Source organism: Schistocerca serialis, chromosome 2, assembly GCF_023864345.2.
Source record: "Schistocerca serialis cubense isolate TAMUIC-IGC-003099 chromosome 2, iqSchSeri2.2, whole genome shotgun sequence".
In the NCBI taxonomy this organism is placed as follows: Eukaryota; Metazoa; Arthropoda; class Insecta; order Orthoptera; family Acrididae; genus Schistocerca; species Schistocerca serialis.
In genome coordinates, this window is record NC_064639.1 from 1040803781 (window position 1) to 1040875869 (window position 72089).

Consider the following 72089-nt stretch of genomic DNA (forward strand, 5'->3'; position numbering starts at 1 on the left):
ACATTTAAATTCATAACTTCTTTGATACTAACTCTATTCACAGCATATTTCTCACACAATATCCACAAATGTTTATGAATCTGCGTGTAATATTACAAGACTATACGACACATATTTGAGGAGATATGACGTCATAAACAGTGATACGCATGAAAAATAGCCTCATTGTGCATGACGTTAAATCAATTACTTCGTAGCTACTAACTCCTCTTGCAACACGTTTTGCACCACACAGTGTCCACAAATACCGCTGAACGTAGGCCATCTGCAAAATTATATCACTGTACATCATATAGTTCAACAGGCATGACGTCATAAACAATAAGCACAACGCTAGACTCTGCGTCCTACGGGCGCGGTCGCACAGCTACGAATAATAATAATAATAATAATAAAATAACAGACGAACAGTATGGATTTAAGGGAGGGAAAGGTAAAAGAGATGGAAATGGACTGCTGAGAATATTATAGGTTGGAGATATGTTGAAAGAAGAAGAGAAGTTTATACTGTTGTCATTGACTTGGAGAAAGCCCTAGACAGAATACAGTGGAATCAATTAATCGATGTTCTAATGAAGAATGTTGTTGATTGGAGGTATAGAAGGCTGATTAAAAACATATACCTACAACAGAAAATACGAGTACAGATTGGGAATGATGTGACAGAGGAAAGTACAATAGGAAGCGGAGTGAGGCAAAGCTGCTGTTTCTACCCAGTACTGTTTAACATATATTTGAAGCGTATTATTGAAAAAGTGTGAAACGAAATAGAGAAGTGCGGATTGGAGTTAGGAAGATACAATGTATTCGATTTGTGGATGATTTGGTGTTATTGGCAGAGAGGGAAACAACTATGACTGGAATGTTAAAGCAATTAGATAAGACCTGTGAGGAATTCGAAATGAGAATTAATAAGAAAAAGACAAATTGTATGGTAATATCTGCAAGAAAAGTAGGCAAAATTATAAAGTTAAGACAGGAAGATACAGAACAAGTTAGTGCTTTCATATATCTGGGAAGCATTATTACGGACGACGTGAGGTGTAATAAGGAGCTGAAGACACGTGTAGTAATTTCCAATGAGTTATTTGAGATGTGATAAGGAGTTGAAGACACGTGTAGTAATTTCCAGGGTTCGAAAATCGTTCAGATGGCTCTGAGCACTATGGGACTTAACTTCTGAGGTCATCAGTCCCCTCGAACTTAGAACTACTTAAACCTAACTAACCTAAGGACACCACACACATCCATGCACGAGGCAGGATTCAAACCTACGACCGTAGCGGTCACGCGGTTCCAGACCGTAGCGCCTAGAGCCGCTCGGCCACTCTCCGATGGGCCAATTTCGAAGGAGTTATTTAATGAGAGGAGGAGATGTCTATGTAGGTGCATAGACAGGGACCTCAGGAAGAGACTGGCGAAGTGCTGCATAAGAAGAGTGCCGTTATACGGAGCTGAGACATGTACACTTAGTAAAGAGGAAGAGAGAAGAATAGAAGAAGCATTTGAGATGCGGATTTGAAAGCTAATGGAAGGGATAAAATGGGGAGACAAAGTGGGAAATACGGAAGAGCGGGGGAAGAGAGAGAAATTTTAAAGGTAGTCAGGAAGAGGAAAAACAATTGACTTGGACACTGGATGGGAAGGGCTTGTTTACTGATAGATGCTATGGAAGGAAAGGCGAATGGAAGAAGAAGAGGACGCATAAGACACCAAATGGTAGACAGTGTAAGGATTGGAAACAATTATTATAAAACGAAGAGGATAGCAAAAGACAGCACTATGCGGAGAGTTACGTACATGTGAAGACCTGCCCTAGGGCAAAACAATGATGATGATGATGGTGGTGGTGGTGGTGGTGGTGATGATGGAGTTATAAATCGTGGCACAGCTTATGATACTCTGATGAGCGTTCGTGGCCTTGTCAGACACTTGGTGAGAGGTATGTGTCATGGAGTGTTTGATACGCCTCTCCAGCCTCCTCTCCAGAGCTTCCATGCCGACTCGCGTATTCCCACTCACGGCCGCGGTTGTAATGCCAGCACACGACACACCAGATAAAACAACGACTTATTGATCAGCATATCTAATCGGAAACGTTTATTAACGGACACAGATTAACCATCTGTACTTCTACACGTGTAAAGTAAGGGTCGCCAGCCTCCCTTTTATCCACGAGAAATCTACATCTAAATATCTACCATGCAGTTCACAATTAAGTGCCTGGCAGAAGGTTCATCGAACCACCTTCAAGCTATTTCTCTACCGAAACTTCTTGGGAGATTAAAAGCTAGTGCCTAGACGGGGACTCGAACTCGAGACCTTTGCCTTTCGCGGGCAAGTGCTCTACCATCTGAGCTATCCAAGCACGACTCACGACCCGTCGTCAAAGCTCAATTCTCCCAGTACCTCCAAAAAACACAGAAGCTCTTCTGCGAACCTTGGAGAACTAGCCCTCCTGGAAGAAAGGATTCTCTACCGTTCCACTCTCGAACAGAGTGCGAGAAAAACGAACACTTAAATCTTTCTGTGCGAGCTCTCATTTTTCTTATTTTATTATGATAATCATGTCTTCCTATGTAGATGGACACCAAGATATTTTCACACTCTGAAGAGAAAGCTGGTGATTGAAATTTCATGAGAAGATCCCGCCTTTGGAGGTGACGGAGTCCCACCTCCAACTGACAAACCAGGGGCTCCTAAGATACGACGTGGCAAACAAATGGTAATGAGATGGGGGGCTATTAATATCAATGGGGGCTACTCTGGGAAGAAGGTAGAGCTGGCAGAGGCTGCAAGTAAGATGGGGCTGGACGTTTTAGCTGTTAGTGACATTCGGGTAAGGGGTGAGAAAGAAGAGGAAGTGGGAGAATACAAGGTCTACCAGTCAGGAGTCAAAGCAGGAATAACACAATGGGGTGTAGGGCTTTACATCAGGAAAGAAATGGAACCCAGCGTAGTTACAATAAGGTATGTAAACGAACGACTGATGTGGATAGATTTGACAGTGTCTAGCAAGAAAATTAGGATTGTGTCAGTATATTCGCATTGTGAAGGGACAGATCAAGATAAGATGGATAGTTTTTATGAGGCACTCAGTGATGTAGTTGTTAGAGTAAAGGACAAGGACAGTGTTCTGCTCATGGGTGATTTTAACGCCAGGATTGGATCTCGAACAGAAAGGTATGAAAAGGTTATGGGTAAATTTGGAGAGGATATGGAGGCCAACAGGAACGGGAAACAACTCTTGGATTTCTGTGCCAGTATGGGCTTAGTAATCACAAACTCCTTTTTTAAACATAAGAACATTCACCGGTATACTTGGGAAGGCAGGGGAACCAGATCTGTCATTGACTATATAACAACAGATCAGGAATTCAGGAAGGCTGTGAGGGACACACGTGTATTCAGGGGATTCTTTGATGACACTGATCATTATTTAATCTCCAGTGAAATTGGGATTTTGAGGCCGAAAGTGCAGGAGGTCAGGTCCATATGTAGGAGGATAAGAGTGGAGAAACTTCAGGATAAGGAAATCAGGCACAAGTACATAACAGCGATCTCGGAAAGGTACCAGTTAGTTGAGTGTAGTCAATTACAGTCATTGGAAAAGGAATGGACAAGGTACAGGGACACAGTACTAGAAGTGGCTAAAGAATGTCTTGGAACAGTAGTGTGTAAAAGTAGGATGAAGCAAACAGCTTAGTGGAATGATACAGTCAAGGCAGCCTGTAAAAGGAAAAAGAAGGCGTATCAAAAATGGCTACATATCAGAACCCAGGTAGACAGAGAAAGTTATGTTGAAGAAAGAAACAAAGCCAAACAGATAATTGCAGCATCCAAGAAGAAATCGTGGGAAGACTTTGGAAACAGGTTGGAGACTATGGGTCAAGCTGCTGGAAAACCATTCTGGAGTGTAATTAGCAGTCTTCGAAAGGGAGGTAAGAAGGAAATGACAAGTATTTTGGACAGGTCGGGAAAACTGCTGGTGAATCCTGTGGATGCCTTGGGCAGATGGAGGGAATATTTTGAAGAGTTGCTCAATGTAGGTGAAAATGCGATCAGTAATGTTTCAGATTTCGAGGTAGAATGGGATAGGAATGATGATGGAAATAGGATCACATTTGAGGAAGTGGAAAAAATGGTCAATAGATTGCAGTGCAATAAAGCGGCTGGGGTGGATGAAATTAAGTCGGAACTCATCAAATACAGTGGAATGTCAGGTCTTAAATGGTTACACAGGATAATTAAAATGGCCTGGAAGTCGGGACAGGTTCCATCAGACTGGACAAAAGCAGTAATCACACCAATCTTTAAACATGGAAACAGAAAAGATTGTAACAACTACAGAGGTATCTCTTTAATCAGCGTTGTGGGTAAAATCTTCGCAGGTATTGTTGAAAGGAAAGTGCCAGTATTAGTTGAGGACCAATTGGATGAAAATCAGTGTGGGTTTAGGCCTCTTAGAGGCTGTCAGGACCAGATCTTTAGCTTACGGCAAATAATGGAGAAGTGTTATGAGTGGAACAGGGAATTGTATCTATGCTTTATAGATCTAGAAAAGGCATATGACCGGGTTCCTAGGAGGAAGTTATTGTCTCTCCTACAAGATTATGGAATAGGAGGCAAACTTTTGCAAGCAATTAAAGGTCTTTACATGGATAGTCAGGCAGCAGTTAGAGTTGACGGTAAATTGAGTTCATGGTTCAGAGTAGTTTCAGGGGTAAGACAAGGCTGCAACCTGTCTCCACTGTTGTTCATATTATTTATGGATCATATGTTGAAAACAATAGACTGGCTGGGTGAAATTAAGATATGTGAACACAAAATAAGCAGTCTTGCATATGCGGATGACTTAGTTGTGATGGCAGATTCGATTGAAAGTTTGCAAAGTAATATTTCAGAGCTAGATCAGAAATGTAAGGACTATGGTATGAAGATTAGCATCTCCAAAACGAAAGTAATGTCAGTGGGAAAGAAATATAAACGGATTGAGTGCCAAATAGGAGGAACAAAGTTAGAACAGGTGGACGGTTTCAAGTACTTAGGATGCATATTCTCACAGCATGGCAACATAGTGAAGGAACTGGAAGCGAGGTGTAGCAAAGCTAATGCAGTGAGCGCTCAGCTACGATCTACTCTCTTCTGCAAGAAGGAAGTCAGTACCAAGACTAAGTTATCTGTGCACCGTTCAATCTTTCGACCAACTTTGTTGTGCGGGAGCGAAAGCTGGGTGGATTCAGGTTACCTTATCAACAAGGTTGAGGTTACGGATATGAAAGTAGCTAGGATGATTGCAGGTACTAGTAGATGGGAACAATGGCAGGAGGGTGTCCACAATGAGGAAATCAAAGAAAAACTGGGAATGAACTCTATAGATGCAGCAGTCAGGGCGAACAGGCTTAGATGGTGGGGTCATGTTACATGCATGGGAGAAGCAAGGTTACCCAAGAGACTCATGGATTCAGCAGTAGAGGGTAAGAGGAGTCGGGGCAGACCAAGGAGAAGGTACCTGGATTCGGTTAAGAATGGTTTTGAAGTAATAGGTTTAACATCAGAAGAGGCACCAATGTTAGCACTGAATAGGGGATCATGGAGGAACTGTATAAGGGGGGCTATGCTCCAGACTGAACGCTGAAAGGCATAATCAGTCGTACGTAAATGATGATGATGATGATGATGAGATCCCGCCGCAAGGAAAAATTCCTTTGTTTTAATGATTGCCACCCCAATTCGTGTATCTTATCCGTGGCGCTGTCTCCCCTATTTCACGATAATAAAGAATGATCTGCAGTTATTTGGACTTTCGATGTTCTCCATCAATCCTATCTGATGCGTATTCCACACTGCAGAGTACTGCTCCAGAAGAGGACGTACAAAAGTAGTGTGGGCAGTATCTTCAGTAGAGTACTTTCATTTTCTCTGTGTTGCGCCAATAAATAGTAGTATTTCGTTTGCTTTACACACAAAATCCTATGTGATCGTTCGAACTTAAATTAGTCGTAATTCTAAAACTGCGACGTCTAACTTGCAAAACCACCAGCTTCAGCAGTACTCCACCTCATCGCATGGGAACGCACTTACAAACTCTTTTCTGAGCGCAGTACAGCTGGGTATCATTCACTTCCAGTTTGGTATTCTCAACACTCTTAGAACATCACCTCCACCCCACAGAGCTAACTCCCTTCCTACAAACCCGAGAGCTGTCCATCAATACCCAATGTCGCGAGGTCCCAGCTGCTCCACAAAATTGTTACATCATCTTGTAATATCCTTGCCTTTCGGTTGATCAAACCTAGGAACATAATGCAGACATTTTCATTAGCCATTTCTTGCTCACACTGACAGCATTCTACGGTTAAGTGGAGCTTCCTTCTGTATGTTTCCAAAATTTATTTCCAAAAAATGTTGGAAACCATTTATGTTCATGGGAGTCATCAGTCCTTTAGCTAGCGTAGCAAAGCTCAGCAACAACCCATGCTGAACGTTTAGGCAAAGACCAGTCCATAATATCTGGGCTGCACAAAACCCCCTTACCCAGATCCCATAAACCGGCTGTGGAGCCCACAACAGCCGCAGGTTTAGCCCAAGAGTGCGGTCAGGAACGATGTGTTATGTATTGTGTCTACAGCGAAGTTCAGCGTACATGTTTCTTTTCTTTTTTATTTCTTCACCTTCACCTTTTCTGCACCAATGTGAAATATTCGTGTCAATGAAGTAATAACCTTTCCATTGTGATTTCCATAAAATCAAATAGATTTGCAGAACTGACCTGCTGAAAACCCACCAGCAGCTCATGGAACAGTTTGTACATGCCCTAAAGTGCCTGTTACGAATCTTATCAAAACGATCAGATACAGGAAAATAACAAACCCTCATGCCTCACGAAGTATTGGAACAAATTACACCTTTAGACTTTAAGAACAGTTGGTCCAGTTACACGATTGGCGTCTTAGAAGGAACAGAAAGTCTAACCAGTGTATAGAGACGTTTGCTAACGAGATTTATCTTAGGTAGAGACTTTATCTTCGTCTGGTCATCTGTTCATTCTACTACAGCCTGTTTATACAAGCAATGTTAAATCCTACCAATAAAAGAAGAACTCCCTTCCAGCATTATTTTATAACAGAACATATGTTTACAGCCTTCACACAGTATAATAAGCGCTGGTAAAAAAAGGTCTAAAATATGATTAATATACATGACACCTTGGCCTAGACAGCGGACAGAAGTTTAAAACCAGCTAAATTTAACTATTCAGGACATTTTCTTTTACTGATACGACGACAAACATCTTCCGCGCGTTAGGGACGAAGAAGGTATGCTCAGTTGTTTCCGTCACAGGAAGTACCAGCCTCCAGCGAATCCTGCGTGCAGAACTTCTATACTCCATCCTAGTCATCGAGGCCTGGAGGCATCGTATCATCCACCATTGATCTTCGCCCTGCGCTGTTGACAATCCGCTGCAACGGCGCCAGATCATCTGGGAACAAGATCACGAGAAAACACGTCAGTGGTGGACAAATACACTCCTGGAAATGGAAAAAAGAACACATTGACACCGGTGTGTCAGACCCACCATACTTGCTCCGGACACTGCGAGAGGGCTGTACAAGCAATGATCACACGCACGGCACAGCGGACACACCAGGAACCGCGGTGTTGGCCGACGAATGGCGCTAGCTGCGCAGCATTTGTGCACCGCCGCCGTCAGTGTCAGCCAGTTTGCCGTGGCATACGGAGCTCCATCGCAGTCTTTAACACTGGTAGCATGCCGCGACAGCGTGGACGTGAACCGTATGTGCAGTTGACGGACTTTGAGCGAGGGCGTATAGTGGGCATGCGGGAGGCCAGGTGGACGTACCGCCGAATTGCTCAACACGTGGGGCGTGAGGTCTCCACAGTACATCGATGTTGTCGCCAGTGGTCGGCGGAAGGTGCACGTGCCCGTCGACCTGGGACCGGACCGCAGCGACGCACGGATGCACGCCAAGACCGTAGGATCCTACGCAGTGCCGTAGGGGACCGCACCGCCACTTCCCAGCAAATTAGGGACACTGTTGCTCCTGGGGTATCGGCGAGGACCATTCGCAACCGTCTCCATGAAGCTGGGCTACGGTCCCGCACACCGTTAGGCCGTCTTCCGCTCACGCCCCAACATCGTGCAGCCCGCCTCCAGTGGTGTCGCGACAGGCGTGAATGGAGGGACGAATGGAGACTTCAGCGATGAGAGTCGCTTCTGCCTTGGTGCCAATATGGTCGTATGCGTGTTTGGCGCCGTGCAGGTGAGCGCCACAATCAGGACTGCATACGACCGAGGCACACAGGGCCAACACCCGGCATCATGGTGTGGGGAGCGATCTCCTACACTGGCTGTACACCATTGGTGATCGTCGAGGGGACACTGAATAGTGCACGGTACATCCAAACCGTCATCGAACCCATCGTTCTACCATTCCTAGACCGGCAAGGGAACTTGCTGTTCCAACAGGACAATGCACGTCCGCATGTATCCCGTGCCGCCCAACGTGCTCTAGAAGGTGTAAGTCAACTACCCTGGCCAGCAAGATCTCCGGATCTGTCCCCCATTGAGCATGTTTGGGACTGGATGAAGCGTCGTCTCACGCGGTCTGCACGTCCAGCACGAACGCTGGTCCAACTGAGGCGCCAGGTGGAAATGGCATGGCAAGCCGTTCCACAGGACTACATCCAGCATCTCTACGATCGTCTCCATGGGAGAATAGCAGCCTGCATTGCTGCGAAAGGTGGATATACACTGTACTAGTGCCGACATTGTGCATGCTCTGTTGCCTGTGTCTATGTGGCTGTGGTTCTGTCAGTGTGATCATGTGATGTATCTGACCCCAGGAATGTGTCAATAAAGTTTCCCCTTCCTGGGACAATGAATTCACGGTGTTCTTATTTCAATTTCCAGGAGTGTAGCACTAGGGCGCAGACGAGATTTTTCTGCATAGCATACTCAAAGGAGCATCCTCGAAATGGAAGCACACACCCAGTGGTTACCGGGTTTACACACCTTCCGCTAACGATTGTAGTACATATTTACAATTAAATATCACCAATTTGACCTCATTTTTAAGCTAAAAAAGCACACTTACAAAACGTAAGTCCCTGAAATCGACCCCGGGCAAAAATTTGGGCTATAATTCTGACAGTACCTAGTTATGACTTTCTGTAAATATAGCTTCTATATTTTCGTACGCATTGCTTGTTTGTTAATCGCTCTCCCCAATGCAGCCGACCAATGTCCAAGCGTTAGGAACTACACAGTGGAGTGAAAGTCAGAGCTCTCCTATTCGCGGAACGATGTAGACGACGACGGAAGAGGAGGGTGGAGGTGGACACATCTGGCAAACGTGTTTTGATATTTTGTTCGAAAATACATATTATTCCACACAAAAAATAGTACGTAATATGAGTACGAAATACATTAATATCAAGCATATATTAGTTCCTATTGTATAATAATTTTCTCGTATTGATATTCTGCACACATACACACACACACACACACACACACACACACACACACACACACCTCAAAATCAAAATGAATAAACCTGAACAATTGAAGATTATAAAATGAAGTTAATGATTTTTGTTTCACAATTTAATTATGCAAATCGCGTTCAAGAAAGTGCATGTTTTGCAAATATACTTAACTTCAGCAACGCCAGCTTTAAACTCCAAAGAAAATAAAGGCACACTGGCAATGTTTATCGATATAAATGCCACAGCATGCGAACCAAATATGTTCCAAAACGCCGCGCATAAAAACGGGATTTTCTGGTGCTCGTAACTCGAGTTCTGTTGGTGATAAAAAGATAAGGTCCAGTGTTTAGGGTAGCCCTTGGGCTTAGGGGCCATTTGTATCCCCAATGTAAGGATGGTCTTAGTGTCACCATCCTACAGTACAGGGCCAAAATACGAATATTACGTACTTCCTCTTGATTAGAGGAATCTAGCAAAGTCATTGGTTATTTTTGCATTTGATGTGGTCTACTATGGACGTGACTGGACTTCCAGAAGAACAATTAGTTCATAGGTGGTTCCTCGGAAAATTCCATCATAAAGATCTTTTTACTGAATTTTAGCCCTCACCTTGGTATCAAAACTCAGCCGAGGGTTCCAAGACGGTTATGCACAGCAAATGTCTGAAACTTTTTCGATATATTCCTAAAATCCCGATTTCGAACAACCTTGAAAATTTTCGTGATACCTTTATGTGTTTGCAAGATATAGAGGTTCAAAGTAACCCTACTTCCGGTATGAGGTGAAATCTAAAAAATAACTAACCATAGGAAATTGCTCAAATTTTTACGGTACATTATCTAGGAATTTATCTAATTTATGTAGAAGAGCCATTGCCCCGTTTTCAATAATTTTTACCTGTTGTCGATAAACATTCGAAAAACCAAAACCCAGCCGCTGATTCCGCGACAGCTGTGCATAATAAATGGCTATAATTTTTACGATGTATTTTTAAGATCCCGATCTCGAACATTCTTGAAATTTTTCTTCATATCTTCATCTGTTTCCGAGATGCAGAGGGTGAAAGTTATAATACTTTTACATTTAAAATATGGACGTAATATCTAGTATGAGGCGAAAACGTAGTTTATAAAGCGATGTAGCACGGGGAAATATGCTGTAAAGTGTATCGGTTATCATATGGGAACCCCATGTTGTAACACTGAAGAACGCGGTGCAAAATTTTTGTATGCGTAAAAAACGATCTGAGGTGTAAAATTAGTTTCACACATGTAAACTACTTGCGGACCTCGGGGAAGATCAGTTTGGATTCCGTAGAAATGTTGGAACACGTGAGGTAATACTAACCTTACGACTTATCTTAGAAGAAAGATTAAGAAAAGGCAAACCTACGTTTCTAGCATTTGTAGACTTAGAGAAAGCTTTTGACAACGTTAACTGGAATACTCTCTTTCAAATTCTGAAGGTTACAGGGGTAAAATACAGGGAGCGAAAGGCTATTTACAATTTGTACAGAAACCAGATGGCAGTTATAAGAGTCGAGGGGCATGAAAGGGAAGCAGTGGTTGGGAAAGGAGTGAGACAGGGTTGTAGCCTCTCCCCGATGTTATTCAATCTGTATGTTGAGCAAGCAGTAAAGGAAACAAAAGAAAAATTCGGAGTAGGTATTAAAATTCATGGAGAAGAAGTAAAAACTTTGAGGTTCGCCGATGACATTGTAATTCTGTCAGAGACAGCAAAGGACTTGGAAGAGCAGTTGAACGGAATGGACAGTGTCTTGAAAGGAGGATATAAGATGAACATCAACAAAAGCAGAACGAGGATAGTGGAATGTAGTCAAATTAAATCGGGTGATGCTGAGGGAATTAGATTAGGAAATGAGACACTTAAAGTAATAAAGGAGTTTTGCTATTTAGGGAGTAAAATAACTGATGATGGTCGAAGTAGAGAGGTTATAAAATGTAGACTGGCAATGGCAAGGATAGCGTTTCTGAATAAGAGAAATTTGTTAACATCGAGTATAGATTTAAGTGTCAGGAAGTCGTTTCTGAAAGTATTTGTATGGAGTGTAGCCATGTATGGAAGTGAAACATGGACGATAACCAGTTTGGACAAGAAGAGAATAGAAACTTTCGAAATGTGGTGCTACAGAAGAATGCTGAAGATAAGATGGGTAGATCACGTAACCAATGAGGAGGTATTGAATAGGATTGGGGAGAAGAGGAGTTTGTGGCACAACTTGACTAGAAGAAGGGATCGGTTGGTAGGACATGTTTTGAGGCATCAAGGGAGCACAAATTTAGCATTGGAGGGCAGCGTGGAGGGTAAAAATCGCAGAGGGAGACCAAGAGATGAATACACTAAGCAGATTCAGAAGGATGTAGGTTGCAGTAGGTACTGGGAGATGAAAAAGCTTGCACAGGACAGAGTAGCATGGAGAGCTGCATCAAACCAGTCTCAGGACTGAAGAGCACAACAACAAACAACAAATTTGTTTTGACATGAGTTTGTAAGTAGGCTGTTTAGGTTTTTATGTTGGTAACGCCACGTAGCACTCTGAATGAAAATCGCTGACTGTGCTGTGTGCAGTCTGTGGCTGGTTTGCATTGTTGGAATATTTGCTATTGTAGTGTTGGGCAGTTGGATGTGAACAGCGCGTAGCGTTGCGCAGTTGCAGGTGAGCCACCAGCAGTGGTAGATGTGGGAACAGAGATGGCAGAATTTTGAGAGCTGACGATCTGGACGTGTGTCCATCAGAAAGAGTAAATTTGTAATTCTGTATATCATGAACTGATATATATATATATATGATGACTTTTGAATATTATTAAGGTAAATACATTGTTTTTTGTCTATTGAAATCTTTCATTTGCTAACTATGCCTATCAGTAGTTAGTCCCTTCAGTAGTTAGAATCTTTTATTTAGCTGGCAGTATTGGTGTTCCCTATATTGCAGTAGTTCGAGTAACGAAGATTTTTGTGAGGTAAGTGATTCAAGAAAGGAATAGGTTATTGTTAGTCAGGGCCATTCTTTTGTAGGGATTATTGAAAGACAGATTGCGTTGCGCTAAAAATATTGTGTGTCAGCTTAGTGTTGATCAGAATAAGTAAAGAGAGAAATGCCTGAGTACGTTCAGTTCGCTCATCTGTTTGAAAATCAAATAACGTAAGAGGTTTACCAGCACAGTCTTTCATAATTTTTTTAAGGGGAGGTTTCAAGTTACATGCCCTGCTGTGGCATGGAAAAGAAGAGAACCAGTGGAAAAACGTTCCTATCAGAGCACAAAAAATTTTGACTATGTTCCTGTTTATTTAAAAGACTCTGACTGAAAAGTGGGGTACCAGCTGCCTCGTTGTACCTTCCTCACCGCCTTTAAAAATTTTCCCAAATATTTTGGCATGCGAACATATTCACGCTTTTCTATGCTGACAGAGAAGATGAGAGTGGCGGTGGCAAAACCACGGAATAGTACTAAAGACTGGAAGATAGTGGACAGTGGTTGCGTTAAGAGCGACGGAGACGATGGCAGTGTGAGAGAAAGAGGGGGTCACAGTGCCAGTGGAACAGAGTTGACGGTGAGAGAATAGTGCTAGGAAAAGGGTGAAGGAGACAGTGTCAGGTAGTGAGAGAGGAGAATAAAGAGAAAGAGAAAGTGATAATAGTTGAGAGGCCGTGACAATGAGAGACAGAGTGTATCACAATGACAACGAAAAAGAGAGAGATGCTGAGAGAGAAGAGGCAACAGCAGTAGGAAGGAAGGAATGAGATATTAGCAGTAACAGAGGACAAGAGGGAGACATTGACAATGAGAGGAGACTGCAGTAGTAGGACAAAACAAAGGGGGCTGTGTAACACAGGAGACAATGATAGAGAGACACAAGAGGAAATGACAATGAACTGGGCTGAGCGAGTGAGTGAGAAAGAACAACTAGGAGTGGATGGGTATGAGCGACTTCCAGCAATGGACTTCTGGGTGTGAGGGGGCCGCAGTTAGGGGAGCTTCTAGAGGTCTGAGATTAGATGCATGTTAAAAAGAGTGCGAATATGTTCGCATGGCAATTTTTTTGGAAAAATGTATAAAGGCGCTAAGGGTGGTAGAATGAGGCAGCTGGTACCCCACTTTTGAGTCAGAGTCTTTTAAATAAACGCCGGCCGGAGTGGCCGTGCGGTTCTAGGCCCTACAGTCTGGAACCGAGCGACCGCTACGGTCACGGGTTCGAATCCTGCCTCGGGCATGGATGTGTGTGATGTCTTTAGGTTAGTTAGGTTTAATTAGTTCTAAGTTCTAGGCGACTGATGACCCCAGAAGTTAAGTCGCATAGTGCTCAGAGCCATTTTAAATAAACAAGAACATATCTGTATTTTTTGTGCTCCGATAGGAGCGTTTTTCCGTCGGTAATTATATAGTCCCACACTACTTGTTTAATGAAGCACTGATTTGTTTGTTATTTGCGCTGCATTTGCGGATCTCGAAATAAAAAGTTCATGGAAAAGTAGTCTCTGGCATCATCTACAGGCTAGAAACTGTGCACTTTCTTACAGTGTACAAAGAGTGCTACCAATGTCAAAACAGTATTTTACAAACTTCTTACTCAGTCCTGTGTACATTACTTCGCACTCGACCATTAGGCGGCTGCAGTGGGGCGGAGCGATTACAAACAAGCAGCGCACGTGTAAGTTGGAAAGCTGCACTTTCAGGAGGCCGTAACGTCGTGTTATCATAATTATGGCCCAAATTTTCATAATGGTTCAAATGGCTCTGAGAACTATGGGACTTAACTGCTGAGACCATCAGTCCCCTAGAACTTAAAACTACTTAAACCGAACTAACCTAAGGACATCAGACACATCCATGCCCGAGGCAGGATTTGAACCAGCGACCATAGCGGTCGCGCGGTTCCAGAGTGAAGCGCCTAGAACCGCTCGGCCACATCGGCCGGCCCAAATTTTCGAGTGGGCTGTTATCTTGCACATGTGTTATTGTCTCCTTAAAATATGAGGTCAGGTTAGTAACGTTTCCTTGTTGGACAAATCGAATGCTGATCTACAACGATGCGCTTCTGAAGCGTTTTCGAGAAATCGAACTTCAGAGTTTCGCCATTATGTTGAATGCCTTTTGAAAGTGCCAGCGGTCGAGCAACAGCGTTATGGCAGCCAACTAAGGCGGCACACTAGAGGTCTGCCCGTGTTGCCTTTGCGTCACTTCATTTCATTTTTCCCCAGTCTTCCACCAAATATTTGTATTATCACAACGAACCATGTTTCTTCAGAAATCAATAATAACTGTAATGACAATCGTATATGAATGAATGGTCTCACGGTGATATTTACTGATAAGATTCTTTCGAGCTTCAGAGTTTCGCCATTATGTTGAATGCCTTATGAAAGTGCCAGCGGTCGAGCAACAGCGTTATGGCAGCCAACTAAGGCGGCACACTAGAGGTCTGCCCGTGTTGCCTTTGCGTCACTTCATTTCATTTTTCCCCAGTCTTCCACCAAATATTTGTATTATCACAACGAACCATGTTTCGTCAGAAATCAATAATAACTGTAATGACAATCGTATATGAATGAATGGTCTCACGGTGATATTTACTGATAAGATTCTTTCGAGCTTCAGAGTTTCGCCATTATGTTGAATGCCTTTTGAAAGTGCCAGCGGTCGAGCAACAGCGTTATGGCAGCCAACTAAGGCGGCACACTAGAGGTCTGCCCGTGTTGCCTTTGCGTCACTTCATTTCATTTTTCCCCAGTCTTCCACCAAATATTTGTATTATCACAACGAACCATGTTTCTTCAGAAATCAATAATAACTGTAATGACAATCGTATATGAATGAATGGTCTCACGGTGATATTTACTGATAAGATTCTTTCGAGCTTCAGAGTTTCGCCATTATGTTGAATGCCTTATGAAAGTGCCAGCGGTCGAGCAACAGCGTTATGGCAGCCAACTAAGGCGGCACACTAGAGGTCTGCCCGTGTTGCCTTTGCGTCACTTCATTTCATTTTTCCCCAGTCTTCCACCAAATATTTGTATTATCACAACGAACCATGTTTCGTCAGAAATCAATAATAACTGTAATGACAATCGTATATGAATGAATGGTCTCACGGTGATATTTACTGATAAGATTCTTTCGAGCTTCCAGCCACGTGAAGTGATCTGAAGTCTACGAACTTTCGGCCTAGTACTCCTGAGCCATGGTCAAGTTGTGATTGTCTTTTGGCTGCTGCTGCAGTCATTATACACTATGTGATCAAAAGTATCCGAACACCCCCAAAACATACTTTTTCATATTAGGTGCATTGTGCTGCCACCTACTGCCAAGTACTCCATATCAGCGACCTCAGTAGCCATAAGACATCGTGAGAGAGCAGAATGGAGCGCTCCGCGGAACTCAGGGTCTTCGAACGTGTCAGGTCACTTGTGTCATACGTCTGTACGCGAGATTTCCACACTCCTAAACATCCCTAGGTCCACTGTTTCTGATGTGATAGTGAAGTGGAAACGTGAAGGGTACAGCACAAAAGCGTACAGACAGACCTCGTCTGTTGACTGACAGAGACCGCCGACAGTCGAAGACCATCTCACAGGAATTCCAAACTGCAATAGGATCCACTGCAAGTACTATGACAGTTAGGTGGGAGGTGAGAAAACTTGGATTTTATGGTCGAGCGATTGCTCATAAGCCACACGGCGCCTCGCTTGGTGTAAGGAGCGTAAACATTGAACGATAGAACAGTGGAAAAACGTTGTGTGGAGTGACAAATCACGGTATACAATGTGGCGATTCGATGGAAGGTGACGCCGGCCGGAGTGGCCCTGCGGTTCTAGGCGCTACAGTCTGGAACCGAGCGACCGCTACGGTCGCAGGTTCGAATCCTGCCTCGGGCATGGATGTGTGTGATGTCCTTAGGTTAGTTAGGTTTAATTAGTTCTAAGTTCTAGGCGACTGATGACCTCAGAAGTTAAGTCGCATAGTGCTCAGAGCCATTTGAACCATTTGATGGAGGGTGTGGGTATGGCGAATGGCCGGTGAACGTCATCTACCAGCGTGTGCAGTGCCAACAGTAAAATTCGGAGGCGGTGGTGTTATGGTGTGAGTAGGAAAACCAATCCAATTAATAGTGCTCTGCTTGACATAGTCGTGTCGGTTAAACACCTGGGCGTAACGTTGCATAGCGGTATAATATGAGACGACGATGTGAGGACGGTAGTAGGAAAATCGAACGGTCCACTTCGGTTAATTGCGAGAATTTTAGTGTGGTTCATTTATAAAGGAGGCAGCATATAGAACACTAGCGCAACTCGTCCTTGAATACTGCTCAAGTTCGTGCCATCCCCATCACTTCGGATTAAAGAAAGGCTTCGAAACAATTCAAAGGCATACTGCTAGTACCAGTAGGTTAGCTCAGCACGCAAGCTGCTAGTAACAGTAGGTTAGATCAGCACGCAAGCTGCTAGTACCAGTAGGTTAGATCAGCACGCAAGCTGCTAGTACCAGTAGGTTAGATCAGCACGCAAGCTGCTAGTACCAGTAGGTTAGCTCAGCACGCAAACTGCTAGTACCAGTAGGTTAGCTCAGCACGCAAGCTGCTAGTACCAGTAGGTTAGCTCAGCACGCAAGCTGCTAGTACCAGTAGGTTAGACGAGCACGCAAGCTGCTAGTACCAGTAGGTTAGATCAGCATGCAAGCTGCTAGTACCAGTAGGTTAGATCAGCACGCAAGCTGCTAGTACCAGTAGGTTAGATCAGAACGCAAGCTGCTAGTACCAGTAGGTTAGATCAGCACGCAAGCTGCTAGTACCAGTAGGTTAGCTCAGCACGCAAGCTGCTAGTGCCAGTAGATTAGCTCAGCACGCAAGCTGCTAGTACCAGTAGGTTAGCTCAGCACGCAAGCTGCTAGTACCAGTAGGTTAGCTCAGCACGCAAGCTGCTAGTACCAGTAGGTTAGCTCAGCACGCAAGCTGCTAGTACCAGTAGGTTAGATCAGCACGCAAGCTGCTAGTACCAGTAGGTTAGCTCAGCACGCAAGCTGCTAGTACCAGTAGGTTAGCTCAGCACGCAAGCTGCTAGTACCAGTAGGTTAGATCAGCACGCAAGCTGCTAGTACCAGTAGGTTAGCTCAGCACGCAAGTATTACGGAGATGTTTCGCGAACTCAAATGGGAATCCCTGGAGGGAGGCTCTATTAAAAAATTTAGACCACCGCCATTTGAGGGTGACTGCAGAAATACCTCCAACGTACCAACGAACATTTCGCGTAAGCAATACCAAGATAAAATAAATTAGGGCTCTTCCGGAAGCATTTAGACCGTCGTTTTCCTCTCGCTTCATTTTCGGATGGAACAGGAAAGGAAATGGCTAGTAGTGGGACAAGCTACACTTCGCCATGCACCGTTCCGTGGCTTGCGGAATGTATATGTAGATGTTATCACAGCTACAATTTTAGTCGAGCTTCTCTCATCAGTTGTTTGATTCTTCGCACTCCCAGTTTTCTGGAATATTATTATATGTCTGAAAAGAGAGAGCGTGAGGACTTTTTGCTATCAGAATATGTTTCAGGATACAACCGCGCCGCTCCTCTAACAGTCTAGCGACCTTCGCCGTAAATGATATTCAGGCGCACAGTAAACATAAGATCCGTTACGTATTTTCTTAAATCTGGTACAGTGGAGCAGAAGTTTGTCGGATTTTTGTTTCCTCCCGCTTGTGGGACACTGGTTTTTGGTTTAGACATCTCATTACTATTTGATCAAGTTATGTCCTTTATATTCTCTACGAACGCTCTTTTCAATGTCACAGAAAATGTATATAGTTCCATCAATACACACGAAGTTCGTGTCACAATCCAGCAGCTATAAACGTTAAAAGTCACGTGTTATTGGAAAATTCACCTCACTGTCGGCTATAGCTTACCGATAATCGCAACTACATACACTCCTGGAAATGGAAAAAAGAACACATTGACACCGGTGTGTCAGACCCACCATACTTGCTCCGGACACTGCGAGAGGGCTGTACAAGCAATGATCACACGCACGCCACAGCGGACACACCAGGAACCGCGGTGTTGGCCGTCGAATGGCGCTAGCTGCGCAGCATTTGTGCACCGCCGCCGTCAGTGTCAGCCAGTTTGCCGTGGCATACGGAGCTCCATCGCAGTCTTTAACACTGGTAGCATGCCGCGACAGCGTGGACGTGAACCGTATGTGCAGTTGACGGACTTTGAGCGAGGGCGTATAGTGGGCATGCGGGAGGCCGGGTGGACGTACCGCCGAATTGCTCAACACGTGGGGCGTGAGGTCTCCACAGTACATCGATGTTGTCGCCAGTGGTCGGCGGAAGGTGCACGTGCCCGTCGACCTGGGACCGGACCGCAGCGACGCACGGATGCACGCCAAGACCGTAGGATCCTACGCAGTGCCGTAGGGGACCGCACCGCCACTTCCCAGCAAATTAGGGACACTGTTGCTCCTGGGGTATCGGCGAGGACCATTCGCAACCGTCTCCAAGAAGCTGGGCTACGGTCCCGCACACCGTTAGGCCGTCTTCCGCTCACGCCCCAACATCGTGCAGCCCGCCTCCAGTGGTGTCGCGACAGGCGTGAATGGAGGGACGAATGGAGACGTGTCGTCTTCAGCGATGAGAGTCGCTTCTGCCTTGGTGCCAATGATGGTCGTATGCGTGTTTGGCGCCGTGCAGGTGAGTGCCACAATCAGGACTGCATACGACCGAGGCACACAGGGCCAACACCCGGCATCATGGTGTGGGGAGCGATCTCCTACACTGGCCGTACACCATTGGTGATCGTCGAGGGGACACTGAATAGTGCACGGTACATCCAAACCGTCATCGAACCCATCGTTCTACCATTCCTAGACCGGCAAGGGAACTTGCTGTTCCAACAGGACAATGCACGTCCGCATGTATCCCGTGCCACTCAACGTGCTCTAGAAGGTGTAAGTCAACTACCCTGGCCAGCAAGATCTCCGGATCTGTCCCCCATTGAGCATGTTTGGGACTGGATGAAGCGTCGTCTCACGCGGTCTGCACGTCCAGCACGAACGCTGGTCCAACTGAGGCGCGAGGTGGAAATGGCATGGCAAGCCGTTCCACAGGACTATATCCAGCATCTCTACGATCGTCTCCATGGGAGAATAGCAGCCTGCATTGCTGCGAAAGGTGGATATACACTGTACTAGTGCCGACATTGTGCATGCTCTGTTGCCTGTGTCTATGTGGCTGTGGTTCTGTCAGTGTGATCATGTGATGTATCTGACCCCAGGAATGTGTCAATAAAGTTTCCCCTTCCTGGGACAATGAATTCACGGTGTTCTTATTTCAATTTCTAGGAGTGTATATTTAGGGGGAGGGGGCTGTCGTCGGTACCTCACCCTCTATGTAATTCAGACATATGATAATTTCCTTGATGCCCTAAAAAATTATGTAATATAAATGTATTTAAAACTAAGATTTTCTGATGTTCTTCTGTCGGTTGAATACATACCATAGCTTCTCGCAATAATAAAATACTTATACTTCACTGCGATAGAAGATTTTGATTGCGTACTGCCCTTCTGCAAAAAGAGCATGAGCGGCATGTATCCCTCAAGCAACCAAGTAAGTCACGATGTAAACATAACAATTGCAAATGGTTCAAACGGCTCTGAGCACTGTGGGACTTAACTGCTGTGGTCATCAGTCCCCTAGAACTTACAACGACTTAAACCTAACTAACCAAACGACAGCACAAACACCCATTCCCGATGCAGGATTCGAACCTGCGACCGCAGCGATAACAATTGCAGAAAAGGGTAAGTTAAGTACATACAACATGGGTAAGATGAAAGACCAAGAGATTGTTGAAACTTTCAAAGGAAAGATGAGCCAACTAGTGAGTGACACAGGGGAGAAATATACAACAGAAAATGATTGCGTAGCTATGAGAAATATAAAGCTGGCAGAAGAGGGGCAATTAGGCAAAAAAGACAATGTCCAGCAGAAATCTTTGGGTAGCACTTGACACAGTGAATTTAATTAACTACAAGAGAAAAGGAAATGAAACAGGCCAAAGGGAATATAGGTGTGTAAAAAATAAGATTGGCCAGGAGTGAAAAATGAAAAATTAAAGGAATCTCCGCAGAAAAGAGAAGCAAAGTTGTATGAATATCAAGTGCTCAGATTTCAAGCCGGTAATATTCAAAGAAGACAAGGCCGAAAGGCAATATAAAGAAGTGTAGGCAAACGCAAAACGCGCAGTAAATTCTGGGCTGCCTCGCTCTTTCCACAGTCCAAACGAATCCATATCAGTCGATGAAAAGGAAAGGCGGCTGAAATGAAAATACATGATTCGCAAAATGTGGACTGTATTTGAACATTACATTGCAAGACACTGTTACAGAAGCGTGCGCGCTGCTTGACGGTCACGGCCCGTCTCCCTTGTCCCGGCCAGTTCCAAAGTGCAGTGTGTGGACGGGCGGGCAGGAAAAAATTCTTACATGAAACGAGTGTCCAGTGGTTGCTACGCTCTTGTGGCATGCTGCACCAATACAGAACAAGAAGAGCTATACAAAACGGAGAAACCTGAAGACAGTTCTATGGAAATGGGGGAGAAAGTAAATGAAGATGTGATGGATGTGATACTATGAGAGTACTTCGACAGATCAGTGAGCCGCGCGGGATTAGCCGAGCGGTCTGAGGGCGCTGCAGTCATGGACTGTGCGGCTGGTCCCGGCGGAGGTTCGAGTCCTCCCTCGGGCGTGGGTGTGTGTGTTTGTCCATAGGATAATTTCGATTAAGTAGTGTGTAAGCTTAGGGACTGATGACCTTAGCAGTTAAGTCCCATAAGATTTAGAAAAAAAAAAATAGATCAGTGAAAGACCTAAGTCGAAACAAGGCACCTGGAGTAAACGACAGTCCCTCACAGTCATTAAAATCCTGGGTGAGCCAAACGTCAGGAATGTGTGAAAGACAACTGAGAGAGGCGAAATACTTCCAGACTTCGAGAAGAATGCAGTGGTTCAAGTTCCAGAGAGGACAGGTACTGAATATTTCCAAACCAACAGTTTAATAAGTCATGATTACAAAATACTACAGGGTGTTTCAAAAATGACCGGTATATTTGAAACGGCAATAAAAACTAAACGAGCAGCGATAGAAATACACCGTTTGTTGCAGTATGCTTGGGACAACAGTACATTTTCAGGCGGACAAACTTTCGAAATTACAGTAGTTACAATTTTCAACAACAGATGGCGCTGCGGTCTGGGAAACTCTATAGTACGATATTTTCCACATATCCACCATGCGTAGCAATAATATGGCGTAGTCTCTGAATGAAATTACCCGAAACCTTTGGCAACGTGTCTGGCGGAATGGCTTCACGTGCAGATGAGATGTACTGCTTCAGCTGTTCAATTGTTTCTGGATTCTGGCGGTATACCCGGTCTTTCAAGTGTCCCCACAGAAAGAAGTCATAGGGGTTCATGTCTGGCGAATAGGGAGGCCAATCCACGCCGCCTCCTGTATGTTTCGGATAGCCCAAAGCAATCACACGATCATCGAAATATTCATTCAGGAAATTAAACACGTCGGCCGTGCGATGTGGCCGGGTACCATCTTGCATAAACCACGAGGTGTTCGCAGTGTCGTCTAAGGCAGTTTGTACCGCCACAAATTCACGAAGAATGTCCAGATAGCGTGATGCAGTAATCGTTTCAGATCTGAAAAATGGGCCAATGATTCCTTTGGAAGAAATGGCGGCCCAGACCAGTACTTTTTGAGGATGCAGGGACGATGGGACTGCAACATGGGGCTTTTCGGTTCCCCATATGCGCCAGTTCTGCTTATTGACGAAGCCGTCCAGGTAAAAATAAGCTTCGTCAGTAAACCAAATGCTGCCCACATGCATATCGCCGTCATCAATCCTGTGCACTATATCGTTAGCGAATGTCTCTCGTGCAGCAATGGTAGCGGCGCTGAGGGGTTGCTGCGTTTGTATTTTGTATGGATAGAGGTGTAAACTCTGGCGCATGAGACGATACGTGGACGTTGGCGTCATTTGGACCGCAGCTGCAACACGGCGAACGGACACCCGAGGCCGCCGTTGGATCACCTGCTGCACTAGCTGCGCGTTGCCCTCTGTGGTTGCCGTACGCGGTCGCCCTACCTTTCCAGCACGTTCATCCGTCACGTTCCCAGTCCATTGAAATTTTTCAAACAGATCCTTTATTGTATCGCTTTTCGGTCCTTTGGTTACATTAAACCTCCGTTGAAAACTTCGTCTTGTTGCAACAACACTGTGTTCTAGGCGGTGGAATTCCAACACCAGAAAAATCCTCTGTTCTAAGGAATAAACCATGTTGTCTACAGCACACTTGCACGTTGTGAACAGCACACGCTTACAGCAGAAAGACGACGTACAGAATGGCGCACCTACAGACTGCGTTGTCTTCTATATCTTTCACATCACTTGCAGCGCCATCTGTTGTTGAAAATTGTAACTACTGTAATTTCGAAAGTTTGTCCGCCTGAAAATGTACTGTTGTCCCAAGCATATTGCAACAAACGGTGTATTTCTATCGCTGCTCGTTTAGTTTTTATTGCCGTTTCAAATATACCGGTCATTTTTGAAACACCCTGTAACATGAACCATATATAGAAGAATGAATGAAAGGTTGAAGCTCACGTCGGAAAAGCCGACTGAAGTGGCCGAGCGGTTCTAGAATCTACAGTCTGGAGCCGCGCGACCGCTACGGTCGCAGGTTCGAATCCTGCCTCGGGCATGGATGTTTGTGATGTCCTTAGGTTAGTTAGGTTTAAGTAGTTCTGAGTTCTAGGGGACTGATGACCATAGCAGTTAAGTCCCATAGTGCTCAGAACCACAAGCAGTACAGATAAAAAGAATAGAAGCTTTTGAAATGCCTTGCTGCAGAAGAATGGTGAAGATGAGATGGACGGTTCGGATAATTAATGAAAAAGTACTAAATTCTACATCTACATGATTACTCTGCAATTCACATTTAAGTGCTTGGCAGAGGGTTCATCGAACCACAATCATACTATCTACCATTCCACTCCAGAACAGCACGCGGGAAAAACGAACACCTAAACCTTTCTGTTCGAGCTCTGATTTCTCTTATTTTATTTTGATGACCATTCCTACCTATGTAGGTTAGGCTCAACAAAATATTTTCGAATTCGGAAGAGAAAGTTGGTGACTGAAATTTCGTAAATAGATATCGCCGCGACGAAAAACGTCTTTGTATGACTTCCATCCCAACTCGCGTATCATATCTGCCACACTCTCTCCCCTATCACGTGATAATACAAAAAGGGCTGCCCTTTTTTGCATCCTTTCGATGTCCTCCGTCAATCCCACCTGGTAAGGATCCCACACCGTGCAGCAATATTCTAACAGAGGACGAACGAGTGTAGTGTAAGCTGTCTCTTTAGTGCACTTTTTGCATCTTCTAAGTGTCCTGCCAATGAAACGCAACCTTTGGCTCGCCTTCCCCACAATGTTATCTATGTGGTCTTTCCAACTCAAGTTGTTCGTAATTTTAACACCCAGATACTTAGTTGAATTGACAGCCTTGAGAATTGTACTATTTATCGAGTAATCGAATTCCAACGGATTTCTTTTGGAACTCATGTGGATCACCTCACACTTTTCGTTATTTAGCGTCAACTGCCACCTGCCACACCATACAGCAATCTTTTCTAAATCGCGTTGCAACTGATACTGGTCTTCGGATGACCTTACTAGACGGTAAATTACAGCATCATCTGCGAACAACCTAAGAGAACTGCTCAGATTGTCACCCAGGTCATTTATATAGATGAGGAACAGCAGAGGTCCCAGGACGCTTCCCTGGGGAACACCTGATATCACTTCAGTTTTACTCGATGATTTGTCGTCTATTACTACGAACTGCGACCTTCCTGACAGGGAATCACGAATCCAGTCGCACAACTGAGACGATACCCCATAGGCCCGCAGCTTGATTAGAAGTCGCTTGTGGGGAACGGTGCCAAAAGCTTTCCGGAAATCTAGAAATACGGAATCAACTTGAGATCCCCTGTCGATAGCGGCCAATTCTTTGTTTTCTGAAACCATGCTGATTACGTATCAATAGATCGTTCCCTTCGAGGTGATTCATAATGTTTGAATACATTATATGCTCCAAAACCCTACTGCAAACCGACGTCAATGATATAGGTCTGTAGTTCGATGGATTACTCCTACTACCCTTCTTAAACACTGGTGCGACCTGTGCAATTTTCCAATCTGTAGGTACAGATCTGTCGGTGAGAGAGCGGTTGTATATGATTGCTAAGTAGGGAGCTATTGTATCAGCGTAATCTGAAAGGAACCTAATCGGTATACAATCTGGACCTGAAGACTTGCCCGTATCAAGCGATTTGAGTGGCTTCGCAACCCCTAAGGTATCTACTTCTAAGAAACTCATGCCAGCAGCTGTTCGTGTTTTAAATTCTGGAATATTCCATTCGTCTTCCCTGGTGAAGGAATTTCGGAAAACTGCGTTCAATAACTCCGTTTTAGCGGCACAGTCGTCGGTAACAGTACCATCGGCACTGCGCAGCGAAGGTATTGACTGCGTCTTGCCGCTTGTGTACTTTACATATGACCAGAATTTCTTCGGATTTTCCACCAAATTTCGAGACAATGTTTGGTTGTGGAACCTATTAAAGGCATCTCGCATTGAAGTCTGTGCCAAATTTCGCGCGTCTGTAAATTTTAGCCAATCTTCGGGATTTCGCGTTCTTCTGAACTTCGCATGCTTTTTCCGTTGCCTCTGCAACAGCGTTCGGACCTGTTTTGTGTACCATGGGGGATCAGTTCCATCTCTTACGAATTTATGAGGTATGAATCTCTCAATTGCTGTTGCTACTATATCTTTGAATTTGGGCCACATCTCGTCTACATTTGCATAGTCAGTTCGGAAGGAATGGAGATTGTCTCTTAGGAAGGCTTCTAGTGACACTTTATCCGCTTTTTTAAATAAAATTATTTTGCGTTTGTTTCTGGTGGATTTGGAAGAAACGGTATTGAGTCTAGCTACAATGATCTTGTGATCACTAATCCCTGTATCAGTCATGATGCTCTCAATTAGCTCTGGATTGTTTGTGGCTAAGAGGTCAAGTGTGTTTTCGCAACCATTTACAATTCGCGTGGGTTCGTGGACTAACTGCTCGAAATAATTTTCGAAGAAAGCATTTAGGACAATCTCGGAAGATGTTTTCTGCCTACCACCGGTTTTGAACAAGAATCTTTGCCAACATATCGAGGGAAGGTTGAAGTCCCCACCAACTATAACCGTATGAGTGGGGTATTTATTCGTTACGAGACTCAAATTTTCTCTGAACTGTTCAGCAACTATATCATCGGAGTCTGGGGGTCGGTAGAAGGAGCCAATTATTAACTTAGTTCGGCTGTTAAGTATAACCTCCACCCATACCAATTCGCACGGAGTATCTACTTCGACTTCACTACAAGATAAACCACTACCGACAGACACAAACACTCAACCACCAATTCTGCCTAATCTATCTTTCCTGAACATCGTCTGAGGCTTCGTAAAAATTTCTGCAGAACTTATGTCAGGCTTTAGCTAGCTTTCTGTACCTATAACGATTTCAGCTTCTGTGCTTTCTATTAGCGCTTGAAGCTCAGGGACTTTCCCAGCACAACTACAACAATTTACAACTACAATTCCGACTGTTCCTTGATCCAAGCACGTCTTGTGCTTTCTGGGGAGAAAAGAAATTCATAGCACTACTTGACTATAATAAGCGATCAGTTGATAGGGTGCATCCTAAGTCATCAAGGAGTAGTCGGTTTGGTAGTGGAAGGAAGGATGAGGAGTAAAAATTGTGGGCACAGACCAAAGATTAACTACAGTATGCAGGATCAGGTGGATTTAATGATAGTAACTACGCAGTGATGAAGAGGCTTTCAAGGGATGGTTTAGCGTGGAGAGCTTCATCAAATAAGTGTTTCAACTGCACACCACAACAGTAACATAACAAGTTTGTTTGCGTGGCCATCCAACTTTTTGCTAAGTTGAGCTTTTTAAAAAGGCACCGTACTAACGCAAACAAAAAGTAACAGAGCGAATTAAAATTCCTAAACGCCAGTTTAGTTGCGACGATGGTGACTTTAGGTTGCATAAGTGTAACTGTTTCTTTCAGTGCTAAGAGGACACTGCTGGAGTGTACGAGTACAAACATAAATACAAACAAGGCGCTCTCACGCCCAGCCCTCCAGTCAGTATTGTGCTAGTGAATGCTCCCAGCAGTCAAGAGAATGGCATGCAATAGCTAATGATCAACATCTATGGCTATAAACACGGGAGATACTGTCCTTACATTAGCACAAGCGTGACAGTGCAGCAGAGTGTGCAGCCAGTTCCCACAACAAAGCCGAAATGTCGGATCAGAAGATTCTACAACGATGACGCGTCATGAATAACCAAGCACTTTGACATCATGAAACACTTTATCAGCTTCATCTTCGCCAACAGCTGATTTTTGCAGATAAGAACCACTTGCGTGTCTGCAGTTTATGGCGCAAAAATCATAATATCCAACTTTGTCTTTAAGACCAAAAAAAAAAAAAAAAAAGGACAACGAAGGAATTATCCGAATGGGACGGAAATCCGCAGATGTGATGTGTATGTATAGACAAGCCAATGACTACAATTTCAGAACAATTGGATGATTTATTCAAAAGAATGAGTTTCACAAACTGAGCAACTTAATAACGCATTTGTCCACATCTGATTTTTATGCAAGAGGTTATTCGGCTTGGCATTGCAAGACAGAGCTGTTGGATGTCCTCCTAAGCGATATCGTGCCAGATTCTGTCCAATTGGAGTATTAAAGGGTGTTTATAAATGAATGTCGAGGTTTTAACCCATTATAATATTTATTATATTAAACTTACAGTTATAAATGATATGTCAAATGCCGGCCGCTGTGGCCGGGCGATTCTAGGCGCTTCAGTACGGAACCGCTCTGCTGCTACGGTCGCAGGTTCGAATCCTGCCTCGGGCATGGATGTGTATGTTGTCCTTAGGTTAGTTACGTTTAAGTAGTTCTAAGTGTAGGGGACTGATGAACTCAGATGTTAAGCCCCATAGTGCTTAGATCCATTAGAACCATTAGAATTAGATATGTCAAATGAAAGAGCAACTCAAACAGTTTTACCAAGAACCTTACATAGTTTCAATGTGAGCACCATTTGTCATACGGCACACATCAAGTCTATAGCCGAGTCCTTCCCAAAAGTTGATAAGTGTGTCTTCAGTGATTGCAGCAACAACTGCTTCAATCCGGTTTCTTAATTCAGGGAAGTCTGCTGGTAGCCTAGGCACGTACACACGATCCTTGATGAAGCCCCAAACGAAAAAATCGCATGGCGTTAGGTCGGGTGAACGTGGAGGCGATGCAAAGCAATCTCTGTCACTGGGCTCCTTGAGGCCTATCCAGCGCTTGGGTACAGTGAAGTACAACCAATCACGTATTCCGCTATGCCAGTGAGGTGGCCCACCATCTTCCTGGAAAATGAAGTTCACTGGCTCATCTTCTTCCAACTGAGTTAAGATGTTCAAGAAACTCATTGAGCCTGTCCATCCCATGTGGCCAGATCACGAAGGTGTCATCCACATACCTAAAGAAGCATGTGGGTTTAAATGTGGCTGTCTCCAATGCCCTCTCCTCAAAACTCTCCATAAACATGTTGGCAACCACAGGGGACAGTGGGCTGCCCATAGCTACACCTTCAGTTTGCTCATAATATTGGTTTCTGCACAGGAAACACGTGGATGTCAGTGTATGACTGAACAGGTCCAACAGAGCACCGTCAAATATCTCTGCAATCAGTTCTAGTGAGTCCTTCAGTGGGACCCTGGTGAACAGCGATACCACACAATACCACACAACAGGTCTCCTGTCTCCATATGTGGGGAAATGTATTCACCATATCCGCAACTCAGAAGATTTCCTGCAACGCCTCAAGCAACTGCACATCACAGACTCGGACATCATGGTTAGTTTTGATGACGGACTGCCAGGCGCGCCAGACCGAAGATGGAACAATCAGAAGTGGGACTGGTGGGCGCAGACCGCGGAGGGAACATCCAGAGCCACAGCGGACTAAAAACGGAGCGGCAAAGCTCCAACAGGTCGTGGTGAGCGGGCGCGGACCGCAGGGGGAACGCTTGGTACCCCAGACCGTAGATGAAACCCCCAGGAGCGGGTTTGGTGGGCGCGGACCGCAGAGGGAACACCTAGAACCGCAGCGGACGGAAAACGGAGCAGCAACGCTCCAGCAGGTCGCAGGGAATGGGCACGGACCACAGAGGAAGCGCCTGCAGCCATTGGTGGAAGGGGAAGGCCATAGGCATAAATACTAAGAGGGACTGCGCCGCCAAGGTTTTGTTGAGGCAACCGTCAGGTTGCACAACAAAACCAATAGGAAGAAACCGCCTCTGTTTATTGTCGCCACACCAGCGGCGGACAATGGCGGGGGCATTCTTGACATCCGGAAGCTCTTGGGCTTCCACATGCAGCCGGAGACTCTCCTCCCCCCCCCCCCCCCCCCCCCACCTGGACACGAAGCCACAGTGCTTCAAGTGCCAGGAGGAAGGGCATGTGGCAAAACACTGCCGCAACGCCGCCAGGTGCGTCAAGTGCGGACGTCACCATGACACCCGCACCTGTACCAGCACCAAAGACGTCAAACCGACGTGCGCCCGCTGCGGCGGTGAGCACGTCGCAAACTGGCGCGGATGTCAGGCCTTCAACGGCCGAAATCCCGCCACCGCAAAGGAGACGGCGCCCCAGACAAAGAGGCGACGCCGCAGGAGAAGGAGGCGACAACGTTCTGCAGCCGCGGCGAACAACAGAGGGACGGAGGAAACAGCGAGAGGAGGAGGCAACGCCGCGGGAACAACGGCGGCAACCGGAGGAAACTCGACGACGGCCACCGCTCACGTGCGGCCGCCTTCCCCCGCCACCTGTGGCAAGGGTGGTGGAGGGGGGCGGCGGCACGACGCAGCAGGTGGGAAGACGGCGGCGACAGCTGGTCCCGACATCGAGTCGGCCCTCCGAGAGGCGGAAACACGATTCCGCATGGTTCTCCATGCAGAGATGGAGGCCGCCTGCCTCACCCTCCGTGAATCCCTCCGCCACGACACCACCAAGGAGACGCAGGCGCTGCAGACGGATGAGCTGCATAAAGACGACCAGGCCACACAAACGGCCTGGCCGAAGAAGTTGACCATCGGTCGAGCCATACAGGTCTCGTCAGAAGGCACGGGAGCACTGGGAGCACGTCAGGACCAAAGCGTCCAAACCAAGGAGTTCGTCAACCACTGGAAATCCCTAGTGGACAGCGAAATCCTGGACGACACCATCCCAAACTTGGCCGACCGAGATGAACATCAAATGAGCTTCCTGCAAAGCAGGGAGCTCATAAGAAGAAAGGAGGAAGCCCTAGAAGAGCAGTTCCGAAGACAGAGAGACGAGCAAGAGGTGGAGCGTGACAGAAGACGCGAAGCCCGCCGTGATCGCCAGCGGCAACGCTGGCAACACGGAAAATAAAGAGAAGGCAAGACACAAGCAGTTCTGGCCGGGTTTTGCAGGTTTTCCTTGGCCGCTAAGGTAAATACCGGAACTGTCCCCTATAAACTCCTGCAAATAAATTCCCAATTGGGAGAAATGCCCCCCCTTCCTTGCACCCCAGCAAAAAAGAATAAACAGAGCCAAAGCAGAATAACCAAACCAAATGGCTGAAAAGAGCATCGCGCGCTCTCAAGCAGCCCGCCCTTCTCCATCTGAGAAGGGAATGAAAAGTGCAAAAAAAAAAAAAAAATAAAAAAAAATAAAAAAAAAAAAAAATAAAATAAAATACTCGAGGAGCAGTCTCAGTTCGCACCTGCTGAAGGCCACGAGCTACGTGACCGAAATATCGTGCAAGTACGACGCTGATATCCGGCAGAACACCCGACAACCCAAGATGTCAGTATAGATCTTACGATAACACTAAAAGGGCCACACCAGCTGCAGGTTTTAGCGTGAGACTTTTTCGCGTCTCTGTTACGTTGCAAACGTTAAAAACATTGCACCACCACGAAAAGTATAGCGTTTCTCATTTGATAGACAGAATTTTTGTAGGCGGAGCTTAAGGTTAACATTGATACCCTGACTGGTCAGATGAAAACACGGCCAGATATTTTTTTTTTTTTAAACCAACTTCGGTAAATTGTAGTAAGGAAAAGTTAGTAGAGAGTTGCTTCCGAGACGGCGAGCTGTATGGAGCTGCACCGCCCGCCGCCCCCTGATGCTGCCTAACCAACGACAAGATAATGAATGCACGCAATGCCGCGTAACAGCGCATAAAGCTTCACTCAGAACTGCAGAAGTCTCATCTGTTACACCCCCTTTTTACGTAATACTAGTGTCGATCGTCAATTAAATCTCATGGTGTTCACATTTGCTACTTGAAGTAAAAATCTGAAACGCGATGATTTTTCTGTTATATAATTATTGAGAAGCCACATAAGCCACTGTAATTTACGACAAGTTAGATAAGTAATTAAAGATAATTGAGGGTCACTGTAGACAATTTTGATAGTTTTCTCTTTTGAGAAACTTAATTTAAACCTAGATTATAGATGTGATATGGCATAGGTCATCCTTCGACCTATTGTAGAACCTGGAAACCCATTCAGGGAATATTCGTTTACATTTTTGTTGAACGCAGTTGGTTTTTATCATCCTGTATTAAAATATTTCCTTTTATCAATAGTGCAATTTAAAAACAATTTTTTGTGAGTAGAATAAAACTTCCAATGGTAAACTTAACTGCTTTTCCGACATTTTACTAGCTAACTAAACATAGGAAAGCCTTGAACCCCTTCCACTAAATTTAGTTAGTATTAAGATTCTTTTACAGGGAGTGCAGTGGAGCTGACGCTGAAATCATTAAGTATTTGATTATATCATCGCTAGTCTCACTCAACTCTTCTGAACTCTACATGTCATGTGTGGTCTGGCGTCTCCTTGCCAGCAACAGGTCCCAGGTTCAAACTAGTCAATTCCCTAAAAAAACACGCTCAGAGCGTCGTTGCGCGAAAGTGGTAGGGAGACACGACTTAGAACAAACAGACACCACGCAGAATGTTAAACATTGTTGGAACTATATTTATTAAATGACGTGAATATTTGTAAAACACATGATGAAAACTAAGTATATAATCCTTTTCTTCTGCTTGTGGTCGCTACGTAGTTACAGTCAGCGGCTTACGACCCGTGGTACAAGCAAGTCTATACATCCCCGATCTATGGTAAGTGGTTGAAGAACTGTGACAACACGAGTAAGCGACAAAGTGTTGCACGTTCGTGTTTCATCATAGAACATGGGCGTCGCAGCCTTGCCCAATCTGTAAACCAGGAAGGGGGCAACCTGTGACAGATCTGGCGACAGAGTCCAATGCTGGTGCAAGCACAAGTGTTTCAGGGCACATAAGTCAGTGCACATTGTTGCACATGAGGCATCGCAGCATACGACCCCTACATGTTCTCGTAGTGATCGAACGTCATCCTTATTTACGATTATTGTGTGCACGAGATCGTTGATACTGGACTGTGGATCAATGTACGAGGGTCGCTCCAAAAGAAATGCACACTATTTTTGTAAAAATACATTTTTCATTCTGCATGTGTGAAAGTTTTGCAGTGTATAGATACATCCTTTCCGCTTGTTTTCAAACTTAGTTCAACCTGTTCCCATGAGTGGCACCGTCACAGCATGTCTTCAAGACGTCTGCTACAATTGACGTTCGTCAGAAGCAACGTGCTGTCATAGAATTCCTGTGCTGTGAAAACGAGACAGCGGGAAACATACACAAGAGGTTGTAAAAGGTGTATGGAGATGCTGCTGCCGATCGCAGTACAGTTAGTAGGTGGGCAAGCAGGTTACGTGATGAAAGCGGGCACGGCAATATTGAGGATTGTCCTCGCAGCGGCACGCCTCATAATGCACACACTCCAGACAATGTGCAGAGAGTTAACAAATTGGTGACTGCTGACAGACGCATCACAGTGAACGAATTGTCACGCTACGCTGGGATAGGGGTAAGAAGTGTTTGCAGAATACTGAAAGTGTTGGCGTTAAAAAAGGTTTGTGCCAGGTGGGTTCCCAGGATGTTGACAGTGGCTCACAAAGAAACAAGAAAAACGGTACGCAGCGAACTTTTAGAACAGTACGAGAATGGTGGAGATGAATTTCTTGGAAGAATTGTGGCAGGTGATGAAACATGGCTCCATCATTTTTCACCAGAGACGAAGAGGCTATCAATGGAATGGCATCATGCAAATTCACCCACGAAAAAAAAAATTCAAAACCACACCTTCTGTTGGAAAAGTTATGGCTACGGTGTTTTTGATTCCGAAGGACTCTTGCTTGTGGACATCATACCGAGTGGAACCACCATAAATTCTAATGAATATGTGACGACACAAAAGAAACTTCAAGCTCGACTGAGACGTGTTCGACCACATCGGCAAAAGCAGGATGTTTTGCTGTTGCACGGCAATGCACGGCCACATGTCAGTCAAATAACCATGGAAGCGATCACAAAACTCGGATTGACAACACTGAAACATCCGCCTTACAGTCCTGACCTGGCTCCATGTGACTACCATCTCTTTGGGAAACTGAAAGACTCTCTTCGTGTAACAAGGTTTGAAGATGATGACTCCCTTGTGCACACTGCCAAACAGTGGCTCCAACAGATTGGTCCAGGATTTTACCGTCGCTGTTTCCAAGATTCCGTAAGGCAGTTGAGAGGCATGGAAATTGTGTGGAGAAATGAAAATATTGTTCCTAAAGGATGTATCTACACACTGTAAAACTTTCAAACATATAGAATAGAAGATTGATTTTAAAAAAATAGTGTGCATTTCTTTTGGAGTGACCCTCGTACATATGTCGCCTTGTCGGATGAGTCACATTCCGAGTTGCAAAGGTCGATCGTCATGTCCGAATGAGCTGTCATGGAGACGAACGGCTGCTCGAAACATGCAAAGCGCTGCAGACACAGGCTGGTGGGTATGGTGTTGTGCTATGGGAGACGTTTATCTGGGCTTCCATTGGACCTGCGGTGCTAATCGAATGCGACATGATAGCTATGGACTACGTGAACGCTAGTGCGAGCGTCCTGCATCCCTTCTTGCTTGACGTCTTCCAAGGTAGAAATGGCATCTTGCAACGGGATAATTGTCTTTGTGTCACAAGGCCGGAATCGTGCTACAGTAGCTTGAGAAGCGTGATACTGAACTCATCTTGAAGTCTTGGCCACCAAATTTGCCTGATCTGAAGCAGGTGGAACACGAGTGGGATCCTACGTGTTGCCACAAACTACGGGCCCCTGATTAATGGGAACTGCGTGATTCCTGCATAGACATCTTCTGCCATATACCTTCGGAAATCTACTAGGCACCTGCCAAAAGGCGACCGAATACGCTATTAAGTAGACGGTCATAACGGTTTGGTTCATCATTGTATGTTGCAGCCCAAACGACTAAACTTTTATATTACCCTTAGTGTCTCGTTTCCCACTCTGATTCGCTTAACATCGCCCGATTTCATTCATTCCGTTATCCCACTTTACAGGCACATTAATAAACGAAACGCAATTGAAGGTAGGCCTAGGTAGAGGGAAACATCGTTTCGCTTCGTGACTAAATTCGGAGTTATTTTTGGGTAAATGCGGTGTTGTTTTTTGCAAATTCGGTGTTTTGTGTCAAATTAAATGCTGTTTTCTGCCAAATTCGGTGTTGTTCTTTAGACAGATTCAATATTTCGTGTCAAATTCCTTATTTCTTGCCACAATCTGTTTTGTTTTCGCCAAATTGTGTTGTTGTTTCCCCCAAAAAATGTTCAAATGTGTGTGAAATCTTATGGGACTTAACTGCTAAAGTCATCAGTACCTAAGCTTACACACTACTTAACCTAAATTATCCTAAGGACAAACACACACACCCATGCCCGAGGGAGGAACTCGAACCTCCGCCACGACCAGCCGCACAGTCCATGACTGCAGCGCCCTAGACTGCTCGGCTAATTCCGCGCGGCGTTGTTTCCCCAAGTTGGTGTTGTACCAAATTCTGGGTTTTCTTGCCGAATTCAGCGTTGCTTTTTTAATTCGGTGTTTGTGTCTTTTCTGACAAATTTGGTGTTTATTTGGTGTGGTTAGTTTGTTTTTTCAAAATCCGGTGTTGTCTTTTTTAGCAAATTTGACGTTTTTGCCAAATCTATGTTGCTTTTACCAAATTCGATCTTGTTTTTATGGCACATTTGGTGACTTTTTAGGGAAACTCGGTGCTACTGTTTCTTTACCGAATCCGGAGCCGCTTTTTAACCAAAAAATAAATTAGAAATTTCACAACACGTGGTAAAATTCGCCGATTTCACATTTTTGTTGTTGTTGTGGTCTTCAGTCCTGAGACTGGTTTGATGCAGCTCTCCATGCTACTCAATCCTGTGCAAACTGCTTCATCTTCCAGTACGTACTGCAGGCTACATCCTTCTGAATCTGTTTAGTGTATTCATCTCTTGGTCTCCCTCTACGATTTTTACCCTCCACGCTGCCCTCCAATACTAAATTGGTGATCCCTTGATGCCTCAGAACATGTCCTACCAACCGATCCCATCTTCTAGTCAAGTTGTGCCACAAACTCCTCTTCTCCCTAATTCTATTCAATACCTCCTCATTAGTTTTCCTCAAAAACCGCTGGTTTCGCGTTATTTTTCGCTAAATTTTCGTGCGACTTAAGACAGCACATAAAGTACCGTATTTAAAACGATCAAACTGTGTCTTGCACGAGATAGAAGCTGTCTCCAGTTTTTAAAGTAAACAAGTTAGTCGAGTGGGTATACCGTACCTAACAGGTCGCTGTCGTCGTCGTCGTCGTCGTCGTCTTCGTCCTCGTCATCGAAGACGAGCCGCCTCCGAGCGCCTCTCCCTCCTCCCCGCTCGGACGAGTACCACTGCTCCATCGACTGCTCCGGCGTCACCTGTTCGGGCGTCCTGTACTTGTTCAGCAGCGGGGACTCCTGCAGGTCCAGTGGCGGGGAGTCGTCCAGCAGGCTGACGGGCCGAGTGTCGAAGGACGGGGGCGGCCGGTCGAAGACGGGCAGCGCCGGCGGCGGCAGCTCGCCGGGCGGCGACTCGTCGAACACGTCCACCTGGGCCTCCTCCAGCGGACTCATCTGCGGGCCCGGCCGCAGCCGCGTCTTGTACCTGCGCCTCCTCTGCTTCAGCATGTCTCTTTCTGCGGCCAGCTGAAAATCGTTCGTTGCACTGTAGCAGCCGCGTCTAGTGCGACATCCGACGTGTGAAACACGACTCGCGCCTTCCCCCTTACACATTCTGAAAGCTGCTATAAATAAGCAGTTGCTAAATGAAACGCGTCTGCCCCCCCCCCCCCCCCCCAAATTCTATAAGTCCCTCCAGATCCTTGAGCGTCATGCACTCTGCCTCACCTTCTGTGTACGCCTCCCGTCCCCCAAGCGGATCCTCTATGACCTCATTCCTTTCCCCCATCTGCTCCTATTCCTCGAACATATCCGTATACTCTACACCTCCCACCGTCTTGATCCCCCTCACCCATTGGTTGCTCCTCTCCTCTCCCATCCCCACCCCTGCCACAGCTTCACTGTTGTATCCCCCCTACCCTCCATCTCCACACCCTTCATCTCTTTTCCCAAGGTGGCTTGCATCAACTCCCCCTCCCGGATGATGCCCTCTCTCCCTTCATTTATCCCTCCTATCAACTCTGATCCTAACTCCCCCTCCTTTCCTCTGTCCTTTTCCCGGACTCCCTCTCGCCCCCTTCCATCCTCTTTTTTCCCCACCTACCCTCTCTCTGCCCCCCTTCTCTCCCTCGAGTCCTTTTAAATTTCCCTCCTCTGCCTTTTCCCATTCCCTCTCGCGTCTGCGCTGCCCCCCCCCCCCCTCTTATGAGTCCTCTCCCTCCTTTGGTTGCCCCCTTTCGGTTTTTCCTCTCCTCCCTCCTAGTTTTCCCCCTCATCTGTCCAGGTCCCCCCCCCCTCCCCCCCATCTGCCCTTGGCTAGGGAGTGTCATCTTTGTGCCGACATTTGCGTGCAGTGTTTACAGTGAGTGTTCAGTGTTGTGTGTCTTTTCGGAAGCGTTGCGAACGGACATCATACTGTCGCTGGGTGTGATTTTTTATCTCTTACGAACAGAAACCAGACTGTCGCCATGTTTTTAATTGTGTATCTCCTATGTTACTTGTCTGATTCCTGTGTATTTTATTAGCATTGCCAACCCTTTGCTTTATGTTTTAACTTTCCACAATTTCTCGCCGTTTTACAATTTAAGTCACCGTTTTATCGTCTGCTTTTATTGTTTCTTCTCTTCTTCTTACGTTTTAAAAAGTCTGTAGGCTGTAGAGCAACGTACTAAGCTGCTGCCAGCCCGCCCCTTCGGGGGGAATCGAAATTCAATAAAGGAAAAAAAATGAAAGGCGTTTGTGAGTTAGAAGGCTGTAATGTATGTCGTCTGTCGATACTGTGACATCTGTATTCTGCAACTTCTTTGACTTAAGATCCATGTAAATATTTCTCTTATTCTATAACTTCATTTAATCAGAAATATTTTGTAAATTTCTTTTCTAATAGTACTTTATTTTACCTTTTATATGTACGAGATTATAATACATGGAACTGGTTCATCCTTAGGGAATGTAGTGTCTGTTACAGAAAAGTTGGAGGGAAGTACCTGTGCAACAGAAAAGGTTTACGAGGAAACGTAAAAGGTATGTCCACTACTGGCCATTAAAATTGTTACACCACGAAGATGACCTGCTACAGCCGCGAAATGTAACCGACAGGAAGAAGATGCTCTGATATCGCATCCGTGTTTGGCGACGTCACGGTGAACGCACATTGGAAGCGTGTATTCGTCATCGCCATACTGGCGTATCACCCGGCGTGATGGTATGGCGTGCTATTGGTTACACGTCTCGGTCACCTCTTGTTCGCATTGACGCTATATTTCAGATGTGCTAAAAGACCCGTGGCTCTACCCTTCATTCGATCCCTGCGAAACCCTACATTTCAGAAGGATAATGCACGACGGCATGTTGCAGGCCCTCTCTGGATACAGAAAATATTCGACTGCTGCCGTGGCCAGCAGATTCTCCAGATCTCTCACCAATTGAAAACGTCTCGTCAATAGTGGCCGAGCAACTGGCTCGTCACAATACGCCAGTCACTACTCTTGATGAACTGTGGTGTCGTGTTGAAGCTGCATGGGCAGCTGTACCTGTACACGCCATCCAAGCTCTGTTTGACACAACACTCAGGCGTATCAAGGCCGTTATTACGGCCAGAGGTGTTTGTTCTGGGTACTGATTTCCCAGGATCTATGCACCCAAATCGCGTGAAAATGTAATCACATGTCAGTTCTAGTATAATATATATGTCCAATGAATGCCCGATTATCATCTGCATTTCTTCTTGGTGTAGGAATTTTAATGGCCAGTAGTGTCTATGGTATCATAGATCGATGCCACCCTCATTGGCGTCTCGCAGTTGGCAACGAAAACGCCGTTATCGGTCGACGCGGGGACCCGGCGGATCCAGTGATGCGCGCCCGCTGAGCCACACCTCCACCAGCCCTGACTACGAGCGCCCTCAGCCACTCTTCGACGCTTTTCAGTCTGAGTCAGCGTTCGAAAGTTTGCTCATGCATTAGTAGCTCGGGTCTCACACTGAACGATACTCTTTAGTGCTCTTTGTAATACCTGGATATCATTGCTGTTTATTCTTTTGTACAGTTTCTGCACAACGCTTGTGGAAAGCTTTCTTTTTTTTACTCATCAGTCTTCGGACTGTTGATGCGGCCCGCCACGAATTCCTCTACTGTGCCGACCTCTTCGTCTCAGAGTAGCATTTGCAACCTGCGTCCTCAATTATTTCCCGGATGTATTCCAATCTCTGTCTTCCTCTACAATTTTTGCCCTCTGCTGCTCCCTCTAGCACCGTGCAAGTCATTCCCTGATGTCTTAACAGATATCCTATCATCCTGACCCTTCGGTTTGTCAGTGTTTTCCTCATATTATTTCCTCTCCCAGTTTCCTTAGAACCTATAAGTTAAGGAAAACTTCTGTTTACTGCATTTATATGTTCACTAATCATTTCTACTCCTGTCCATCTTCCCTAGGACGACAAATGCTGCACGACTTTGTAGTTTATCTTATCCTTAAATCAAAAGGAAGCTCAGCGTTGACCGTAATTTTGATGGTTTATTGACAGCAAAATCGATTTTCAGTCTCATAGTGATCATCTTCAGTGCTCTAGTGTACAAATTAAATTCATGGGCACTAGTGTCAAGTTATTACCAGTAACCAAAGCTATGAAACGATCACAATAACTTGACACTAGTGCCTATGAATTCATGGGCACTAGTGTCAAGTTATTACCAGTAACCTAAGCTATGAAACGATCACAATAACTTGACACTAGTGCCTATGAATTTAATTTGTACACTAGAGCACTGAAGATGATCACTATGCGATTGAAAATCGATTTTGCTGTCAATAAACCATCAAAATTACGGCCAACGCTGATCTTCCTTCTAATTTCACGTATATGGTCGTTGCGCACACAACGCTCTATGGAGTCGCCAATCAATAATTATCTCTCCCTACCATTGAGTACGAAGTTGTACACAACAGGGTAAGTGTCAAGTAATGCAAGACCCCCTTGTGGGGGGGAGAGTCGTGTAGTATCAGATGGCTTAAAGTAATGGCCACTGCTCTGATTTCACTTTCCGCCTCCAAAAGCAGAAACGTACAGTAAGCAGAAGCAAGCTTCTGTATCCATGTGTACTGGAGTCGGATTATCTTCTCCCTCTCTTCAGTACTTTGTCTGCCCTGCGTGCTTAATGGTTTTCCTGTAGCTTTTAGCGCATGAAGATATTTTCACGCCTGTGGTACCCGCTTATAAGCTACGTAATTCGTTCGTCATGTTTCTCCTGAGATATCTGTAAGTTTCACGTACAGTATGACTGTCGGTGTTCTAAGACAAATTGATTGTATAATTGTGGATAATTTAGATATGCTTCAGCTTCAAAGGAGTATGGGATATTTTTAACTAATCTGTTGTAACCTACATCCTGGATGATGGTTAATAACCGAAACCGGTAGATGACTAATGCGACAATAAACAAGTGATGATTAAAATGCATTTTATAAAATACTTCATGGCTTTTGAACCTCATCTTATGGAAACATTATAAAAAAGTGATTTTTGTTTAGATTTGTGGATTCCGAGTTCCTGCCCATTGTGTGAGCTCCTGACATAGGTGCATCTCTGGCCGATTACATTTTTCACATGTTGTTGTGTTTCGGAAATATACAAGGTGGCAGAGTTAAGTGGTATATATATATATATATATATATATATATATATATATATATATGTATGTATGTATGTGTGTGTGTGTGTGTGTGTGTGTGTGTGTGTGTGTGTGTCTGTGTGTGTGTGTGTTTTTTTTTAATGTATTGCCCTCAGGAATATTGTATGTATTTTTTTGATCAACATTACTGTCTACAAGTTAGGTGAGGGCAATACATTCATAAACAGCGAAGTAAAGAATATGATGATAATTCCATAAATTTTAACATGACTTAACTAGCTTGAAATGTAATCCCCAACTGCATCACAGTCCACATTAACAGAAAGAGTAAATCTGCATAGACTGTCAAGCTTAAGTGTGAAATAATACGGTTAAAAACTGCAATCAGAGCCTTCCACAAGTAAAAAGACATTCTAAAGTGGCAAATATGCAAATTGAATCCAAAGTCGGTAATCAGATTCATCCTATTCATTTCTTGGATCTTACATAACGTTAATACAACAGCCATAGAAAGAAAATTCAGTCACCTAGCTCAGAAATAACACATTATCGTAACGACAATCCTAACACATCAAAATGAATTCTATAGTAAAAAAGTAGTAAATTCTACCAGCATTTTATCTCATGAAGCTGAACATGGGTTACTGGATAAAGGTGTGAAATACAACAGTGTACCTAAACTCAATGAAAACACCAAAGAATTAACCGCCAGCATGAAAATTTCATGTGCCACATCCAAACTAAACCCAAGCGAACAAAATACCGTATTCAAAAGCCAAAAACATTATTGCAAGAAACCCATGATCATCACACAATCCTGGGAAAACTGATTAAAACATACACACTAACAATAATAAGAAACTTACAGATAATAAAACTCTTGTTGTAAAGGCAGGTAAAAATAAGACTGCAGCAGTCGTGTATGAGGATGATTAGATGATTATGTCAGAGCAACCTTGCAATTCTTTCATCAAAATAAAACAAAGTACCTGAATACTAACACTATATCTGAATAATATCAAACTTAGTTTAGGGAATTAAGTATTCCGAGTACCTTTTTCAGATGCTGGTGCCTGAAATAGTTAAACACGAACTACTTACCACCTAAACTAAGATCTCAGTCAAAAATTGGCTCAGTATTGCTCATTGTTAACTCAAGGAACTGTGTCGTGTATTACTTGTCTAAGAAGCTTAAAGATATCCTCGGCAACTTTTACACCTTTGAAAAAAATTTTTCCAACAGTAACCCCCTAAGAACTTATTAATGGCACCACTGATTTGCATATGCCATGCGACGCCAGCTTTGCAGGCAGGGACACTGTGAACCTAAGCACAAATGAAACTGCTCATGATGCCACTGAAACAGTAATATGTAGTTTATTGAAAAACAAAGAACTTTACGAGGAAAAAATACTGGACCTCATAGCGATTTTAGAATGAATTGTAGCTCATAACTACTCACTGAACAAGCAAATCTATATGCAGCCAATGTTTAACAGTGGGGAGCAGCCTTCCAGGCCATTTACCTTATAGTTACGTTAATCATTTGAAAAATAAATTTTTCAGTGCCAATACTCGTATAAAACATAAACAGATTTATTACAAAAGGTTTGTTGATGACACTTCTTTAGTGATGCAGTAGATGAAATTGTATCATTTACAAATGTCTTCAGTTACATTCACTGCAAATTCGAATTCACCACTGACAGACAGGGTTATCAGTTTTACTAGTATTAGGATAATAATGTGGAATCAAAAACATGTTTTTTAAAATTTCTCGGAAACCCACAACAGCGTATTTAATTACAAATAATTCTTCATCTGATCAGTGTTAAACTGTATACATAAAACTCCCCTTAGCATACATGCCAAGGAGAATGAACTCAATATCACCTAAAGTGTCCCTAAAATAATGGATACAATCCACAAATCATTAAATCTCCTTCATAATCAAACTAAAGTTATAAAGTTACCCACAGTAATTCATGACCACCACCAGGAAATAAAAAATTCCCGTGCATTCCCTTCCTAGGCATGAGCTCATATTACTTGCAAATCTTTTCTGAAGGACAGGAGTTCGAATAAGGTTGCAAAGCAAGAAAACTGTCTGCTATAACAAAGTACACAGGATCTAAATCACCAGATGCCTTGGAAAATTCATAATTATTTGTGACAATAGTCCCAGCTTTTATCTTGCCAAGACCAGCAAAAGCTTTAACATGACAAATCGTGAGCACACATGCATTAAGACTGAAATATGTAAGTAAATCTGCACCGTCAATGACATGGATCAACGTGGACGCACTGTTTCTAACATTAAAAGCGACTTATAAATATTAAATATCACTAAAAAAAGGTAAGCAAATGGACCTCCTCGAATAATAAGAAAAGTACATTCACATCCTCAGTTCACCCTGTACGTTACAAATGAAGACGTGAAGCTAGCTGACAAATAATTTCAACACAATTTCCTGGACCTGTTCACACAATTCACATAACATTGACCCCAACAATAATTAGAAATATGAACAAAAATGTTCTCACTGCAACAAAAAACACCTGCCGTACATAACATTCTTAAACCTACTACAGAATAAAATGAGCAAAGACCAAAATTAACATACTACATAGACGCTCACAGTAGCCTAATAAGAAATATTTTTAGTTTTTAACATTTCTTAGAACATACTATAAGTATAACTTGGATTTACTTATGTTTGAAATAATCTGATTACAGTATTAGTATAATGTTAATTAATTCTAAACTCAGATATTGAGCAAATGTGTTGCCTTCCTCTCACCCTTCGCCTTTTTAATTTTATATTTTATGTAACACACTACCCAGTAGGGGAGTTGCTGCTGTACACACACAAAAAAAAAAAAAAAAACAGAAAGGACAAACGAAGAAGAAGTCTAATGTGAAGTCTACAGTATCGTCAATAGTCTCTGAAGAAAATCTGAATAGCAAACCAAGAGAATAATCTAGAACAAGAATGTCGTTCTGTGCAAATAGGATGTCGGCGAGTGGAAAGCTTCAGGTACTTAAACACAAGCCAGGGAACGTGAGCTCACTTTCCTCTTTGCCTCTGCCGACAGAGGGCCTTGGCATCTCACGTGCTGTCCAAACCAGATCTTGTGTTGCCGTGAAACCATACGACTCTGAACGGCCAACACTGTTGTGTTCATCTTGATATTGGTGTCCAAATCCGGCGATGATACTAAATCCTTCCCCCCTTTGATAGGCACATAGGTTCGAAAATGACCAGATCTGTGCTTTACCCATGGAGGCAAGGGGGAGCAATGTGCGGGTAGCTCTGCCAGTGCCTCCGACTGCAGCTGAATCTACGGAGTTTCCATCCCCATGGCATCTTGTTCATTTGCTACCTGGTCCACTACGAGTCTGTGGCTGCTGCTGAAGCATTGCGACTGTTGGCGAGGGCAGTGTTGGGGGAAATGACTCAACCGCAATGGGATGGGTTGCTAGTGCTTTATCAGATTCAGTCATCAGTTTCTGCCACTACTAACAATGATGACGTGGGCACAAATTGTAAGGGTACTGTGTCCGTGTCCAATGTGCGAACCTAGGAGCGCCGGCAGTTGCCTGGAGCTCCCGAAATCATGGTCGCCACGAGTGGTGGGGCTGGAAGTCCCCTGCATGATTCAAGGAGTGGGGATGGCTCCTGCATATGTCACGGCTGCCGCTGATTTCGGTGATGTAGCAGATGCTGCTGCCCGGCAGCGACATCAGACATTTGACACCCTTTGTGGCCAAGAAATATACCTGGTGTCCAGCCTGGCTTCAGCCTATTAGCAACAGCGTGTGTAACAAGGACTCAGGGTCCACGGGACTGGACGCAGCAGACCCAGCTGGGCTTTGTCCATTGACAGAGTGGAGCGTTGGGGTTGACTGGATCATCATCATCATCATCATCATCATTTAAGACTGATTATGCCTTTCAGCGTTCAGTCTGGAGCATAGCCCCCTTATAAAATTCCTCCATGATCCCCTATTCAGTGCTAACATTGGTGCCTCTTCTGATGTAAACCCATTACTTCAAAATCATTCTTAACCGAATCCAGGTACCTTCTCCTTGGTCTGCCCCGACTCCTCCTACCCTCTACTGCTGAACCCATGAGTCTCTTGGGTAACCTTGCTTCTCCCATGCGTGTAACATGACCCCACCATCTAAGCCTGTTCGCCCTGACTGCTACATCCATAGAGTTCATTCCCAGTTTTTCTTTGATTTCCTCATTGTGGACACCCTCCTGCCATAGTTCCCATCTACTAGTACCTGCAATCATCCTAGCTACTTTCATATCCGTAACCTCAACCTTGTTGATAAGGTAACCTGACTCCACCCAGCTTTCGCTCCCATACAACAAAGTTGGTCGAAAGATTGAACGGTGCACAGATAACTTAGTCTTGGTACTGACTTCCCTTCTTGCAGAAGAGAGTACATCGTAGCTGAGCGCTCACTGCATTAGCTTTGCTACACCTCGCTTCCAGCTCTTTCACTGACTGGATGAAATAGTTAATTTTGTTTTCAGCTCGTAAAAACGAGGAGTCGGCCGGTAGTCCTCGCAATGTTTAGGTGGCAAGTCATGGACATTCTGGGGCGGTGTGCTTATTTCAACGAAATTTTTATTTCGGAAGTCCGGAGTTTTGCTGCTTCGCAGTCTACGAGGTTACTTTTACAGTACGCCTACAAGGCGTTCGAAAGTGCTTCCCCAAGGACGTGCGTGGAACTGCGCTATGATACTTTCCTGCTTTTCTTGGTTAGTATTACAGTTATTGGTTAAGTTTAATTTAAGCAAATAAATTCCACCTGTTTAAGTGTAAGTTTGAGAGTAGTGTTTTTTGTGCTTTTTTCGCTATTGACTTTGTACTGTATTCCTGCTTTGTTGTTGTGTAGATTATCGGCAGAAGTTGCTCGAAACAGCCGGTGTATCAGCTGTTAGCAATGCCATTATTCAGTAGAGGGGTCGGATTTCGGGATCTTTTTGAAAGCAGGTATGAGGGGCGTTCAGCAAGTAATGTAACACATTTCATTTCCGAAAGTATGTTGGTTTTATTCGGGATTCCAGTACACCATATTATTTCCCACTCTTTTGGTTACAAAACCTTATTCTTCAACATAATCTCCGTTCAATGCGACGGCTTTACTCCACCTCACTGGGAGAACCTGCGTGCCCGCGTGGTACATCTACATCTACATCTACATGGATAGTCTGCAAATCACATTTAAATGCCTGGCAGAGGGTTCATCGAACCACCTTCACATTTCTCTATTATTCCAATCTCGTACAGCGCTCGGAAAGAATGAACACCTATATCTTTCCGTACGAGCTCTGATTTCCGTTATTTTATCGTGGTGATCGTTCCTCCCTGTGTAGGTCGGTGTCAACAAAATATTTTCGCATTCGGAGGAGAAAGTTGGTGATTGGAATTTCGTGAGAAGATTCCGTCGCAACGAAAAACGCCTTTCTTTTAATGATGTCCATCCCAAATATAGTATCATTTCCGTGACACTCTCTCCCATATTTCGCGATAATACAAAACGTGCTGCCTTTCTTTGAACTTTTTCGATGTACTCAGTCAGTCCTATCTGGTAAGGATCCCACACCGTGCAGCAGTATTCTAAAAGAGGACGGACAAGCGTAGTGTAGGCAGTCTCCTTACTAGGTCTGTTACATTTTCTGAGTGTCCTGCCAATGAAACGCAGTCTTTGGTTAGCCTTCCCCACAACATTTTCTGTGTGTTCCTTCCAATTTAAATTGTTCGTAATTGTAATACCTAGGTATTTAGTTGAATTTACGGCTTTTAGATTACACTGATTTATTGTGTAATCGAAGTTTAAACGCGTTCCTTTTAGCACTCATGTGGATGACCTCACACTTTTCATTATTTGAGGTCAACTGCCACTTTTCGCACCATTCTGATATTTCTTCTAAATCGTTTTGCAGTTTCTTTTGATCTCCTGATGACTTTATTAGTCGATAAACGACAGCATCATCTGCAAACAACCGAAGACGGCTGCTCAGATTGTCTCCCAAATCGTTTATATACATAAGGAACAGCAAAGGGCCTATAACACTACCTTGGGGAACGCCAGAAATCACTTCTGTTTTACTCGATGACTTTCCGTCAATTACAACGAACTGTAACCTCTCTGACAGGAAATCATAGATCCAGTCACATAACTGAGACGATATTCCATAAGCACGCCATTTCACCACGAGCCGCTTGTGTGTTACAATGTCAAAAGCCTTCCGGAAATCCAGAAATACAGAATCGATCTGAAATCCCTTGTCAATAGCACTCAGCACTTCATGTGAATAAAGAGGTAGTTGTGTTTCACAAGAACGATGTTTTCTAAACCCATGTTGACTCTGTGTCAATAGACCGTTTTCTTCGAGGTAATTCATTACGATCGAACACAATATATGTTCTAAAATCCTGCTGCATCTCGACGTTAACGATATGGGCCTGGTACAACTCTACTGGTGGCGGAGAAGCCAATGTCTTGCTTCATCAATAACCTGCACGTCATCCACACATTGCTTCTCGCGGAGTTCATCCTTCAGTGGGACAAACAGATGGAAGTCGGAAGGTGCGAGATCCGGATTGCAACATGCGGTCGTGCATTATCCTGCTGAAATGTAGGGTTTCGCAGGGATCGAATGAAGGGTAGAGCCACGGGTCGTAACACATCTGAAATGTAACGTCCACTGTTCAAAGTGCTGTCAATGCGAACAAGAGGTGACCGAGACGTGTAACCAATGCCACCCCATACCATCACACCGGGTGATACGCCGGTATGGCGATGACGAATACACGCTTCCAGTGTGCGTCCACCGCGATGTCGCCAAACACGGATGCGACCATCATGATGCTGTAAACAGAACCTGGATTCATCCGAGAACATTACGTTTTGCCATTCGTGCACCCAGGTTCGTTGTTGAGTGCACCATCGCAGACGCTCCTGTCTGTGATGCAGCGTCAAGGGTAACCGCAGCCATGGTCTCCGAGCTGACAGTCTATGCTGCTGCAAACGTCGTCGAACTGTTCGTGCAGATGGTTGTTGTCTTGGAAACGTCCCCATCTGTTGACTCAGGGATCGAGACGTGGCTGCACGATCCGTTACAGCCATGCGGATAAGATGCCTGTCATCTCGACTGCTAGTGATACGAGGCCGTTGGGATCCAGCACGGCGTTCCGTATTACCCTCCTGAACCCACCGATTCCACATTCTGCTAACAGTCATTGGATCTCGACCAACGCGAGCAGCAGTGTCGCAATACGATAAATCGCAATCGCGATAGGCTGCAATCCGACCTTTATCAAAGTCGGAAACGTGATGGTACGCGCCGGCCGGTGTGGCCGTGCGGTTAAAGGCGCTTCAGTCTGGAACCGCGTGACCGCTACGGTCGCAGGTTCGAATCCTGCCTCGGGCATGGATGTGTGTGATGTGCTTAGGTTAGTTAGGTTTAATTTGTTCTAAGTTCTAGGCGACTGATGACCTCAGAAGTTAAGTCGCATAGTGCTCAGAGCCATTTGAACCGTGATGGTACGCATTTCTCATCCTTACACGAGGCATCACAACAATGTTTCACCAGGCAACGCTGGTCAACTGCTGTTTGCGTATGAGAAATCGGTTGGAATTTTTCCTCATGTCAGCACGTTGTAGGTGTCGCCACCGGCGCCAACCTTGTGTGAATGCTCTGAAAAGCTAGTCATTTGCATATCACAGCATCTTCTTCCTGTCGGTTAAATTTCGCTTCTGTAGCACGTCATCGTCGTGGTGTAGCAATTTTAATGGCCAGCAGTGTATGATGGGGATATGGGTACAGTCCACAGGACCTTAATTCCAGGAAAACGTGATATTTGATAAAAACCACGATGCGTTTTCGTCATCATGATGCTGTAAACAGAACCTGGATTCATCCGAAAACATTACGTTTTGCCATTCGTGCACCCAGGTTCGTTGTTGAGTGCACCATCGCAGACAATTGTCAATATCAACACACGTAATCGTTCCGTAGGTATTTTCATGAAATCTTTCTTCATTCAGGCAATCCATATCTATACGTTGAGGACAACTCTGCAAGCCGTTGCTACATCTGTTCGAACAAATCACCAATCATCATCTGAAAGCTTCCTGAGCACAAAATCTTAATGTTAGACGTAGCATGCACATTGGAGTTAGTGGCTGGTTTCTTTTTGTGGTTTCAGCAGATTGGTACTCCCTCAATCTTAGTTCTAACGGCTGCGCAGTTATTTCTTTTTTAATCTTAAATGATTTATGACTTAATTTCAAGGATGAGTTCGCCCTTTGTCGTCCTCAGCAGGCACATGGGAATGCTCAGATATCAGCAAAGTAAAAGAAAGGTAACAATATTCGTGTAAGTTTCTTCCACACAGAATGCTGTCCAGAACGCTCGGAAAACGGAAAGGGTTATGTGATTTCAGAACGTAGCGTTGTTATAGCTATTTTTATGGTCAATAAAGCAGAGAAAGTAGTATCAAATGGAAAAAAGTTCTTAAAATTCGCATCGACTTGAACCGGAGTTCCTTGATGCGAGCGATCAAACCGCAAGCTCTGGGCTACCAAAACAGTTTCTCAAGTGATGCCTGATAAATGACAACTTGCTGAAACAACTTTCGTGTACTTGCTTATTTCTCCTTTATTAATCAGTGCTCATGCAGCTGCCATAGCAGTACAGCCACGTGTTCAGCAGTTCAAAAATTAATATGCGTTGTATAGTTACTGTAAGTAGACACCGAGAGAGCACATTTACAAGAGACATTCAGTCATTATTAATTGTCAATATCAACACACGTAATCGTTCACGGCAAATATTTCGAATTTTCCTTTCTTACTCTGTTTCTGAGTGTCTATAAGATGCCTCAAAATAAATCACATATATTGCCAGACATCTCCATGAATCGTTATGATAAAATTATTATCTGCACTCATTACGCACATACCTGGCAAGTCATGTAACCTAACCTCATAAATCGAAAAAAGTTTTTCGAGCTTCAGCGGTATGGGAGTGACGTACTTATGTATTTATGTGTTAATAATATCGTATTTGCTCAAAACAAAAGTACTGTTTGTGATGTCGCTCGATTATAAATTGTCCGGCCGGTGTGGCCGTGCGGTTCTAGGCGCTTCAGTCTGGAACCGCGCGTCCGCTACGGTCGCAGGTTCGAATCCTGCCTCGGGCGTGGATGTGTGTGATGTCCTTAGGTTAGTTAGGTTTAAGTAGTTCTAAGTTCTAGGGGACTCAGATGTTAAGTCCCATAGTGCTCAGAGCCATTTGAACCTTTTTTTTTTTTTTTTTTTTTTTTTTTTTGTACAGGGAATGTAATTTCTAGTGACGCCACCGCAGTTGCTAGCACGAATTCGTTGGTTGGGGGAGGGACGATGGGGTGGAGGAGGGGGAGCGGTTGGTGCAGTGCGGGGTGGGGGATGGTTGTCGGAGCGCATATTAAGGTCATCATTTCCTTGTTCAAGGGGTACTCCATCTGACATCAGCTTCAAATTTGATCGAATAGTTATGTAAGTATGGTAAAATCAACGCCCTCAAAGCGATATTGATGCCACAAATAAGCAGACGTTTAGAGAAAGGAAAAACGATTTGGTTGGTGCATAAGTTCGTGGCGTTTTTGTTTCGTATGTTGATACTCCGGTCGCTGTGGGTTTCTTTATCGATTGTCATTTTTTATTTGTATTCCACTGTTGCAGTTTAAGTTTAAATATTATCACATTGTCATTTGGAGGTAGTGGGTGGAGCTGTGGATGCTAGAAAATGGCGTGCGAAGTGGATAAATGGGAACATTTCCATCATATCGCCTGTTTGAGTTGAGCAGAGGGAAGACAGCAGCGGTGGCAGCCAGAAACATTTGCGAAGTGTATGGGGATAGTGCTATTGGACAGAGCCAGGAAAGAAAATGGATTTCTCATTTTGAGGAGGATCGTTTTGACGTTACTGACTCTTCATGTTCAGGAAGATCTTCGGTGTTTGAGGAAGATCATTTAAACGCATTACTCCACAATGACCCACGTCAGTGTACTCGAGAACTGGCAAATTTGATGAACTGTGATGATTCCACCATAGTGCGACACTTGTAAGCATGCTGTAAGCCAAAATCACAGAAATCAGGTGGTGCCCATGTGTGCATCTCTGCTTGCTCGTCACCAACTTGCTCGTGAACAACACCGAGCATTCCGATCCTGTACAGTTTCCGGTGACGAGAAATGGTGTCCTTATGCTGACACAAAGAACAGAAAGGAATGGATGAGCCCAAACAAAGCACCAGCGCCCCGTACAAACACCTTCACGCATCCGCGAAAGATAATGTTATGCATCTGATGCAACAGCGACGGTGTACTGTGCAGCGAATTGCTTCCCCGTGGTTAAGCACCACTCCTGGCATTTATTGTCAACATCTGAGACCTCTTGCAGACGCAATTCAAGAACAACGATCAGGGAGACTGCGTGAAGTGATGTTACTCCATCATAATGCTCGGCCGCCTTCTACTAGTCTGACAAAAACGCTGTACAGGAGTTGGGAAGACATTCCGCACCCACCTTATTTCCCTTATCTTGCGCCCTCAGATTTTCACCTTTTCCGCTCTCTACCGAACAATCTCCAAGGAACTTCCTTTCTGGATGAAAATGCGCTCCAAACATTGCTCGACGAGTTCTTCGCCTCAAAACCACGGGATTTCTACAGTCGCGAAATAGAAAAGCTACCCCGGTTTTGGCAGACTGTTGTCAGGAGTGAAGGAGAATATGTTATTGACGAGTGAAGTCGCTGTGATGTGTATCTGTTGTGTTTATTAAAGTTAGAATCATTAAGGTCTGGCTTCCATTGCAGTTCAGAGGAACTTCTAAAAATGTAAAATGTGTTGCGGCAGGAAAAAGGGTTAACACCAACTAAGTAAAAAACAGCGCTGCTGGCGGAGCATGTACAGTGGGTCAGCTCCCATGTCCTCAATTGGTGGAAATCAGTAGAAGTCACAAGCCTTCGGCCATCAGTCATTTGTTTATGGTTATAACCGTGTTAGTTAACTGACAGTAGCGTGTGAGATATCCACTGTCGTCTGCCTGTATTACTATGTTGTACTGTACTCTGTTTCGTTCTGTTTCCTTTCCGTGTGATAGGTGAACATAATTGTTGCTGTCGGTCGTCCTCTTACTGCTGCCATCTCCCGAGTGTGCCTTGCTGCTGTGAAAACTCTGTCAGGCTCAGCTACATCGCCCGATCTCTCCCCAATCGGTAATGTCAGGTGTTATAAAGCCCGCATCAGGACTCCACTTCTACCCACCAATCTGCGGGAACTGCACGCTCATGTGCAAGCGACATGGAATGGAGTATCAAAGGAGTGCATCTGAGACCTGTAAAAGTCTACACCACGACGTCTGAAAGCTCATATTTACAATCACGGAGAGCTGATGTCATATTAACGTTTTCTGGATGTGTAGCGCAATAAATGTTGGTCCTTTATACTCGAACGTGTAATCATTTTGTATGGATAGTACCGACTGCCAACAATGCACCTTGTCCTTGTAGGCGTGGCTCGTTTGATAACAAACCTAAATTGGGATGGTTGCATGCGGGTCTGAACCGTCGTCCTCCATAATGCGTGTCCAGTGTGCTAACTACTGGCAAGAATGGTTGAGATATTCGGGGCATTCGATAATTTCTGGCGGCCCGCAATGTTTCAGAGGTTAAGACATCTGGAGGTACCGCAATCACTGTACAACAGTTTCCTTGACTACTGTGAAGACCGAATAGGCGAATGGCAGATGCACAGTCAGAAAGTAATTAAAAGAATTACCAGAGGCTGTCCTGGAACATAACAATCGACCCCTCCTACAACTTCTGGATGGGGATGACAGGTCAGACGGAATTGTCGCCTACGCAGATGACCTATCAGTTGTAGTCACTGCAAACAACAGGGCCCAGTTAGAAGAGAAAGCCAGCGGAATACTACAAACAATTACACAATGGTGTCACAACAATAAACTCAATAAACTCATGATAGCTGAAAACAAAACAACATACACATTTCTGAACGGCTCACTCCAAAGGAATTCTTCTGTTAAACTTGGGGACACAAACATCAAACGAGCGCACGTTACGCGTTATCTGGAGTAAACGTAGATGAAAAATTGAATTTTCACGAACACATAAAGCTAACAACAGACAAAGCAGAAAAAATAGTACACAAACTGATGAGGCTAAATTCAAAACAGTACACACTACCTCTACCAGTCATACGGACATACCACTGTGCGCTCTTCGAATCAGTACTCAACTTCGCAGCCAGCACGTGGGCACACAGACTGAATCTGGTCACCAACAAAGCATCCGTCAGAAGAGGGCAAAGAAATGTCCTGCTTACGCTATCTGGAGCCTTCGGCACCACTTCAATGGATGCACTGTGTGTGGTGCTCGGGATATGCCCCATAGATATCACGATCAAATACAGAGCTGCAAGGTACTGGTTAAAGATGGGGAGACTAGATAAGCTACACACAATAGCTGGTGTACCAATACAGACGACACATCACCTTAAAAGTTGGGGTTTGGATACATGGCAAGTGAGTGGGATGTAAGTCGTAAGGGACGTGGACTGCACGGCTTCCTCCCTGACATCAGAGGGTGGTATGGTACATTTCTTAACTGGACACGGACCTTATCGCATGCACTTAAATCCCGTGAGCGTGAGGCAGACACCTGCATGCACATGTGGGGAAGAAGGTTCCCCAGAACACACTGTCTTTTTCTGAGGGCAATACATGAACAATAGACATACACAACACTTACACTACACAGAAAAGGCATTCATATATACACATTAATAAGAGGGGAAGAACCACGGGCACAGTTAAACGTGTTGACAAACAGTATATAAAAACAACACACGAAGAGTACCTGCAGACACGACATAACAGACATTGTAAGAGGTCCATGATTGAGGAATTTCTCGCTAGCGCACTCGAGCAGATGTAATTTCGATGGATTGCTCGCGCGCCGCCTGCGATGTGTAAGCTATAAGAGAATCTCAGACCAAAGAGCAGTGTTGACTGCAGTAGGAACTGTGTGTTAGTTGTAGTCGTAGTAGCTTTCAGTCGTGTGTGTGGAGTTGGGTGGACTGGTCGAGGGAGCGATGGCGGTGCCTGAGCTTGTAGTATAAGGTAAAAGCAGCCTCGCGCATATGTAGTATTGTTAAATCAAGTCCCATGTAAACGTTTAAAAAAATCTCTTAATAATAATCTTTCTCATAAAAAGGTAACTTTTGACAATCATTCATTTCAATTTAAAGAATTCACTAATTTCTCCAATCCTTGGTCATCTCGATTATTGAAAAGAAAAATCAGTTGTTTCTTTTTTACGTGACAAGTCTATCGGCCAGCATTGCACTCGGCTGTGCCAGAATAATTTCTTATAGGAGCAGATATATATGCGTTATCCGGCGACCTTATTGAGGAAAGAATTTTCAATTTATTCAGAATGATGTTTCAGGGCTATGACGCAGCGCTGCTGACGTCCAAAATTCACCAGTTTAAAGGTGAAGGTTATAAGTGAGTGACAATTTTTTATTGAGAGATTAGTCACATTTTATTATTGGTAGGTTACGAGATTTTACTGTTGGTAGGTTTTGGAGTGTATCTGTTGGAAGGTTACGCTGAATGTGAATTATATAAGTAATTACATTTTACTGTTGGGAGGTTTCGGAATTTTTCTGTTGGGAGGTTACACTGAATGTGAATATTATTCATATTATTTTATTGTGGGGAGGTTACAACATACCGATGTGGAACGTAACAACAAGCTCCAGAGGTTGAGCAGCGAAAACAGTCACAATGAGGAATAACAGGAGGAGGAAGACGAGATGTGACAGTAAATAAGCATAAGGAGCTGGTGATCTAGCAGAGAAATCATGCAATGCAGAACGAGGATGGGCATGTAAAGTTAATACATAGGACTAGTAATAAACAGGATTAGTAATACTCTTTCTCTACTAGTAACAATTTGTGTGTGTGTGTGTGTGTGGTTCTATATGTGTGTGACTGGCTGTAAACAGCTGAAAGAAACCATACTGAGGTATTCACCGTCAGTCACAAGCGATAAAGGTACTAACAAGTCTCTCCTCTATCCTATCATCTTTTTATACACTTCTTAGTATATACTAAGTGATCAAAAAGTCGGTATAAATTTGAAAACTGAACAAATCACGGAATAATGTAGATAGAGACGTACAAATTGACACACATGCTTGGAATGAGATGGGGTTTTATTAGAACCAAAAAAATACAAACGTTCAAAAAATGTCCAACAGATGGCGCCTCATCTGATCAGAATAGCAATAATTAGCATAACAAAGTGAGACAAAGCAAAGATGATGTTCTTTACAGGAAATTCTCAATATGTCCACCATCATTCCAGAACAACAGCTGCAGTCGAGGAATAATGTTGTGAACGTAAAGCATGTCCAGAGTTATGGTGAGGCATTGGCGTCAGATGTTGTCTTTCATCATCCCTAGAGATGTCGGTCGATCACGATTCACTTGTGAGTTCAGGTAACCCCAAAGCCAATAATCGCACGGACTGAGGTCTGGGGACCTGGGAGGCCAAGCATGACGAAAGTAGCGGCTGAGCACACGATCATCACCAAACGACGCGCGCAAGAATCTTTCACGCATCTAGCAATAGACTGCTACGGTCGCAGGTTCGAATCCTGCCTCGGGCATGGATGTGTGTGATGTCCTTAGGTTAGTTAGGTTTAAGTAGTTCTAAGTTCTAGGGGACTGATGACCACAGATGTTAAGTCCCATAGTGCTCAGAGCCATTTTGAACCGTCTAGCAATATGAGGTGTTTTTTTTTTGGTTCTAATAAAATCCCATTTCATTCCAAGCATGTGTGTCAATTTTTACCACTCTATCTACATTATCACGTGGTTTATTAGGTTTTCAAATTTATACTGACTTTTTGACATATATATATACGTGTGTGTGTGTAGGGTGTTACAAAAAGGTACGGCCAAACTTTCAAGAAACATTCCTCACACACAAAGAAAGAAAATATGTTACGTGGACATGTGTCCAGAAACGCTTACTTTCCATGTTAGAGCTCATTTTATTACTTCTCTTCAAATCACATTAATCATGGAATGGAAACACACAGCAACAGAATGTGCCAGTGTGACTTCAAACACTTTGTTACAGGAAATGTTCAAAATGTCCTCCGTTAGCGAGGATACATGCATCCACCCTCCGTCGCATGGAATCCCTGATGCGCTGATGTAGCCCTGGAGAATGGCGTATTGTATCACAGCCGAACACAATATGAGTACGAAGAGTCTCTACATTTGGTACAGGGGTTGCGTAGACAAGAGCTTTCAAATGCCCTTATAAATGAAAGTCAAGAGGGTTGAGGTCAGGAGAGCGTGGAGGCCATGGAATTGGTCCACCTTTAGCAATCCATCAGTCACCGAATCTGTTGTTGAGAAGCGTATGAACACTTCGAGTGAAATGTGCAGGAGCTACATCGTGCATGAACCACATGTTGTGTCGTACTTGTAAAGGCACATGTTCTAGCAGCACAGGTAGAGTATCCCGTATGAAATTACGATAACGTGCTCCATTGAGAGTACGTGGAAGAACATGGGGCACAATCAAGACATCACCAACAATGCCCGCCCAAACATTCACAGAAAATCTGTGTTGATGACGTGATCGCACAATTGCGTGCGGATTCTCGTCAGCCCACACATGTTGATTGAGAAAATTTACAATTTGATCACGTTGGAATGAAGCCTCACCCGTAAAGAGAACATTTGCACTGAAATTAGGATTGACACATTGTTGGATGAACCATTCACAGAAGTGTACCCGTGGAGGCCAATCAGCTGCTGATAGTGCCTGCACACGCTGTACATGGTACGGAAACAACTGGTTCTCCCGTAGCACTCTCCATACAGTGACGTGTTCAACGTTACCTTGTACAGCAGCAACTTCTCTGACGCTGACATTAGGGTTATCGTCAACTGCACGAAGAATTGCCTCGTCCATAGCAGGTGTCCTCGTCGTTCTAGGTCTTCCCCAGACGCGAGTCATACGATGGAATGTTCCGTGCTCCCTAAGACGTGGATCAATTGCTTCGAACGTCTTCTTGTCGGGACACCTTCGTTCTGGAAATCTGTCTCGATACAAATGTACCGCGCCACGGCTATTGCCCCGTGCTAATACATACATCAAATGGGCATCTGCCAACTCCGCATTTGTAAACATTGCACTGACTGCAAAACCACGTTCGTGATGAATACTAACCTGTTGATGCTATGTACTGATGTGCTTGATGCTAGTACTGTAGAGCAATGAGTCGCTGTCAACACAAGCACCGAAGTCAACATTACCTTCCTTCAATTGGGCCAACTGGCGGTTAATCGAGGAAGTACAGTACATACTGACGAAACTAAAATGAGCTCTAACATGAAAATTAAGCGTTTCTGGACACATGTCCACGTAACATCTTTTCTTTATTTGTGTGTGAGGAATGTTTACTGAAAGTTTGGCCGCACCTTTTTGTAACAGCCTGTATATATCAACTGTAAATTATTGCTATTTCGAAAAGCATTATTCTTTCTAAATGTTGTAGACATGTAAAAGAAACAAAAAAAACTGCAAATAAATGAAAAACGAAAACTGTAAGATGTGCGACCTATTTTAAAAACATCAGGTAACAGGTCTATAATTTGGGAATAAATAAATAACCACTGTATTATCTCGCTCGGTCTCAGAGAAAATGAACCAGTTCAACTGTCTGTACGTCGTCCACCGACGTTATCCGAGTACAGAGGAAAGGAACATTTCAGTACGTCGTACATTCCTCACTGTAGAAGTTTTTGTAAGTGTTAGCGAAGAGGCGAGACTCACCCTGGCTTCAGCAGCGGCGTACGGCTGGTAGGCCTCGAGCCTGCTGCGCCGCCACGCGTCTGCGATACCGACGGCGGCGTGCCACTGCGCCTCGTTCGTGATCTCCGCCCTGGCCCTCGCCAGCAGGTTGTCCATCTGCGCCCGGAGCATCATGTCACGCTCCTCCATCAGCATCTCCTCGACGGCCTCCAGCGTCATGTTGTACTCCTCGCGCTTCTCCTGGAACTCGCGGATCTGCATCTCCCGCTGGACCTCCATCATCCTCTTGCGGTATTCGGCGGCCGCCTCGACCCTCTCGACCTGCTCCAGCCATCGCTGCTCCGTCGCCGCGCGCCTCCGCTCGCCCACGCGCCGCAGCTGCTCGTCCGGCGTGTCCGGGTGGGCCGCGAGCGAGGCCGCCCACTGGGCGCGCAGCGCCGCGCGCGCAGCCGCCTCCACGTCCGACTCCCCGGACATCAGCAGCCCGCGCAGATCCTCCGGCTCCCCCTCGAGCATCTCGAACGCCGGGCACGGAGCGGGAGCGCACGGCGCCGGGGGGCACGGAGGCGGGCGGCACGGGGGCGGAGACGGGGACCGTGCCCGTGCGCACGGCGGAGGCGGAGACGGGGAGCGCGCGCACGGCGGAGGCGGAGACGGCGACCTCTGCACGCGATTCGCGTTAACAGGCAGGCCGGTTGCGTTCCGACAGTGAAAAATAGTTATTTAAGGCTTTGTTTGTGTGCAACTTGGAAAAAAATTATTATTATTAAATGTGTGTGAAATCTTACGGGACTGTCGTGTACATAGTTCGCATAGTCAGCGCGTACACAACTTTCCCAGTAGAGCGCGCCCCACTAAGCACAACAGCGCAGGCGCAGCGCTCGTCCGTCTCCGCACTACGAGATGGCGCTGCCACAGAGACGGACCAAATTCTGCTTCCGCCGATCCGCGTATTAATATGTAACACAGCCAATGGGATTGCTGCTAATGTAGAACCTTTTCTCCTCACGGATCACACTCGCGCAGTGATACGTGATCGCTCAAGGTATTATAACGAGTGTACAGACCTCTGATTAGTCAGTCTGCATTTGTCTGTACCAGTCTATAGTCAAGTTTCAGTCTGCGCCTAATAAAATTACCGTATTCTTGTACATAGCGATGAAGATAAATGTATAGACAGTCTTGTCAAGATCAGAGATATATGTGAGAATAAGATTAACGTACCAATACCAAAGGAACTTCAGATTGTCAATTGTAAATAGCATCCAGAACCAAGTTAAGTAATTTTCATGCTTATTATTTTAATAAATGGGTATGAAAATTAATCAAGTTCTGTTTGAAGTTGGTCACCGTCAATCTGCTACTCTAAGCGTGCAAGTAGCATTTCTATCATCTGACCTAACAGCAGAAGAAAAACACACCACAATAAGACCACGAGACATATCGCTGACACTCGCCTACTTCGTTAGGGTGACAAGTAAAATAATCTGATGGTGTGTGTACTGAAGGTCTTACAGTACACGCACCACAGGGACTTAACTGCTAAGGTCATCAGCCCCTAAGCTTATACACTACTTAACCTAAATTATCCTAAGGACAAACACACACGCCCATGCCTGAGGGAGGACTCAAACCTCCGTCGGGGCCAGCCACACGGTCCGTGACTGCAGCACCCTAGACCGCTCGGCTAACTCCACGCAGCCGGAACTTGGACTCTCTACAGCAATTGTTGCCGATCTTTCTGAGACCACAAGCTTTGGGTGCAATCAGGTATTAGATACCAAACCTTCTCCCACCACACCATTGTCAATGGAAATGAGCGTATGGCATCGTTGGCCAGGACGCCACATCTAGGGAAGTTCGGCCGCCAAGTGCAAGTATTATTTCAGTCGACGCCACATTGGGCGACTTGCGCGCCGGTGATGAGGATGAAGTGATGATGAGGACAACACGATGTCCAGTCCACGAGCAAGGATTATCTCTGACCTGGCCAGGCATCGAACCCACGCCATCTGTACAGGATGTGAGCACATTACCACCCACCTAAGCAGGCAGACACCATTGTCAATATTAACCCCTAACTAAACTTTACAATGAAAGAATTTCTAAAATAACGAAAGATCAAAGATGTTTTTGTAGATGTTCTATTAAACCATGAACTAATGAACCATTGAGATAATTAGTACTGTTTCCTTCAAACAGCCTCCCTTTGGAAAATGACGCAATTCTCAGTAAACTGCATATGCTACCTACAACTCCCTCCCAGAAAAGACTAACTCTCATATCACAAATCGATATCACGCCACGGGAATCAAAGTTGGCAATGGAATTGCAAGTTTCCTTCAGACACCAATAGAGGTCGTGGAGGATCTGGCAAACCAGATGGTGTTTGCCCATTCCCCAACGGCTCTGTGCTGTGAGCGTCCCTTGCCATCGCAATACAGCATAGCTGATGGCAGCCTCACAGCTCACTCGTAATCGGAATCACTTCTATGTGTGATGCTAGGTGGACATTGCCTACTTGCGGCTCCGACCCCATCATTTGTACTTAGTTCAGAGGGTGTCAACCTTGTTGTTATTTGATGAGCTGGTCTCTATCTCTTGCTGCATTAGTTGTAATGGATCTTCGACTGTGTGCTAGCGTATTTACGACCGCTGCCAAGGACTGGAGGGCGTCTGTCGCAGTCCGTCACACCCAGTAAGTTCCAGTGTCATCAGTCGCAGCCCGGCGGAAATCGCAGTAGCAGTTAGCTCCGCCACACACAGAGACAGGCACCACATAGCAACCATAAATGTGCACATAGCGGACTCTGTGCTACACCAGCAATGAGGCTAATGCGGACTATATAGAAGGGCTTGTACCACAACAAATATTTTGACTTGAGTTAACTTTTCATTGCTATGAATAAAGAACAATTTAATCCATGCATGCAGTTTGTGTTACAGAAAGAGCATACTGGCCACCAAACAACATCCTCTCCTTGCTTCTCATTGTACAGCACTACAGAGACAACGAGACGACATAAAAGAATGCTTCGAGAAACAGAAGTTAAATAACTTTCTATTTACTATGTTAACTTGTTCGCTAATCATTTTTGTTCCTGTCCAGTTTTCCTCTGATGACAGCACACCACTCTGTTGCCTATATCTCCTTACCATTTCGTACCAAGTCGTACACAACATTAATTACCCACACTGAGGGTAGACACTTGTTGTAAAGCATGCTTCCTCTGTACCACTCCTCTCCAAAGCGATACTTGCCTCATCCAGATCCTGTAGCCCCATTTAAAATCACCCAAAATTCAAAATCAAAGATGTAACTACCCATAGTGCTTTGTAAATTGGTTGAGGCTCATTTCATTTAAAACCAACCAAAATAAAGAATGCCACAGATATCTGCGAAAATTTGGTGTAAGAAAGTGCATAAATAGAAAGCGATAAAGTAATTTTTTCAGATTTTTTTAGATCAAAATTACAGTCAGGGGGCCATTTTGAAATGTCTAGCATTTTCTCCATCTGGCGTCAGTATCAAAGGTAGGTTGAAAGTTTTTAACTACTGTAACAACCTTATTCATAAATCAATTTTATTCAATTTGGTGTCATTAGAAAGATAAAACGACCAACTATATCACTAAACTATAAAAATGCTGCAACTGTGCATATAAATATCGGCAAATCTGTAATTAAAGTCGTTTGTCAAAATTTTTAACAAACTTCATGAATTTTTTTCTCCAAATCACAAGTTTCAGCAATTTAAATTTTGTCTCAAAAAATTCCTATTGTCATACATTTCAACATTAAAAAAATCAGAAGGGTGTTTGTTCTGTTTCATCGTTTAAAACAGAAAGAACATAAATAATAATACACACATTTCATTTTGTCACTCTTACCTAGTGGTCACAAATGATGATTAGTTCTCATAAAACACATTCATAAAATTCTAAAAAGCATTCATTCTTTCGAACAAGTTTTCAATGGGCAATATTATGTCGACTTCAAAAGTAGATAAACGACCAGTACTTGTGCTTGCAGTAGGAGCAGGCAAAGTCATTAAAATGTTTTCATAAGGTGTCCAGCAAACACCAGTGTGAAGTGGCCATGAATAACTTGAGGAAGGGCCACTTGGACTCATGAACTTAAGTTTTACATCTCTGTGTTCTTCACTTATCTCTAGAATTTTTCCAATCCACCAATGGTTATTGTAGATAGCTGTGACAAACATTTCTCCTATATTTGTGTTAGAGACAGTGTTTTGAATTCCAAGAGGAACTTGAATGAATTTAGTAAATGATGAAACACGCCTTACCAGCGACTTGTTTTCATTCAGTGGTTTCAAAAAGTGGTTCACTCTTGTCCTGGGAATGGTAGAACCAGTCTCATATCGTTTTTGTAACATGTTTGTGAAATTTGTTATCTCCTCTGTTGTAACATAAAAGGTTTCTGTTCCTGGAACATGAGTTTTGGCAAATGTAAACAGATATTTTGGACTTAAAATGTGACTGTCATACGGACGCTGTAAACTTGCTCTTGTTGCTAAACGTTTAATAGTACCACCAACTCCATCACACGCATTTTTGCCATGACTAGTGGTAAAAAAATTACATTCTGCAGTTACTCCATGATCTTGCTTGTGATGGCACAAATTAAAAAAGTTCTTAAAGTTTTTATATTGTGCAGAACTGCCATCACTGAAGTACATAACATGCTGGATGTGTGGTAATTGTTCCAATACATAAGTGAGAGCAGTTTTCTGGAAAACATAGAATGTGTTTATATCATGCTGCAAACAGTCACTTATACAACACAATGGCATTGAATTAATGCAATCATCTGTTTTAAAGTACACCACAAGAGGATGAAGGGTGACTTGAATGTTGTGCCAGTGAAATCCTTGTGCAGTATCCTGAAGCAAACAGGAATAGTTCTTTGCAAAATCCACTGTGATGATGCATGTAGTATCAGAGAGGGTTTCTTTACTTGATTTGAAGTAGTGACTCTGAGATTTTGATACATAATGATGTTGTGTTAAGTTTTGAAGTTTTTGCATGAGATACTCAACAAATTCATTAGTCATCTTCATTAATGTCTCCAGTGTAGGTCGATCAGTTTGCATCTGTTGTTTGAATACAACATTTTCACAATCTTGTAAGGACTCCAGCTCCATTAAAAAATTCGGCAGTTCATACTCATCAGGACACCAAGAACAGTGATGCAGCATGCACTCCTCATTTACCAGATTGCAAACAAGTTTCTGTAGAAGTTCAGTGTATGGTTCTTTCACATGTGCAGCATGCATTGACAATTTTATGTTTTGGTGATACATGCATATACATATGTTATGCATTCCACGACTGTTTATAGTAACACATCCTTTTGGCTTAAGTTCACAAAATTTAGTAAAACCAATTTTATCTTCAGGGTATGTTTCTCTGTAAGCTAAGTATACATCTTTCAGATTATGTAAAATTAGTCTATTTGTCTTATACACTCTTTTGCCATTTTTAGAGGGGCAGACAGACAGTCTTTTTTACTAGCACAAATGCGACTTATATCATCTCCACAGTAAAAATTCTGGACACGTTTTTCCACATCCTTACCTATTCTGTTTCCCACTTTATAACTCCCTTTTGACAAAATACCATCCTCTTTTAGCAATAACCTCGATTTCTTTACCAGGTATTCGGTAGTGTTAAAAAACACTTGGATTTTTTCTTTACTCCATGAAGCAAATGCTAAGGTAAGTATTTTTAGTTTTTCTTTAACAGAACTTCTGCTGAATTTCTCTTTAAGTTTTTGCATTAAAATATTATAGTCTGTACAATCAGCACTGCCAGTTTCTTCAGGTACATTTTGCACTGGAACATGTAGCGCTTCTGATGCTGTTTGCTGGAATTTTAAAGCTAACCGACATTACTTGGATCGAATGTATTTTGGACGCCTGTCTTGTGCTCTCTCGGTAACCTTAAATGGTGAAATTTCAATTAATTCAAAACTTTCATTAAGTTTTTGAAGAGCTGTAGATGGATCTGGTATATATTCTTGACCTTGATCATCAACTTCACATTCATCCATCCCTGGAAGGGTATCCCCCATAGGAGATAAAATATCCTTATGGTATGTTATGCACAGATTGGTACCTGGGATAAGTCAAAGGGTTTTATATTTCCCTGCCATGGTTAAAGAAATAGGTTTCAAAGATTTCTTAGCAGTCTTTTTACCATGCTTCTTAAAAGGGTCACAGCAAATTCTTTGTCTGTCTTCAAATGTTCCCAGATAGAGCCTTTTGTGACAAGAACAAACACTCTCAATATTTTCACAGGTGCTTCTTAGCTTCAGTAATTCAGTAGCAGCTTGATTCAGGCTTGACATATCTATTAAATCAAGCTTTTCGCTGCTACTACTTTTCTTCTGACAAACAACTGTAGATGCAAAACCTAAAGAACATTTGTTTTCCATTGTGATTTTTAATTAACTGTGTATGTTGCAGAAAAGAACTGGATGGCTTGAAACTTTTCGTTGTTCTCTATTTAGTCAAGAATGTACTATGAAGAATCTGTAAGGGGGAAATGAGAAATAGTTAATGACCACTTTATTATGTAATCTCTAATAGTCACATTATGGAACAATTTATATTACAGTTGGACCCCTCAATATGGTACCCCTCAATATGTACAACTCCTCAATATTATATTCTAAAACCCCTCAACTTGATAGTGTGATGTATTTTATAACAGTCAATCAGATGCTACTATAGGAGCATAGTAAGATTCATAATACATAAAACCTCTTATTGTGGAATTGAATTATATTTATTATAATATGTGTTATTTATTTTATTTGAATTATTGTATATAAGTAATAAATTAAACACAAATAAAAAATATTTTTTGTTTAAATTCTGTGAAAATATGTAAAACACTTATAACATTAAAAATGTAGTACTGATAATGTCTTAATGGCTGTTAAAATGAAATGACTAAAAATTAACTTTCAATTGTCAATAAAAAAATCAATTACAAAAATAATCAATAATTATTTATTTATTACTTGGTTATAAATTGTTAGAATTGAGTGCATTAATGATTGGTTTTGAAGCTAATATATATTTCAAGTATATAAATTATGTTTAATAAATAAATTAATATACAAATCTCGACTTTTTAATTTATAACTAAACTGCTGATATCATATAGTGAATAAATAATAATTTAAAGAGTAGTAACGAATTATAAAAATTCCTTCAAATTGGAGTTATAAATATGAATAAATTTTTATTTTAATTTTTTAAAATGAATTATCATTGATCATAATATAATTTTCCATGAAACAAAATTATTTATTGTTAATAAAGAATAATAATATTTATATGAATATATCACTATTTCTAATAACTGATATAAAAAAACTCGTAAAAACAATGTTAAATAAAATATGTGATCTTTTTTCATTCACTATAATCTGATAAATAAAATTCACTAAAACATCTTATAACAAGCCACTATTAAACAAAGCATATATTGCAACTACCTTTTGTACATTATAATGTGATTAAGTGGTCTAGCATCACTTCATAAAAATTATACAACATCAAAGGACACTGTAATATCTTGAAAAAAGCAACCCATTGCGCTTATAGAAGTTAAATTAAGTCTCCCTGGTTATACGTTACTTTGCAACTATACATGGATTGGACGAATTGTTTCTGTTTTTAATTTCAATTGTTCCATTTCACTATCTCATATTGAGGGGCTCTATTTCCCAAACATTATCATATTGAGAAAAATTAAAAAGGGAAATGGATAGGTTAAAGTTCGATATAGTGAGAAGTTTGGTGGCAGGAGGAACAAGACTTTTGGTCAGGTGAATACAGGGTTATAAATACAAAATCAAATAGGGGTAATGCAGGAGTAGGTTTAATAATAAATAAAAAATCAGGAGTGTGGGTAAGCTACTACAAACAACATAGTGAACGCATTATTGTGGCCAAGATAGATACAAAGCCCATGTCTACTACAGTAGTACTAATTAATATGCCAACTAGCTCTGCAGATGACGAAAAAATTAAAGAAATGTATGATGATATAAAAGAAATTATTCAGATAGTGAAGGGAGATGAAAATTTAATAGTCGTGGGTGACTGGAATTCGACAGTAGGAAAAGGAAGAGAAGGAAACATAGTAGGTGAATATGGATTGGCTGTAAGAAAGGTAAGAGGAAGCTGCCTGGTAGAATTTTGCACAGAGTATAACTTAATCATAGCTAACACTTGGTTCAAGAATCATAAAAGAAGGTTCTATACATGGAAGAAGCCTGGAGATACTGACAGGTTTCAGATAGATTACATAATGGTAAGACAGAGATTTAGAAACCAGGTTATAAATTGTAAGACGTTTCCAGGGGCAGATTTGGACTCTGACCACAATCTATTGGTTATGAACTGTAGATTGAAACTGAAGAAACTGCAAAAAGGTGGGAATTTAAGTAGGTGGGACCAGGATAAACTGACTAAACCAGAGGTTGTACAGAGTTTCAGGGAGAGCATAAGGGAACAATAGACAGGAATGGGGGAAAGAAATACAGTACAAGACGAATGGGTACCTTTCAGGGATGAAGTAGTGAAGGCAGCAGAGGATCAAGTAGGTAAAAAGACGAGGGCTAGTAGAAATCCTTGGGTGACAGAAGAAATATTGAATTTAACTGATGAAAGGAGAAAATATAAAAATGCAGTAAATGAAGCAGGCAAAAAGGAATACAAACTTCTCAAAAATGAGATTGGCAGGAAGTGCAAAATGGCTAAGCAGGGATGGCTAAAGGACAAATGTAAGGATATAGAGGCTTATCTCACTATGGGTAAGATAGATGCCGCCTACAGGAAAATTTAAGAGACCTTTGGAGAAAAGAGAACCACTTGTATGAGTATCAAAAGCTCAGATGGAAACCCAGTTCTAAGCAAAAAAGGGAAAGCAGAAAGGTGGAAGGAGTATATAGAGGGTATATACAAGGGCGATGTACTTGAGGACAATATTATGGAAATGGAAGAGGAATTAGATGAAAATGAAAAGGGAGATATGATACTGCGTGAAGAGTTTGACAGAGCACTGAAAGACCTGAGTCGAAACAAAGCCCTGGGAGTAGACAACATTCCATTGGAACTACTGACGGCCTTTGGAGATCCAGTTCTGACAAAACTCTACCATCTGGTGAGCAAGATGTATGGGACAGGCGAAATACCCTCAGACTTCAAGAAGAATATAATAATTCCAATCCCAAAGAAAGCAGGTGTTGACAGATGTGAAAATTACCGAACTATCAGTTTAATAAGTAACAGCTGCAAAATACTAACGCGAATTCTTTACAGACGAATGGAAAAACTGGTAGAAGCCGACCTCGTCGATGATCAGTTTGGATTCCTTAGAAATATGATGTGAAAAGTACCGAACTATCAGTTTAATAAGTCACGGCTGCAAAATACTAACGCGAATATTTTCAGATGAATGGAAAAATTGGTAGAAGACGACCTCGGGGAAGATCAGTTTGGATCCCTTAGAAATATTGGAACACTTGAGGCAATACTGACCCTACGACTTATCTTAGAAGCTAGATTAAGAAAAGGTAAACCTGTGTTTCTAGCATTTGCAGACTTAGAGAAAGCCTTTGACAATGTTGACTGGAATACTCTCTTTCAAATTCTGATGGCGGCGGGGGTCAAGTACAGGGAGCGAAAGGCTATTTACAATTTGTACAGAAACCAGATGGCAGTTATAAGAGTCGAGGGACATGAAAGGGAAGCAGTGGTTGGGAAGGGGGTTGAAACAGGGTTGTAGCCTCTCTCCGATGTTATTCAATCTGTATATTGAGCGAGCAAGCAATTAAGGAAACAAAAGAAAAATTCGGAGTGGGTATCAAAATCAATGGAGAAGAAATAAAAACTTTAAGGTTCGCCAATGACACTGCAATTCTGTCAGAGACAGCAAAAGACTTGGAAGAGCAGTTGACTGGAATGGCCAGTGTCTTGAAAGGAGGATATAAGATGAACAACAACAAAAGCAAAACGAGGATAATGGAATGTTGTCGAGTTAACTTGGGTGATGCTGAGGAAATTCGATTAGGAATGAGACACTTATAGTAGTAAAAGAGTTTTGCTATTTGAGGAGCAAAATAACTGATGATGGTCGAAGTAGAGAGGATATAAAATTTAGACTGGCAATTGCAAGGATAGCATTTCTGAAGAAGAGAAAATTGTTAACATCGAGTATAGATTTAAGTAGCAGGAAGTCGTTTCTGGAAGTATTTGTATGGAGTGTAACCATGTATGGAAGTGCAACATGGATGATAAATAGTTTGGACAAGAAGAGAATAGAAGCTTTCGAAATGTGGTGCTACAGAAGACTGCTGAAGGTTAGATGGGTAGATCACATAACTAATGAGGAGGTACTGAATAGAATTGGGGGGGAAGAGGAGTTTGTGGCACAACTTGACTAGAAGAAGGGATCCGTTGGTAGGACATGTTCTGAGGCATCAAGGGATCGCCAATTTAGTATTGGAGGGCAGCGTGGAGGGTAAAAATCATAGATTGAGACCAAGAGATGAATACACTAAGCAGATTCAGAAGGATGTAGGCTACATTACGTAATGGGAGATGAAGCAGCTTGCACAGGATAGAATATCATGGAGAGCTGCATCAAACCAGACTCAGGACTGAAGACACAACAACAACGTCATACTGAGGGGTTCGACTGTACTTTCAAATAACTTACCAGACAGAATGGTTGCTTATGTAAGAAGCGCAAATTCAAGACAAAAAAGTCCTTCAGATATATAAAGTGCACAGACACACAAAACCGTAACACACACAGCCTGTGTTGCATGTGAGTGTTGCTTCTATATTGAATTTTTCATTGCTGTTTCATGTATTGTTTATTAGCTATTTGAAGCAATTAATTATTAGAGCAATATTGAAAGAGTATAAGATCTAACAATAAAGGACCAACACCCTTGTGATTTTTTTGTGTTGAAAAGGATTGCAGTAGGACTTATTTGAAACAAAAATTCCGGTGTGAAACTTGTGACTGCTGAAAAAAAAAATCCTAGAATTTGCGAAAGAAATAGATGAGAAATTACATTAATTACCAATTTTCAAACATTTGTTGCTTAGACACTGAAATTTAATAATTTTTATGTTATATATCTATTCTTTTACTTTCCAATTAATAAAACTGATTCATAAATAAAAAAGTTATAATGGTTACAAACTTACAAGGCAATTCATTTCTCAATGCAAAGTGGTAGAAGGGGCCCACATTTCAAAATGGTCTCTTAATTACAATTTTGGTCAAAAATTCCAGAAAAAATATTTTAACTCTAGCTCATTATGTACATTCTTACGCCAAATTTTCAGAAGAATCTATGACATAAGGGCAATGTCCACTAGGTGATTTCACATGAAATTACTCTTGATCGTTTGAGTCATTACTTCTGAAGTGGGAGAAATTGGAAGAATTCAGGCTGCCAACAGCTTTGTGTCTGTCCACCATGACAATAACTATGACAATATCTAGAGCAGTATAATATTCATTATACAGAGTGTTTAGAAATTCTCATTACAAACTTCTAGGACCTGTAGAAGGGAATGAGTACATAATACAATATTTTAAATAGAAACCCATATCCGGAAACGTCATCCAACGATGTATACGGCATCAAAGTCATATGCGCCGACACCTGTAAATGTATGTATATGCAAGGTGATTTCGTGATGATGTTACAAACTTTCAAGGATGGTGGAGATGGATAAATGTATGAATGTGAGGTAAGGGTCCCTGGTTCAGAAATGAACAAGTCCAAAGTTACAAGCGAAAATCGTTCTGATACCTCGGACAGTGGAATACAGATTTCCACGCAATCACGAATGCTACCCAACACATACTAAGTATTAGTTCGCTATTCGACTTTCTAGAGACAATATGGTTAAGTCAGCTACATTCCTACCCTCCCAAGAGACCTTACCATTCGGATAGCTCCTACTGTTAATGGGAAATGTGAATCATTACCGCCACACGACACCGGCACTGCAGGCCAAGCACCCCTAGACAGAATTATCCTAGGAAGTCGGTCACATATATATTTGATCGCTATACTTACAATTAAATGTTATCATGCGGTCTCAATTGAATGACATTCGACAACGACCGAAGTATATGAATTTCACCCTGCTGACGGCTGTGGCTCTGGAAATAGAAATATCGGTACCATTCTTATGACTTGAGATACTCCTCTCTTTGCTATCACAGTACTCCACGTCAAATCCATACCTTCCTTACGACTGGACATAGTCATTTCCTTTGCATGTGTGTGAAAACAAATACATAATTTATAAGCCTGATGCTCAAGGCGATCCTTCCACTCACCCCCTATTACTAAGTATACTACTTCGTCAATAACCAATTGCTGGTGATACAAAATAATACTGGCCTAAAATCAACGATGAGTGGACATGGTCATAAGTTTTTCTTGCGAGTGCTACCACTGTGTCTTATAAAGAGAGGCGTAATCGTCTTACAAACCGCTATATGTTAAAATAAAACGCAACCGTACTACAATCACAAGTGGTCTTGGTTCTACATGTGCACACAAGTATCCATGTTAAAAGCTATACTGGGAATGTGGTATGAAATCGGTATTGACAACGCCCTCACGCCGCCGTCGCTACATATTTCTCCAGTATTTGTAACACATTCTGTCTCGATGCATTGTCAGAGGATCGGTGATATATCCACTGGGCTATAGCCAATGGTTGATTGAGAAGAATCACAAACAGTAGATGGTGTGATGATTGAGGTCGTAAGAAATGTGCACTATCTTTTCAGATCTCTAGTGCTACGCTAGCCGCTAGAAATGCCGTCTGGTATTTGTAATCAAGTCCCCCCCATTCAAGAACATACCTGAGTTGGATCCTATGGAGAAGTCTTTTAATGACTCAAGCCACTAGTGAATCATATTTCTGGCACTCTCATATCTCGAAACGAGTCACCTTTCTTTGACCTATCCGCTACAGTAAAATTCCCACTTCGTTTTAGGTAGCCCCTATGCATCCTGCAACTGCCCCCTCAGACTCTGCGCTACCATTCCTGCAGCTTTGCGCAAGTGATCGTTCCAATGTAAGTCGGAACTGAATAGGGGTCGGAGGAAACTACGAGTATATCTACCACCTCCGGCAACCCGTGTAGAAACACGCGAAGCTGAGTTACTGCGACAGTACTATGTTTTGACCATTGATTGGAAATGAAGGTTGCTCCTGCAGCACGAGGTATTATAAAAGACACTACGGGAACTGGGGAGAAGACGCGTATTTTGCTACTGCATTGTGGTGCTTCTCCAAACTACAAGCAGGTACTATAGATCCACGTCCCTCAGGAAAATGCCGACAAACTCTTCCAGTTTCCTTACGTTATAACTCTTTTAATTAAAATCATCCAGTGTGTGTGGCGTGTTATGATAGCTGAAATAACAAGATGATTTACACCGTGCGACGCCTAGTTTTCTGTGAGAGGCAATGGATCAGAATGTGTTAATGTCAGTTTAGAACCTGACACAGACCTCGAAGTCGTGGTGGAAAAACAAAATGTATGGCAGTGAACAAAGCGCGTTACAGCAGAAAAAAAAGAATGTTTCAAATAATGACACAGAGTCACAGGGAGCGTCTCTTGCGATTTACAGTATGGTCCGTGGGATATGGTCATCCTCCTACAGTACAGGTGATGAAACTTTAAACTGGTCTGTGCTGTGGATCAACCTCTGTATATTTAATAGGATCATCACAAGTGCTCGATAACGGCATGCATGCGATATTTGTTTTCTATATATGGGAGAAGAGAGATGTGGTAAAAATATTATCGAGTTCTCTATCAGATAAAGTTAGTGGATCTTTTATAGTTCATAATTTTTCTCTGGTGGATGGAATAGAATAATGATGATAGGATGTTGGGGTGATAGAGGTGAATGGGCCCTGAGGGATGTGGGTCTATAGTTCCTGCTTGTAGTTTGGAAAAGTACCACAATGCAGTAACAAAATCAGCGTCCTCCCCCCAGTTCCCGTATTGAATCCTCTAAATTGTCTAAATAAATAATATTCCACACATTGTCTAAATTGTTGAAACAATATTCCACACACTGCAACCAAATTCCCTCCAAATGTCTGATCAACTGAGTCTTTCTCCCATCAATTTCTGGGAGGGAGTGTGGGAGAGGAGGGGGTTTACTAGAGGGGGAGAGGTTAATTAATTGATCAATTTAATTAAGTAGTCAATCAAATTGATAAGAGTGAGAGGGGCTGTTCCAGTAACTCAGACATGAAAGCGTACTTGTAGCAGCGAGGGAAGGGGGAGGGGGTGGGGGAACAATAGGTTGAGGACCTGTCAGTCAAAAGAAAGGATCCTTTTAGCAGAACAATAGGTTAAGTACCTGTCAATCAAAGGAGGCCAATAGGTTTGCCACTGAGTGCATACCTGCCCCTGATGTAGGCAACCCACACTAACGAAACGGACTGATGCTCTCCTTTGCTCTCTTATCTCACAAAATAATTTGTGATATGGATATAAAACGACTCACTCCACATCTTCAACATTTATCATGTAAATGATCCATGGAACATGAAACTAACTAACTTTATCTTCTGTAGGAGAGAGCTCCACTATCTGAGATTTCCAAACATGGCTCACTTGCGCCAAATCCTCTCCTACCGCTGTACCACAAAACTTCTCAAGCACACCTTGTAATACTAGAACCCCTGGAAGGAAGGATACTGTGCAGTGATCTGAAAACTTATCATGAATTATGAGAGTGTGCCAGATCGATACTGCCTTCCAATGTACTTGTGCATTCCTGATTCTGTTAGTACACGACTGGAGACATTTGTCATCCTTAACTATTTTGCTTGGTATGTATTTTTAGATACTTTATTTGATCCTTTAATCAACTAGTGTTCCTAACTTTGTCTCCAAGCAATGTCTTATAGCTTCTTTACTCAGTTTCCTGAACATAAAACTTTTCTTTTTTACCTAGGTAATTGATGTAGCTACAACTGTATTTTGGTAACTGATCGTAGGCTCTATTCGAACATCTCTAAAATGATTATGTTTCATATTTTTCCGTTATGGGTGGT

General features: G+C 43.3%; 1 protein-coding gene across 1 annotated transcript; it reads right to left on the reverse strand.

Moving 5' to 3' along the window:
• Positions 1-7216: 7216 nt before the first annotated feature.
• On the reverse strand, positions 7217-57445 carry LOC126456612 (uncharacterized). The gene is made up of 3 exons (XM_050092356.1): positions 56951-57445; positions 35494-35893; positions 7217-7483 (listed from the first exon to the last, which is right to left on the reverse strand). Exons 1-3 carry the CDS (start codon positions 57443-57445, stop codon positions 7395-7397), a joined length of 984 nt encoding a protein of 327 aa, XP_049948313.1. The 3' UTR covers positions 7217-7394.
• Between the last annotated feature and the right edge of the window lie 14644 nt (positions 57446-72089).

What these genes read in the sequence shown, in the direction of transcription:
- LOC126456612 (XM_050092356.1), bottom strand. Translation starts at nt 57,445, where the DNA reads ATGCTCGAGGGGGAGCCGGAGGATCTGCGCGGGCTGCTGATGTCCGGG. An exon ending in ACGCCGCTGCTGAAGCCAGG is followed by an intron (nt 35,894 to 56,950) that starts GTGAGTCTCGCC and finishes AACGATTTTCAG; the next exon opens with CTGGCCGCAGAAAGAGACAT. An exon ending in CGACGACAGCGACCTGTTAG is followed by an intron (nt 7,484 to 35,493) that starts GTACGGTATACC and finishes TCTTGTTCCCAG; the next exon opens with ATGATCTGGCGCCGTTGCAG.